General features: G+C 44.3%; 4 protein-coding genes across 4 annotated transcripts; 2 read left to right on the plus strand and 2 right to left on the minus strand.

Annotated features, from left to right (window-relative positions):
• Nucleotides 1–2,475: 2,475 nt before the first annotated feature.
• Nucleotides 2,476–5,158, plus strand: LOC120112412 (protein disulfide isomerase-like 5-4). The gene is made up of 7 exons (XM_039131783.1): nucleotides 2,476–2,585; nucleotides 3,355–3,421; nucleotides 3,599–3,745; nucleotides 4,141–4,302; nucleotides 4,376–4,453; nucleotides 4,537–4,725; nucleotides 4,832–5,158. The coding sequence occupies exons 3-6, from the start codon at nucleotides 3,602–3,604 to the stop codon at nucleotides 4,612–4,614; spliced, it is 462 nt and encodes a 153-aa protein (XP_038987711.1). The 5' UTR covers nucleotides 2,476–2,585; nucleotides 3,355–3,421; nucleotides 3,599–3,601; the 3' UTR covers nucleotides 4,615–4,725; nucleotides 4,832–5,158.
• A 22,015-nt stretch (nucleotides 5,159–27,173) lies between these two features.
• LOC103714747 lies at nucleotides 27,174–28,671 on the plus strand. Its single transcript, XM_008802123.4, has 2 exons — nucleotides 27,174–27,711; nucleotides 27,805–28,671. The coding sequence occupies exons 1-2, from the start codon at nucleotides 27,496–27,498 to the stop codon at nucleotides 28,339–28,341; spliced, it is 753 nt and encodes a 250-aa protein (XP_008800345.1). The 5' UTR covers nucleotides 27,174–27,495; the 3' UTR covers nucleotides 28,342–28,671.
• Nucleotides 28,672–32,004: 3,333 nt separating this feature from the next.
• LOC103714746 lies at nucleotides 32,005–37,143 on the minus strand. The gene is made up of 5 exons (XM_008802121.4): nucleotides 36,743–37,143; nucleotides 36,299–36,362; nucleotides 34,944–35,108; nucleotides 32,986–33,051; nucleotides 32,005–32,879 (listed from the first exon to the last, which is right to left on the minus strand). The coding sequence occupies exons 1-5, from the start codon at nucleotides 36,988–36,990 to the stop codon at nucleotides 32,619–32,621; spliced, it is 804 nt and encodes a 267-aa protein (XP_008800343.2). The 5' UTR covers nucleotides 36,991–37,143; the 3' UTR covers nucleotides 32,005–32,618.
• A 14,677-nt stretch (nucleotides 37,144–51,820) lies between these two features.
• Nucleotides 51,821–55,608, minus strand: LOC103714744 (E3 ubiquitin-protein ligase CSU1). The gene is made up of 2 exons (XM_008802120.3): nucleotides 55,219–55,608; nucleotides 51,821–52,770 (listed from the first exon to the last, which is right to left on the minus strand). The coding sequence occupies exons 1-2, from the start codon at nucleotides 55,455–55,457 to the stop codon at nucleotides 52,095–52,097; spliced, it is 915 nt and encodes a 304-aa protein (XP_008800342.1). The 5' UTR covers nucleotides 55,458–55,608; the 3' UTR covers nucleotides 51,821–52,094.
• Between the last annotated feature and the right edge of the window lie 15,369 nt (nucleotides 55,609–70,977).

The following is a 70,977-nucleotide window of genomic DNA, read 5'->3' on the forward strand; positions in this document are numbered from 1 at the left end:
CGGATATGTATTTACTCTCTCTGGTTGTGCAGTCAGTTGGAAGGCTACTTTGCAGCCTACAGTTGCTTTGTCTACTACAGAAGCAGAGTATATGGCGTTGACAGAGGCAGCAAAGGAAGCTATTTGGTTAAGAGGACTAGTACAGGATTTGGGTCTCGAGCAGGACCGTTTGGATATTAATTGTGACAGTCAAAGTGCTTTGCATCTTGTCAGAGATCAGATGTATCACGAACGCACTAAGCATATAGATGTCAGGTATCACTTCATCAGAGATTTGGTGGAGAATGGTGATGTCCGGATTCAGAAAATCTACACTGCTCATAATCCGGCTGATATGTTCACTAAACCAATCACAGCAGTTAAGTTCAGGACTTTCCTGAACTTGATTGGTGTGAGCACTTGTTAATGCCCTTCCCGGCTTGTGGTGAGGAGGAGGTTATTTTATCAATCCATATTTGATGATAGGTACATAATTTGTCGCAAGGAGGAGGATTGTTGACTATTTTGGACTTTGCTCCAAATATTGGTTTTTGAGAGGGACCTATTTGCAAAATGACATTTGATTATATAAAAGGTACATGTTACCTCTTTTCCCGTGGGATGAAGGGCTTTGTTTTGTTTTTAGGTTGAAAGGGTTTTCAGCCGCCGCCGCACCCATCTTCTTCATCCTCCCGTGCGCTCTCGGTCTCCTGGCAACATTTGACTTGGGTTCCCTTCTGTCTTCACTCGCTGGAGGCTTTCTTCCTTCTTCCCTTCTTCAACCGTGGCTTCTTCCTGTGGCTTCCCTGTTTCCGTGAGCCCCTTTCTTCTTTGCTGTTCACAGAAATTGCAACAAGGGAAGGTATGGTTTTGATACTCATTTGATCTACCATTGGAGCCGTAGAAATGTTGATTTGCATACTACACTTTTGATCTATCATTGTGGCTGCAGAAGGGTAATCCGATCATGTTGTTTCTTGCTTTATATTGGTTTTATATTGCCTCCTATTGTGATCATTTGGCAGTCCATATTTTGGGCTCTTATGTATCTATGTTTGTACCCTATTGGGAAGATTGATATAGTGGATTGTTCCTCCTCCCCGTGGATGTAGGCACTTGCTGCCGAACCACGTAAATTTGGTGTCTTTGTGCTTATCTGTTCATGCCTGTGATGTGTTTGATGGAATGCCTGAATGAGACCAATTGTTAATTGGTAAGCCGGATACAGTGAGTTTTGTGCCCATTAATCCCAACAATTTCATATATGTGTTTGTTTGTGTGCATTTATGAGGGTAAGCCTTGATGCAATGGTAAGGTTGCTCCATTTTGACGTGAATGTTAGTTTGAAATATAGAAACAACACTACCAGAAAACACGCGTATAGTGACGGGACATTAGTGACGGACCGTTATCAGTTACTATTTGTGACGGATTAGTGACCGACAGAAATTTGGTCACCGTGGTGTAAACTTAGTGACCGTTTAGTGACAGACCGGTCACAGAATGCGCGGGTAGGATGGGCGCCAAACCTTAGTGACCATCATAGTGACGAGGTATCTGTCAGCAATATGATAACCAAAATTGCAACCAGACAGTGACAAATGCAGCCGTCACAAATATAGTAACCCTAGTATTTATAAATTTTTAAAAGATTATTTTTGGCAGTAACAGATTATTGACAAAAATTTCTGTCACCAAATTTAATTTTTAATTCCAAAAATATTAAAAATATTATTTTTGAGTAAACCTAAATTAAAAGAAAAGATAAAAGGAGGAATATCCAAAATGAAACTAAGTGTGCCCGCCGTTCCGCCCAAATTTCTTCGATAATCCAAATTCCAATCACTCTCTATAAAACTCAAATTTCTTCTTCTCATTTTAAAATCTCATGGTGTCGGCCATGACCCATTTGCACCCCTATTGCAAGTTTTCTGCTTTATAGAATTTTTTTATCATGCTTTATATTTTTTTTTTTTTTTTTTTTTTTTGCTGAGAACGGGTGCTTCATACAGTACGGGTATGAATACACCCAATAAGATCAAAATACAAAATCTCGTGGAAATCATGCTTTATAGTTCAAAAATATTTTTGCCTTGCAAGTCCCGTCCAATCAGCCTTATAAATAAAAAATAATTTGATATGAAATTTGGCTTGCAAACCGATTTAGCCCAAATCAGCCTTAGATATACAATTTGGCTTGCAAACCGACTTAACAAAAACCCTAACCTTTCCCTTCCCTTCCCTTCCCCTCCCTCGCTGAGAGCCGCCGCCGCCGCACCCACCCCCCCCCCCACTCCCTCGCCCCCCCTCCCTCGCTGAGAGCCGCCGCCGCACCCCCTCGCTGAGAGCCGCCGCCGCACCCCCCCTCCCTCGCTGAGAGCCGCCGCTGCCTCCCCTCCCTCGCTGAGAGCCGCCGCCGCCGGCCCCCCTCCCTCGCTGAGAGCCGCCGCCGCCGCCGCCCCCGCCCCCCCTTTTTCCTCGCTGAGAGCCTGATAGCCGCCTCCTCTCGGTGTCGTCGCCTCTTCAACGACCGGCCGGCGGCTCTTCGCGTCCTTCTCCCCCGGACGGCAAACTCCGCGGCTCCGGTCACCGACTCACAGTCACCGGTAAGAGTTTTCTCCTCCTCCTCCTCCTCTTCAAGCTCGATCCCGGTAGATTTTGCCCAAGCCCGGAGAGAGAAAGAGAGAGAGAGAGAGAGAGGTGGTGGGGCAGCGAGAGAGCTCGGAACAGTAGGTCTCCCAAAAATAAGGGTTCAATGTAACAGGTATCAGGGAGAGAATATTATTTAGTTTTAGTCATACATTGAATTATCTTAAGCATGCTCAAATTCTATATGTTTCTTTTCAACCCTCCTTTAGCACGACCATCTATTTTGATCCCTTAAATGGAGGAATATTTAGCCTGAGATATTTTTATTTTTTAATATGCCTCACCTCTGCTTCTAGAACTCCTATTGTTTGAAAAGAAATTGTGCTAAAATTCCTCTATGTGAGCCTTATGCAACATAGATATTTAAAAATCCTATTAATGAAGGAAGAAACAAGTGAGCACTGAGTAAATACTTGATGTTACGGGCAACCTAGTCCTCTGAGCTTCGTGCATAAGTAAAATTTGCCTGCAAATTTGTTTTATGTACTTTTGATATGTTTAAAATTGTCTTAGTTGCTTTTAATTGTTGTCGTTCATGCTTATAAAATTTCAAGTACTACATTTTCTACGAGGCTGAATTAGCTTTTGTTGATGTTGTCAATTAACTTCTGCTGTCTTCCATTTTCCTGGGCTAGCAAGTAGTCTTTTAGAATGTTAATGGTCATGTTGTTATATCTTATTTGCTGTTTAGTTAAATAACTGTGATTACTATATCATCTGCCACAGGGAAAATCATGGCCACCATGAACATGAATCTTATTATGGAGAACGGGACACAGAAAGTTTAGTTGTGGTATGCTTATTGTTTCGATTTAAATTTGATGTGCAGTAATTAATCATCGGCACTGTCATTGCACATCATTGCCTTATAGTGTACTCGTCTATCATAAGAGTTAGGCATATGCATTGTCACTTTATTTGTTAGCCCTGTTAACTGGTTTAACTGCTTGTTTGGAGTTCTTAATTTTAGGCAATGGAAACTCTGGTTGCACCTGTTCCAAGAGAGTTCCATAAACTAGCATTGGATGACAAATCTGGTCAAACCATCGATACAGCAAAACGGCCTGCGCCATTGACTAGTGGGTGTAGAATAGAAGGTTTTGTGCTTGTCAAAAAGGTAAAATAAGCTTCTGCATTGAATTCATTCACCATTTTGAGTTTGCAGAATCTTCTATGATGTTAATGCAAATGTTACTGTAAGTCTCGGAACCATTTCTATGTACTTAAAATTTTTTGATTGATCAGATACCTTGTTACTGTTTGATGCTCCATCATGATATCAGTAGTTGACGCTTAGTTTAGCATTAGCAGCACGAACACCAAGCCATAACTTATTTTCGAGGAATTGGACAGGAAGTGAAATATTGACTTCCTATATTTACACTGTTTTGATGTTTCTAATGTTAATCACCTGTCAGATAGCAATGAACAGGAGTTACCTATTTGTACCATGCCGATTATGAAACAGAGGCTGTGAAGAGAGATCTAAATGTACCCTCTTTGGATTTGCAGATTGAGCATTACCTTCAATTGGTAAAGACTGAGATAGCATCAAGAAAATCTTCTCGGGAGTTTAAATTGCTAGAGGAGTATGAGTATACAGCCCACAGTAGTTTGGTGCACAGTCTGCATATTCCTGCTGCCAAATTCCATTTTGAGCCCTCTCCTATGCAGGCTGGTTTCTGACACTTGGATACACATTTACCAAATTCAAAATCTGCGAGCTCATCGTTATTTTGAATTTCAGGTCTTGGTAACTGAAGTTCCAAAATCCTTCTCGCACTTCATTACAAATGTATGTGCTATCATTGGAGGCATTTTTACGGTTTGCACTCGATCTCTTTAAATGATATCTTCGGTTTTGTACTGCCAAATGCGTATGAAAAATTTGACCTTATTGGCTTTCAGGTGTCTGGAATATTGGATTCTATCCTGCACAATACGATCCGGCTTATGAGAAAGGTTGAATTAGGAAAACAATTTTGATGGGCAAAGGTGAAATATTGGTTGTACAACGGGTCCAAAGTTTTGCTCATTCCCCTAGTTAGCAATTCCATTTTGAATGCTTTCACTCATAAGAGAAGTGAAGTTGTCATGGTAAGTATAATTTTTTTATAATTCATAAATATTATTGAGCTTGCTCATGTTTATCTCTTGTTTGATCCACCATAATGTTTTTCTCTTCTTTTAAATCAACTTGCAGGCAAAGTATTCAGCTGAATACTCCAAAAAATATGGTGATGCCTCCACCTCAGATGCTCCTCCACGTGATTATGACTTGTGGTTTGACGCAACTGATGTCCCAACTCATGGCTATGTCTATGGCTTTAGTCCCCTAGAGGATCTCACTGGAATTATTGGGCAATCATCATCTGCTTCCACCTCTACAGGTCAAGCTCCAGAGCTGTACACTCATGAAGACCTTTTACGTATTCTTGAGCAGGAAAAGAAAAAATGGCAAGAGGAGGTTCTTCAAAAGATGAGAGAAGAGATTGGCTTTGGACCAAGGCATGCAGATCGGGGGAGTAATGGTGATTCTGATTCTGCTGATCATGCTTCATTATAATTGTTTTTGCCTTAGATGATAGGTCTTTGCATTCCTAGGAAGAATGAAATCTCTGTTGATCTTTATGACATATTTTTAGACTTTGATTTTGATGGATTCAGGACATGTTGATGCCAATTTTGAATGACATTTAAAATGACTTTTGCGTAATGTTGAATGCCTTTGCTATTAATGATATTACTATTATTATTATTATGTGCCAATCAATGTACCAAATGTACCAGGTTATTAGATTGTGATCGGTGACCAAATTTTGGTTACTAAATTGTTTACCAAGTATTGTGACGGATTTTGGTCAATAAAAATTGATTTTGCTCAGCGCGTTTGTAACCAATTAGTGACCGTAAACTTATCACTAGGTCAGTGACGGGATTAATGACAAATGTAGTGACAAAATGTGTGACCATGTCTGTGACGACTAAATCTGTCACTAAAGGTCGTGACAGATTAGTGACCAAACTTGTGACCGCATTCTGTGACAAAATCAGTGACGAAGTTGCCTTCGTCACTAACTCCGCAACTGGATAGTGACGGGAAATACATAATTTCTTAAATATTTAATTCTTGAATTTGTAACGGCTTAGTGACGGCGGTTCTGTCACGGAGGTTAGTGACGGGAATCGCCGCCGTCATGGAGAATTTAGCGACGCGTGTTTTTGTAACGAAGTCAGTGACGGGAGCTCCGGTCACAAATTCCATATTAGTAACCGGAAACACGGTATAGTGACGGGAATCTCCGTCACTATACGCGTGTTTTCTGGTAGTGCAACCTTTCTGGATGTAGGGATAAGGTTGTGTACATCTGACCCTCCCTAGATTCGGTGCGGCAAGAGCCTCGTGCATTGAGCCACCTTTTTTTGGTGTATATCCATATGTTTGCAGCTTGCCTATGTGCATAGATATGTTTCCGTGTAATTAGCTCCTAGGTTTGTATCATGCAACATTTTCTTTTTGGGAACTGCAATTTGGAAATAGTTCTAGTACTATTTCTTGGTGATTTCTCTCCTTAATTCTTTCTTGTATGCAATTAAGAAAGTGGATAGAGCCTGGTTAACTTTGATACATTTGTCAAGTAAGTCTATTTTCATCAAAATGTGCATCTTTCTAGCAAAATAATTTAAAACTCTTCCCCTATATACTCTTTGAAACAAGTTTCTTAGCCAAAACTCAAAAGATAATATGCAAGCTTTTTATTATGAATTGTAATACATGTTGAAAGCCTAGGAGTTTTCAAATGCTTATACATCATGTCTTCATAAAGTTGCTAGGGCAACTGAAAGAGGACTTGGTAGGTAAATATCATTGAAAATTGAGTGGAAATAATCATATGCAAATTCTCATTTTTTTACCTTTTTATTATTTGGTGTAGAATTCTAAGTCTATAGTTCTATAATCATGTTATTTCTTGATTCTTATGTGCAAAAGTAACATGTGCATATTAACAGTTCATTTTTGTGTCCCAACTTTCAAATGGGGTATCAGCATTGCAGATATCACTGACTTCTCCATGCCACCTGAAAAGATTTCCTGTCTCTGGATCTGCACGGTTGAAAAGACTCCTGATTTTCTAATTTTACCATTCCCGTGGATATGCTTTGAGGTGGTATTTCTTTGTTATTTTTTACCTGCACTGGAGTTATCTGGTTGCAGTGCAGCACAGTGATTACAGCAGTACGTACTTGCATCTCTGATATTCCTAAGTTTGATTAACTTGATCTGGTATGCTTCTCATGTCTTGCAACTGACCATACATAAAAGAAACTAACTGAAGTTGTTGCGATTTGGATGAATCCAACCATTCAAACCAAAGTCCAACGCTACACTCAAAGTTCCAATCCAAAACATACAAAGTCATATTGGGCCAGTTTGCCTAAGCCTTCAAGTTAAAGTATTCCAATAGAAAATCTGGTTGATATACCTGAACATAAGACAGATGGCCCTGGTCCAGTTCTGGTACACACCGCCCAAATTATTATTACCTAGTTCATTGGTTCTCTTGGTTTGAGTTTGGACTTATAATTGACAATTTACTTTTAATTGGACTTGTTTAGAGTAGGATGAGGAAATTTGATTTATTACTACAATTTAGTGTCAGAATTTATTTTGATTTATGGAAAATTTGTCAGTTACATGGTTTGTACTCATGGAGGTTATGAGGTCAATAATACAGAAGCATTTTGAGACAGGAGGGAAGAGGAAGAGATTTTGTGTTCAAGACTTGCTCAAATAAACCTCATATATAGAATCGCTGCTTAGCTCATCTTTTTGTATTATATTGTCCTGTACTGTGAGCAGTTTTAGTTCTGCCATTTGCAGTTCATTTATCATTTAAAAAATTAGGTCACTATGGGCCAAATTTGGTCCAAAGTATTGTTTGTTGAGTAGGATTTGGTTAACCTGGCCCAAGTTGCACCCTTTCTGCCTAGTGTCTCCTCTTCCCGTCTTTTTTCCTTTGAAATCCTCTCTTCTCTTTAATTTTGCATCAAAAATTTATATGACAGCATCAAAGTCAAAATTCTTAACCATGTCTACCACAAATCATTTATATCATCTATATCTTCTCGATCTACATTTTCCATCTATTGTTAATGCCTTGTTGTCATCTAATCTTTTTCCCTGATTCTCTTCATTCTCTTCTTTCATTCTGCTTTTCATCTAATCTTTTTCCCTGATTCTCTTCATTCTCTTCTTTCATTCTGCTTTTCAATTTTCATCATAATTTCTTATACTGAATACATCTTCCACTAAGCCCGACCTAACTTTCAGCCTAGGAAAGCTATCCTCTTTATCCTTTCCTATCATAAAACAATATTCAACATTATTGAACCCTATTTCACCTTAACTCAGGACCTCCTCTAAAGAGCAGAGGTCCTGTGTTCAAACTCTGTTTCCGCACTTTTTAATCTCATTATTAAAAAATTTTATATATTGGACTCATCCATTAAAGAAAAGTTCGGCCCACATGTGAGGGACAGTTTAAGAAAATATAAAAAATATAAATAAATCTACGTCATTCAATCCACTTAAGCTCATGGGATAAGTAGTGATTTCAACAGTATTTAGTGCCACTCTTTCCAAATAAGTCGGTGCAATTCTTAGGTACATGGTAATCCTTAACCTATTGCCCTCCAACAATACTTATCTCAATACCCCAAACACATCTTATGCAAATCAAGTATGAGGTTCACAACCACAAGAAGCAGTAAACTTGTGTCATTGATTACTTCAACATGAAACTATATATTAGCTTTGCTTGCCGATATCCAACATCCTCTTAACAACAATAACAGATAATATTGCATAGCTTTGGTGACGATTGTGATGTATTTGGCACATGTGTTCCATGGGAGCAAGATTATATGGTGGTTGTGGTCATATTTGAAGAAGCTTTGATGGCTGCGATCCCATATGACAAGTGCAGTCCCACTTTTAGCCATTCTATTCCTCGTGTTTCTCTCCCTTGAGCAAGATATCGACTAAAAAGTGGGCACTTTTGTTAAAAAAGATACGTACAGGGTGCCTCATAAGTGGCAATATGACAATGCTTGAACCCAATAAAGATTTAGAGCACATGTTCTTCTTAATAGAAGGTTTGACGGATCTTATTTTCTTTCATGTTCTTGTGCATAGGAGAATTACTCAATCGTAGCTTCTTCCATCTAGTCTCTGTTCTGAATGATCAATTGCCGATCCAAAATAAATCCAATATGGCTCATTTGGCTCATCTACTTTTGGTTATGAATTAAGATTGGTTATTGGCTGATATGGCTGGCCCTGTGACTGCTGAAGCAAGAGGTTTGGTTTAATTGTATTGTAGAAGCCAAAACGCTATGTTGCCTATATTTACTCTAATTGCATTTGAATGTCTGTTCCCATCTTATACATTATAAGTGTGCAACCCTGATATCAAAATATAATTAGACTTGGCATGTTCATTGCACATGAGAAGAAGCATGATGTGATTTCAATCTGAGTCGAGTTTGATAAATGCACTCCTGCTTGTATTGGTGCATGTTGCTAGTTCCTGTTTTAAGGAGGAGGGGGAGCAGTCCTGAGATGGACACACACTACAGGAAAAGTCGGTTTTACCGACGTTTTTGGTCTAGCGTCAAAATTTGCGGACGCTTGTAAAAAGCGTCGGCAAAGGACGACGCTAATAAGCGTCGGTGTAGTCGCCGGATAAGACGACGCTAAAAAGCGTCGTCGGAAACGGGCCCTCTCTCTCTTTCCGTTTTCCCGGCCACCGCCCTCCACCCTCAACCCATTCCAGAGTTTTTTAAGAGGGGATCATCATCCCCATTCTTCGTCCATTCCTCGTCTTCTCTCTCTCTCTCTCATCATCATCGCCCCCCTCCCTAACCCCCTCCAGATTCAAGAAGCAGAACGGCTCCGGCGATGATATCTTCGCCCGCCTCTTCGCCGCCTCCTTGGATCCCGACTTCGCCCCCCTCTCCCTCGAACCACAGATCCTCAAGTTCCGCCTCATCGCCGGCGAGACCCTCTACGGCCTCTTCCTCCTGCGCTCCTCCCCGACCCTCGCCGGCCTCGCCGGCTACGACTACATGGTCGTCGACATGGAGCACGGTTCTGGCGGCATCGCGGAGGCCCTCCCCTGCCTCCTCGCCCTCGCCGCCGCCCGCACCCCGGCCATCCTCCGCCTTCCGGAGCTCTCCGCCGCCTGGGCCAAGAAGGCCCTTGATCTCGGCCCCCAGGGACTCATGTTCCCCATGATCGAGTCCCCCGGCACCGCCGAGCTTGCCGTCTCATTCTGCTGTTTCCCGCCGCGCGGCGTCCGCGGGTCCGTCCACATAGTGGTGCGCGCCTCCGCCTACGGCATCGACGACGGCTACCTGGCGCGGGTTGACGAGGAAACCAGTCCTCCTCCATGGCATGAGCCCAAAACCACCATTTCTCTCTCTCTCTCTCTCTCTCTCTCTCTCTCTCTTTCCCCGAATTTTTGCTATTTTATATTGTGTTTGCTGTATAAGAACTGATTGTTTCCTCTCTTTTTTTAACTTTTATTTGTTTGAATTTAGTTTACTCGTTCGAGACCTGCTTGACTCTCTTTGTATCTTTAATATGCTTCTTGATTACTAATATGAAAATAAATGTTCGTATATGTGCCGCTTGTATCTAGTTGAAGTATTATTACTCTCTTATCTGGGTAAGTGCTCCAACTAGATTTGGTCTTTTGTTGCTAATTCAGTAGGATTTATTTAATGTTCTTCCTTTTTCTGCTTTTGAGGGTTTCATTACTTTGTTTTCCATCTGGTGTGGGTTTTTGGCTGTTAGCGTCACCTGTTTGGCTTAATGGTGAAATTTCGATGCAACATCAATAATTTTGTGGCTCTTCTAATGCAGCGGAGGCTATCCTTCTCGGTTTCCAGCACTACCTGGTTATGCTTGGCACTACTGTTATCATTCCTACTGCTCTTGTTCCTCAGATGGGTGGAGGAAATGTATGACTTAATTACACAAATATGCATGATCCATGAGGTTGATGGTTCGTTTAGCTTTTGTTTTTAAAAAAAATTGTACGTGAAACCACTTTTATTGCTTTAGGATGAGAAAGCTCAGGTGATCCAGACATTACTATTTGTGGCCGGCTTAAACACTCTGTTACAGACCTTGTTTGGAACTCGTTTACAAGGTCAATTTTCTAAACCAATTGGCTATCTTGGTTTCTGAACAAAACACTTGAAAATACTAATGAGATTTCATGAACAGGCCTTCTAGTGTTCCTGAAGGAGCTTATGTTCAGTGGGAAATTGAGCTACTTGGCTTTGAAATGCCTAAGGTAATGAAGCTTCTTAAGTGCTCCAAACATCTGGAACTCTTATGTATTGTGGTCCTTCTCTCTGTTTTGCTTAAAAAAGGGGGGGATTCTTGTGAATTTTGAATTGATTGTTTTAAATTGCTTAGAACCTCTAATATGTGCTTTGATCATCTTCAGGTTCTTTTGACAGAGGAAATCTCTGGGTCTCTACGTAAGCTGAAGGTACTCACTAGGTTCTCATTTACATATTGATTTAATTATGATTGGCTTATATTCTAAGTGATCTTCTTCCATGTGGAGTACTAAACTCAAAGGAAGGGTGGCATCTTTCCTTATAATTTACTTCTTCCATAGCCTTATTTAAACAAAACTTGATATTTCTGCACATATTTCACAGACTGGGAGAAGCTGAGAAGGCAATTCACCATTACAAGCTATCACGAAAGGAAACCAGCTCTAATGACTTCTCACAAGAGCATGCTCTCCAGACCCATTTGGCCAAGTGTAATGAAGCACGTAAGCAAAAGGATTGGCTCACTGTGTTAAAGGAATCACAGGCTGCTGTCTCTGCTGGTGCCGATTCTGCACCACTGGTCTTACATTACAATAACCTTTCAGGTTACATGGTGGCAGAAATTATACCTTATCTTGTTTCATGTATTATCTTTGCCTGAAAGTATATATGCCTAAGCTTCCTTATCTATTTCCTTGTCCAAATTGATTCATTATTTCAAAATGTTAGTTTTTACTTAATATTACTATGTTATATGTTTTTGCCACACCGCATATCGTTGCCCTGTTGAGATGCAATCAGGTTCCATTTGAAGATCTAACTGCAATCAAGATTTGAGCAGAACTTACAGTGAGGAACGTCAGTTGAACGCTGTCTACAAGATTTCCTGTGTCATTTTGTTTAATATCTTCATAAGAAGAGTATTAACTGTGGTTGGGTAGAGATAATTTAAGTCTATACATTTTTTCTTGTTCAACTTCATCTTACATGCCCATTGTGTTATGCTCTTAAGGTCTTTGCATTGCAAGAGGAGGAGGCTCTTAAGCTCCTAAGGCATGACGATGCAGATTCAGTGTTAAATGGTGCCGCTAGGAATGCATACATCCTCATAATCCGAGCACAGGTTGATATGGCTTTAATTTACATTCGTATTTTTATTTTTTTTTCAAAAATAGCAATCCCAACGCTTTAAAGCGTTAGTAAAAAAAAGTTGTGGCACGCCTACGCCGACGCTTTAAAGCGTCGGCGAAAACCCAAAACTGGGAAGGCTTTGGACTTTCCTGACACTTTAAAGCGTCGGCGAATGTAGTTTTTGCTGACGCTTCTATTAGCGTCGGAAAAGCCCTGTTTTTGCCGACGCTTTCTCTTAGCGTCAGCAAAAACTGGACCCACGCCCACCTGCCCGACGTCTGACCCACGCTTTGGGGTGCGTGGGCTGGAAATTCACCGATGCTTAAATGCGTCGGTAGAGACCAAAAAAACCGCCGGAAGATATCCTTTCTTTTGTAGTGACAGTTTGATAAAATGCTCTCAAAAGGGGTTCCACACCTTGGTTTGCTTTATGATCGAGATTATGCATTTCAGGTGCCATCGTTTGAGTCTCAACCAACTACAACTCTACTGTTTACTCTTTTCTCTAGCAATCCTTGATGTTTGTCACATTTCCTCCAGTTAGTTGAAATGTGCTAGTATTTGCTGTCACAATCGAAGCTCTAGAAATCTTTTTCTTTTTCTTTTTCCTTTTTTTTTTTTTAACTTTGGCCTTTTTAGTGTTGATACTGCTGCTTGTGTTTGATTAATTTTTCTTTAAATGCAATATTTCTTATCTTTGGTATGAGAGGTTCATGTGAAGGGATGATAAGCAAGACCTTTCTGCACCTTCCGGCAAATGTTTCTATTATTTCAACTGATTTCATGGTAATCCAGAAGGGTATATGCAGCTGCGGAGGTATCCGCTGCTCGTCCTTTCAGGGGTATTCCAAAATTTGCTGGGAAGCTTGTATGTGCCCTAAAATCAGGCCAGTAATCTGTACCCAGAGATTTGTGAGGACAATCGTGTTCAAAGCATTTTGTTCGGGCGATTGCATGGAAGCTTGTTATCAAATTGGATACATTATCCCTGATATCAATTGGAGCAAGCCTTTCATTGTCATAGTCCTGCATAAATGAGTGTCATATCGGTTTTTGGATTCATTATCCCTGGCATCAATAGGAGCAAGCCTTTCATTGTGATAGTTCTGCATTGGCTGATAAATGAATGCCACCTGAGTTTTTGGATACATTATTTTTGATATCAATTGGAGCAAGCTTTTTTTTTTATTTATTTATTTACTATACAACAGGTGTAGGTGCAGCTTATGGAATCAGAAATAAAAAAAAAAAAAAACTTTGGAATAATAAAGCCGCATAAAATCTCATCCAACTTGTGGCAATATTTGCCTCTATGTAAACATAAATAGCATGATGGGATATGTTGGGGGAAAACCCAAGTCGTCCCGGAACAAAGGCGCTGATCAGAAGGCGCCGATCGGAAGGCGCCCGGCCAGGAAGCACCCGACCGGAAGGCGCCGACCAGAAGGCGCCGACCTGACCACGCTCGAACTAAGGGCGCCCGACTCGGCAACTGCCTCGGCTCGGCACCCGACCAGGCACTGAATTCCGAAATGCCTTGCCTAAGTATTCGACCCCAGCTTAAGCCCTTAAAGGAGCCTTACTCCAGATACTCAATCTCACCATATCCTGCTACCGTCGTCAAGCCATTAATGCACATGGCCTTCGCAGGCCTCCGGCACACCCGATCATTAATGCGCGTGGCCTCTGCAGGCCTTCGGCGCACTCAACCATTAAATGAGTATAGTTCATGATGATCTCCGGTTCATTCAGCCATCAAAACGTATGACTTCTCCCGATCTCCGGTTCACTCAACGATTAAAGCGTATGGCTTCTATCGTCTACGGACGTCGAGCCTCTTACGGCAAACCCACTTAATCGCTGATGATGGCATGACTCGACGACGACTTAAGGGCTCCGGCCTGATCTCCAACAGTAACGGTGTTGACTCACACGATCGAACATTAATTCTACTGCATGCCAGACTGTACGACAGGCCGATTGCCCCGTCACATCACAGGTAACCCAGCTCCCTCTATAAAAGGGGAATTCCTCCATTTGAGGGGGGGCTGAACAATGAGAACTCCAACTTCTTACTGCTATCTCCACTCTTATACTGGTCCCCTCTGACTTAAGCATCGGAGGGCCGGCGCCGGAGACCCCGGCCACCGGCTTCTTGCAGGTCTCCCGGAGGATGCCATACCCCGACGGACCATCACCCATCACCGCCGATTTCCACCGAAGCTCCTCCTTTCCGGCCCAGCGGTCGCCCTCCGGGTTCAAATTCCAGCAACAACAGGATACTTATTGTCACAGTGCATTGGCTGGACGGGTGGTATCAGAGTTACGTCTCACATCTTATCACCCCTCGCCAAAGGATGCTAGTGTCAAGTCGGACCCCCCAAAGGATGCCCCCCCCCCCCCCCCCCTACTTGGAGGGGGAGACTATTAGAGTCATCTTGGCCGACAAGAGTGTGTACTGAATGGGTTTATAAGTCTAGCTGGTGTTCCGCTCAATAATTTTTTAGCTTTTTTAAGCTGTGAGTCCCTGACAAGCAGCCACCATTGTAAGACTTAAGTGACCGTCGTAGGCTTAGAGACTGGGAGGGGAAGGTTTGCAGGATTAGAAAGAATGTCCTTGCTTCTATTATTTTTTCGTTTCCCGGCCGCCGGTGGTACGTGTACTTGTCTTTCGAGAAGTCTATTCCGAGCTGTAACTATCTTCCTGGGACAGCTTGTGCTTTTTGTTTCTAAGCTGAAACTAATTCTGTTTTCAGTCTCTTAGCAAACAAAACAAAACAAAACAAAACAAAAATTATTTTCTGTGACAGCTCGGATTACCAGAGCCACTCGGTTCAAATAGCGATGCAATGGCAACTTCTGTTAATTTAGATCATCCTTGACTCAACAGCTGGTTTTATTTTCTATTTTTGATGCAGGTTTTTATTTTCAGTGAGTAAAATTAATTGGACCTAGCATCAATACTAATATTAATTAATTCATCCAACTTAACCTTCCACAGGAAGAAGTAAATTGTAAAAACTTTTCTATAATTAAGAATAAATTACATTACACCTAATAGCATGAAAAAATTATTTTTAATTTTTTGAAGTTTATTTTTATTCAATATTTGAATCCATAACTTAACATAAGGTTAAGGGTGTAAGTATAATAAAAATAAATTTTAGAAAATCTTAGGGTTGGGATGTTGTAGCTCCCATGCTTGAAGTTTTCTATTGCGTGACTTGAATTCGGAGAGAAGATTCTCCCTTGAATACTTGGTGGTCAGCACTAGTTGGTAGCTCAACTGATTGATATCAATCTCTCAAGGTGAGAGATCTGGGTTCAAAGTTGAGTTTGATAAATAACAGCCACATTCTTAAAAAGGATTTAAGTGCCGTATTTAACTTTTGGACACTCTATCAGCCACTGGCTCTGATTTTTGGTTAGCACTCTAGTCATGGAGCACAATTTCTTTCTTTCCTTTTCTCTTCTCTTTTATTAAATATTTTTTTTAAAATTTTTGTGTGGATAAGTGAGCCTATTAACCATTACAAGACTATTCAACTATTAATCACCTTGCCCCTTGACCAGTACTAATGCTACATCTGCAATTAATCATACTCTTAAAACTTTGCCTTGGTAAAAATTGCTTGTACCAATTTGTAGTAGAGGGTTATTTGAAAGATGTTTTGAATCATCTAAGGAGAGGCCCGTACAAAACAAACTTACCAAGGAGTAACTTTTGCCAAGAAAAGTTGACAGGCTCTTCCATTAAAGTTCGCATTAGATCATCAGATTCCTATGGTACACTGGATATTAGAGGGAAATACTGAGAGGCCTTTTGTCATATAATATGATGACAGAAGGAATGGCGATGCCTCCAAGCATCCCAATCAAATGAAAGCAAGCAGATAAGTTTGATGGGGAATATGCTCTGGGGATTAGCCTTAAAAAAGCAACCATATGGGCATAGCTGTGGGGACACTGATGATTGCCCCTTTGTCACACTTTGCACCAAGACGATCTGCACGCTTGCTTTCGACTTCTTTCGATATGGATATGGTTATGGATATGAATTGGTTTCAGCTCCATGAAAATATAGAACCAGCTCATAAATTATGCTTGTGTGATACATCACTCATCTAATACATCAGATTCTTGAGAATTAGATATGCAGGACTATACGGGGACATTTAACATTTTTTTTTAATTTTTTGACAGAGAGATACATAAGAAGTATCAATCATTCAATTCTGCTTTCGACTTCACCATCTTGACAAATTGGTACCCACGTCCATAGAGCCCACCTATGTATTTTATAAAGAAAAGACGATGATGCATCAAAATTCAACACAGAGGATACATTCATCCAGAGCATGATACAACATATTTTATGCTTCAATTATCTTGAGATAGACGATGTACAATCTCTTTTGAGAGAGAAAAAAAAAAGAGAGCATCAAACAAGGTTCAAAGAAAATTAAATCTCTTCCTTTTGTTTGCATCTATCGGCAGTATTGCTGGAAATTGGACCTGCGGGTGACCACTAGCCGAGGTCCCGAGGAGGAGGAGCTCTAGTGCGAATGGTACGTCGGCGGGTTGTGTCCTCCGGAGGACCTGCAAAAAAAAAACGGGTGGCCGAGGTTTCCGGCGCCGGCCCTCTGACTTAAGCCCGGCGCCGGCCCTCCGATGCTTAAATCAGAGGAGGCTCTCTTTGGAGAAGGAGATAGACTGTGTATAAGAGCTTAAGAGTCAAGATCTGAATCCTCCCTCCGGAGGGAGAGGTTTCTCTTTTATAAGAGGGGTACAGGGTTACCTATGATGTGACTGGACGAATTAGGTGAGTTATCGTCATGATTGGGCGTGATCGTCTGAATTAATGAAGTGTCGTGAGTGACTGGACGGAGTTGAGTGAGTCAACTGGTTGCCGTGGATGGCCTGAGATTTTGAGTAAGCCGGAGATCCGTGGAGAGCATGCGCATTTATTGTTGAGTAAGCTGGAGATCCGTGGAGAGCATGCGCATCTATTGTTGACAGTCGTTTAGGCGGAGATCGCGGGACGGGGCCCTGGAAGGCTTGGTTCCCGGTGGAGCGGAGGAGTTTGCCTCGTTCTTTGACCGTGTCTCCTTCTGGGTCGAAATCGATCGGGGTCGGTTTAGCTGAGACCAGGGCTGCACGGCCATAGGGCTCTAAGGTCAGGGATGCTGAGGTCGGATGTCTTGAGGTTGGGCGCCTGGTCGGGCATCTTGAGGTCGGGCGCCGGATCGGGTGCCTTGAGGTCAGGCACGCCGTTCGGGCGCCTGGAGGTCGGGCACCTTGAGGTCAGGCGCCTGGTGTCACATGCCGGCGGTGTGCCCATGTGCTTCGGGGCAATCCATTTTTTCCCCAACACTACCCTCCGACTTCCGAGCTCGAGGCGCTTACAAGCTCGGGCGAAGGAAGTAGTTGCCTTTATTATGTTGGTGGGGTCAGGCAGCTTTAAATCGTTCCGCCGTTTCGCGTGCTTCGGGGCGTCTTTAATGGGGGTCCGAGGGGATGAGGCGATGCCCTTCTGCTTCTCGAGGTTGCTCCGGACCGTGGGCTCATGATGAGGCTCCGGGATCCAATAGGACGGCGCCTTGATTCTACTTTTACAGCGTCGATGCAGGTTGATACGCCGCTTCGATTTTTGGAGCTGACATGGGGTGCGATCTGGACAGAAGGCGGGATCTGGTCCTACTGATCTAGGCCATCGGGAGGGTTTATATAAACCCCATACTTTACCCTAAAAATCCTTATTTGGCCGCCGCTGCTGTTGCCTTTTCTTTCCTCTATTTTCCTTCTCTTCCTTCTTCCAGTCGTTGCCCAGTTCTTCCCGGCGGTGCCTCAAGGTGATTTCCGGTGGTTGTTTTAGTCTCCCATTTCTGGTCGGCGGCATTTTCAGTGGAACCCATAGTAGGTCTTCTACCCACATTTGCTCGGGGGGTTTTTTCCTTTCTTTCTTCTTTTTTTTTTTGTCTTCCTCCTTCTCTATTTTTCTTTTGGGGATGGGTCGCAGTCCAGATGAAGTTGGGTCCGATTTGACCGAGGAGGAGTTGGAGTTGATCCGCGGCTGGTTTTTTCCCCCAAGCGGGTTTCGCCTTGAGCTCGCGGGGTCGGGGGACCGGGTGACGAGTCCTCCTCCGGGCCGAATCGGGGTATACGTAGAGACACTCTGGGCCAGCCTACAATTCCCCCCGCATGGGTTTGTGAACGAGCTCCTGACGACGTATCAACTCGTCCTAGCGCAGCTAGCTTCGAACTCATGGAGGACCATTGTCGGCTTCTTATCCCTTTGTCTCGCGCATGGGTTGCCGACCTTGGTAAATGTTTTCCGCCGGTGTTTTTTGTTGAAGACTAGTCCGGTGGATAGGGAATGGCTCTACTTCGCCCTTAGGGACGGTAGGCCATTCTTCCGAGGTGCCCCTTCTTTCATTCGTGGGTGGAAGGAGAGATTTTTCTTCCTCTCCTCCGAGTGCACGTAGGGGTTTGACCCGAGGTGGGGGTATTCCCGGATCAAGGCTGCCAACAAGCTCCCCAGACTTTCAGAGGACGAGCAAAAGATCCTCGACGCTCTTCATGGCCTCAAGGAGAATATTCTTCTGAACGACCTTCTAAGCGAGGAGGCTTTGGTGAACGTCGGTCTGAGTTCGGCACGCCCCCAGGGTAAGAGCAGTTGCATTGCTCCTCTTTTGTTTTGTTTTCTTTTGTCTTACTTGCTTTATTTCTTCTTTACCATCATTTTTTGGTGACGACCTAACACATGGGCTTTTCTTCTTCAGATATTTCAGGGACCAGCGACTCAGCTCTTTATGCCCAGTACAAGAAGAGGGCAGCCGAGGCTGGGGGCCTCCACCCGAGCCCGGGAAGAAAGCGAGGTCAGCTCCGATCGCTGCTCCCACCGAGGCGAGGGGCTCTGAGGCCAGGACTTCCGACCCTATTCGGAAGGAGGTTCTCCCCAGCGAGCGCGCGGGCTCGAGCTCTGCAGGGAATACTGCAGCCCTTGCCTGCCCAGCCTTCATTTCCCAGCGACCGAGCCGTCAAGTCATCCGTTTGCGGCGCTTGGGCCCCGAGCCGGGCAGCGATCTCGGGGTTCCGAGCTCATCATTGCCTTAACTTTTGTAGTCTTTCGAACTCTTGGCCTTTACTTTTCTCTTTCTTCGTCTTTTTACAGCATCTCCACGAAGTCGATCTATTGATCTCCATGGCGGTTGACTATCAGGATAAGGCCCGGAGGAGCCAAAGACTGCTGGAGGAAGCATAGAGGAGACTTGGTGAGGCCGAGGCCTCGCGAAGGGAGGCCATCGCAAGGATGGAGGCTGCTGAGGCCGAGCGGCGATTGGCGGTCGAGCAGTTCGAAGAGGAGAAGGCCTCGCATGCTTTGGCGAGGTCGGAACTGCGCGCCTCCGAGGCACGTCTGGTCGAAGCCCGCTCTGCAATCGCCGGTCATCAATACGAGGTGGGGGTCACCCGGCTGAAGATCGAGCAACTGGAGGCTCGAGAGAAGAGGGCTTTGGAACAAGCCCAAAGCGCGGTGCAACTCTTCCGGGAATCGGAAGAGTTCCGCGAGTTGATGGAGGAAGAGGCCATGGACGGATTCATCCGTGGTTTCGAGAACTTCCAAAGGCAGATGCAGCGGTACTGTCCCCAGCTCGACCTCAAAGGTATCCAGCCCAGAGTGGGGCTTGCTGCGGACGAGGATGAGGACGAGGGCGAGGGCGAGCATGCGGGTTTCGATGACAGGATCGACAGTGTACCCGCAAGCCCTGGGGCCGGGACCGAAGCCGAGGTAACCGAGGAGACAGCCTGGGGCGTTCCTCCTGGAGAGGTTGCCGCGGGCGCTGCCGAGGAGGTGCCCGAAGGTGCTCCCGAGGCCGTCGACGGGGCCCCTATCGAGGCCGTTGCAGATGATCTTGGGACAGCTCCTGTCGAAGATTCCGAGGTGATCGTTGTGGACGACCCTGAAGCTGATGCTACTCCCTCCGTTGCCTTTTAGGACTTAGTTCCTTCTTATTTTTTCTTCTTTTTTGTAAGTGAGGTTGGCCTTCGCAGTTATTGTACGGCCGAACCCAAATTTTGTACTTAACCTTCGGGCTTTTATCAATGAAAAACTTTCTTTTTCATCTTCTATTGTGTGCTTCCACTTGTGCAACCAATAAGCTATTGTCTCTGATTGCCTGAGTTGAGTTCCTATTCGGCGAATTTCTCCAAGTCTTCAAGCTCGGCTAAGTCTTTAGACCTAGGTTCCGGTAGAATTCGCTAAGTTGTTAGGCTCAGCTCTGAAGTGGTCCCGCTAAGCCCTTAGACTCATCTTTCGGGGAAATTCCGCCGAGTCGTTGAGCTCAGCTTTGAAGAGGTCCTGGCAAGCTCGTTAGTCTTGACTTCCAGAGAAATTTCACCAAGTCCTTGGGCTTGGTCTCCGGAAGAACCTATCAAGTTCTTGAGCTCAGGCTCAGTAGTGTAGGCCGGGGTCGAGTCGCCGTCGGAGCTTGCATGCTCCTTGATCTCGAATTTGTTTGAGGCGTCATTAGGCAAAACTCGAGTTCACGGCCAATGACTTGGCATTCCCGAGCCCGGCCGGGATATTATCGGGCAGAGCTCGAGGTCGTCGTTGCAGGCCATCTTGGCCTAGGTCGGCGTTCGGACTTGGCCGGACCTTTGTTTGGAGAAGTCTGAAGTAGGTGAAGATCGAGCTGGGGATTGACGGTACAGAGCATTCCGAGCTTGGTTGGAAGATCGTGCGCGAGGTCGAGGGAGGCTCGGCCCACTAATCGACTCGGCAATGCTTCCTGAGGCCGAGGGAGCTCGGGCTCGCTGTCGACCCCGCGACGTTTTCCGAGGTCGAGGGAGCTTGGGCTCGCTGTCGACTTGGCGAGGCATCCCGACCTTAGTCGGGGGACCGTGCACGAGGTCGAGGGAGCTCGAGCTCACTGTCGACCCCGCGATGCTTCCCGAGGTCGAGGGAGCATGGGCTCGCTGTCGACTCAGCGGGGCATCCCGACCTTAGTCGGGAGACCGTGCACGAGGTCGAGGAAACTCGGGCTCGCTGTCGACCCCACGACGCTTTCCGAGGTCGAGGAAGCTTGGGCTCGCTGTCGACCCCGCGACGCTTCTCGAGGTCGAGGGAGCTTGGGCTCGCTGTCGACTCGGCGGAGCATCCCGACCTTAGTCGAGGGACCGTGCACGAGGTTGAGGGAGCTCGGGTTCGCTGTCGACCCCGTGACGCTTCCCGAGGTCGAGGGAGCTTGGGCTCACTGTTGACTCAGCGGGGCATCCCGACCTTAGTCGAGGGACCGTGCATGAGGTCGAGGGAGCTCGGGTTCGCTGTCGACCCTGCGATGCTTCTCGAGGTCGAGGGAGCTTGGGCTTGCTGTCGACTCAGCGGAACATCCGGAGCTTGGTCGGGGTTTTTGTTGGAGATTGAGGCTGGGCTCGATGTCAGTGCGGCGAGGCATCCCAAACTTGGCTGGGGCATCCGAGCTCAGTCGGGCATCCTGAAGTTCACAGACGTTCCAATATCAGGAAGAGTATTGAGCAACTAAAGGGGAGTTGTGAATGAATCAACATAAAAAGTGGGGGAGCTTCGGTTGCGTTTTCAAACATCGAAGATCCCTGAGGGTTTCACTAATAGTATATCCGAAGATTTTCGAAGTTCCAACTTCGGAGGACAAGGGTTCGCCGGAGGTCTTGGCGGCGAGTTTTGGACTAAACATCCAGGACTTAGCGCGGGATGCCGGGAGGCATTGGAGGCTCCTTAGCTTCATGGCTGCAACCCGGGCCCTTCCTCTAGCGCCAACTGTTGCTGGAAATTGGACCCGGGGGTGACCACTGGCCGAGGAGGAGAAGCTCCAGTGCGGATGGTACGTCGGCGGGTTGTGTCCTCTAGGGAACCTGCAAAAAAAAAGCCGGTGGCCAGGGTTTCCGACGCCGGCCCTCCGATGCTTAAGTCCGAGGGGGCTCTCTTTGGAGAAGAAGATAGACTGTGTATAAGAGCTTAAGAGTCAGGATCCGAATCCTCCCTCCGGAGGAAGAGGTTTCTCTTTTATAAGAGGAGTACAGGGTTACCTGTGATGTGACTGGACGAATTAGGTGAGTTACCGTCATGATTGGGCGTGACCGTCTGAATTAATGAAGTGTCGTGGGTGACTAGACGGAGTTGAGTGAGTCAACTGGTTGCTATGTATGGCCTGAGATTTTGAGTAAGCCGGAGATCCGTGGAGAGCATGCGCATTTATTGTTGAGTAAGCCGGAGATCCGTGGAGAGCATGCGCATTTATTGTTGACAGTCGTTTAGGCGGAGATCGCGGGACAGGGCCCTGGAAGGCTTGGTTCCCGGCAGAGCGGAGGAGTTTGCCTCGTTCTCTGACCGTGTCTCCTTCTAGGTCGAAGTCGATCGGGGTCGGCTTAGCCGAGACCAGGGCTGCAGGGCCACAGGGCTTTGAGGTTAGGAATGCTGAGGTCGGATGTTTTCAGGGCGGGCATCTTGAGGTCGGGCGCGCCGTGAGGTCGGGCGCACCGTGAGGTTGGGCGCCTGGTGTCACGTGCCGGCGGTGTGCGCATGTGCTTCGGGACAATCCATTTTTCCCCCAACAGGCAGAGATATTTCTACAAAGTTTTTTTTTTTTCGTGTCTTCCAAATTCCAGAAGGCTTGTCTTACATCTCTAACTTGTCTTGAAATATTTGAAAGTTTCTTTTGACTGTAATTCTATCTTCCATTCTATCTTAAACTTTATGTTTTAAGATTACTCTGGATACTTGCGAGGCATCCTTGACAATACAATACCGTTCTCTTAACTATGCATGCAACAGAGGTAGCAAAAATGGTGGCTTTGCTTCTGAAGGACTGAACCAAGAACACAAAGAATGATGTAATAGACTGGTTATCCTCCCAGCTCAACCCCACTCCGAGGACATGGAAGAAGTCATATTTAGATATGGTTAACAGTCAATGACAAGACCACGTACGTTTCTTCCTCGTAGAATGGGAAGAGGACCATCATGGTAAAAATCTCATGGCATTGCACCACTTATCACGCTAAATCACTGTAGCTGAATACCTGCTTTTGTGCCAATCATTTCAGGAAAACAGCTAATATGTATATACCACTATTTTAATAATATCAATATGAGGGAAGTGCTCACTTCCTTCATTTTCTTCAAAAAGAAAAAAAAAAAAACTATGCATGCACCGGATGTTGTCATAAGCCATCTTGTACCATGCTTATATCGAAACCTGTACGGGATTGTTGGGGGTGATTGATAGCAAGTTGCTAGCAGTTGGTAGCTTGGCCACATGAGCCCTAATTAACTATGACTCAACCCTTCAAGAATCAACAGAAGGGTCATCGTGCATTTTGGGTGATTGCTTTAAGTACGTGAATCCCATGAAACTGGGGTTGCCAAGTTATTTTTCTTTTCCTTCCAATAGGTGGCGAATTTTAGAGACGAATAGGTCTAAATGCATTAGAGGATTTCACTCTGGGACTCCATATGGCTAGCTAGTTGAAGAAGATGACAAAGAGCATTGGCATCCCATGAGCTGTCACCTGTGCCAAAGTCATAGAAGAGACAAACCAGAAACAAAAGCCTGCAATCTTAATTCGATAGCTAAGTACTTGTATTATTTCATAGCAAAATAATCTTTTGATAATACTTATGTATTTTAATCATACTGGAATTCCTGTGTAACATAAAATAGTTTGTCTAATTGCTCAATGTTGGTCAAGGCCAACCAGCACTAGAAAGAGACAGAGTCAACGGTTGTTGGGCACAAATAGCCGTGAAAGCAAAAGATAAACGAGATAACCATTAACCTAATCATCCCGTAATTGTCGACTAATCTTCCCTTCCTTGGTGTCCGGTTAGTATGACCAAGGTAACTTATCTTTTTGCACACCATTTTTTGTATCATTTAAAAAGGAGACAGTTTATACCAACAAATGACGAAAGGAAGACAATGATTACTATCATGCCCCGTACCCATCATCCGGGTTCGGCACGCGACCGGCCGCATGAGCCCTAGAGCAATGTCCTAAAGATCATGCAAGGCCTAAGATAAACAAAAATTCAATAAATCCACAACTAATTAATTAATTCAAATTGACAAATCCGACATGTCCAAATAAACAATCGGTTCAATTACAAGATCTTCAAATGTTCATCAATAAAAGATAAACTGCTTCTAACTATCTAGCAGTCTGACTCCAGATCGATCTCACTTCTTGTCCCACCCGACAGATTCTACGAATCCAGTACCTCTGAAAAAAAAATGTAAGTGTAGTATGAGCTTTTCAAGCCCAGTAAGAATCCCAACAGCCACACACAGTAATAATGATAAAATCATCAAAGTAACAAATAAATGTCATTTCATCATTTCAAAAACTCAACAAACAACAAGTATATATAATCATTTCATATATACAAATTCTTTTTCACATTATGTGATCCATTCACATATTACTCTGATTCCCAAGTTTTAGAATTTATCACTTCTAGCTTTGGACTAACCAAGTTCATGTTCCAGTCCAAGACTGCACAAATCCCACGCATAAGCTCGTGGCAGCTATCCCACGCGTAAGCCCGTGGAGGCTATCCTACGCATAAGCTCGTAGAGGCTATCCCACGCGTAAGCCCGTGGAGGCTATCCCACGCATCAGCTTGTGGCAGCTATCCTACGCATAAGCTCGTAGAGGCTATCTCATGACAAGGTTAGTCCAACCCTTTTTTACATGTCTAGTTTCACATGTTTAATCCAATTTCAATCTCATCACATATTTTCATAAATTCTCAAAAATATGTTAATTCTTCCCAATTGAATTATTTCAATATTTTCATAATAAACAAAATGCACACCTTATATGTGTCATATCAGCTCATAAAACAAATAACAACATAATTATAAAATAAATCCAACAATAAATAAAATATATGCATAGAGGTGCTCAGATGTGGGGATTCTTACATAAATTTGTGGACTGACTCAAATACGGATCCGGATCACAACCTACGAGCTGGGGTGCTGAGTCCCCTGATCAAAACCTCCTGGCTCCGCTGACTCCTCCCCTACAACATCAGTTACAAATCACAAACTATATTATTTAATATTTAAATATTCTAAATCATAATTCACATCTATTATGGGGTCCATCATCAGGTCCCCAAACATCTCAATCCTTCTAGATCTAGGGCAGTCGGGGTGGTCCGACTCCCACCCTTGTACCACCGGCTTATGTCGTCGCCAGCCATGGCCGCAGCTACGCCGGCGACGATGGCCGGTCTCGGTGAAAGGACCAAAAGAAGGAAGATCCCTCTCTCTTTATGGTTGGGAGTACACCTCCCCTCCTTCATTTTCTTTGGTTCAAGGGCAGCAGCCATGGTGGCTGTGCCCTCTCCTTCCACCCGACAGCATCTCGGCCACCACTGGCCGAACCATCGCCAGCCGCTACTGTTGCAGTCGCCGGCGATGGTGGCCGGCCAAGGGAAAGAGAAAAGAAGAGATTTCCTCTTCTTCTTCTTCCTTCCAAGAACCGGCAAAGGGTCCCCCCCCCCCTCCTCCATCATCAGCCGAAGACCTCCTGATGGTGGCTCGGCTCCCCCCACCCGCCAGCAACCACCTCACCGTCGTCGCCGGCCGGCGGCCAACCGACGAGAAGAAGAGAAGGGGAGGACGGGATCACGAGGAAGGAGACCTCGGATCCACCATCCCCCATCACATACAAAGCCTAGAAACCCTCTCCGACCCTCACACAAATCTGACCAACCCCCAATGCCAAAGATCCCGACCCATCCCGACGGTCGGCGGCGGCCAAAAACTGGAAAGAAGAGGCCGAAACAGGGGTACCCTATTTCGGATCCCTCTCTGACGGTTTCAGCGGCCAAAACCCCTCCAACGCCACCCAAAATCCAAAATATGAAACATAAGAAAGGGAGGCCCACTTACCTTGGTCCGACGGCGTGCTCCGGTGACCTTTCCGGCGAGCAATCGGAGGAGAAAATCCGTGAGCAACTCCCCCCTGGATCCCGCGCTTCTTCACTCGATTTGCGGGAGGTCTTCACCGAAGAAAACTTCCTCCGCAGCCGGCCGGATCTTCTCTCCGGCGCTCGGTCCTCTCTGGCGATCAACCCTAGCACCGCTGTCGCCCTCTCTCCCGTGCCCCTCTCTACCACGATCGTGCCTAGGGCACGATCGTAATAAGGGAATGGGCCCGGTCTTTCCGGGCCGGCCCGTCACCGTTTCTTTGTGGGGGGGGGGGGGGGGGTTACCAATTACCGCACATTTTTCTGCATAAACAAAGCATCATTCTACACTAATTTCAGATTACAACACCTTTTTTCATGCACCCATCCATCTTTGCTACTGCATACGAGAAGTGAATGACAATTGTAGTATATGCAGTATAACTATAATTAAGAACTGATCAAAATCATTAATGTTGTAGAAAAATCTACTCCTACCCTAATAACAATACTTGAGCAAGGAATATATATTTTGTGGCTTGTTACTGGGAATATATATAGTATTCCATCAAATATAGTGTCAAAATATTGCGAAAATTTCTCTTTTCGAATATGGTCAACCTTAAATTCTATACTAGCCGAGATTTTAATATCATAAAATCATGATTGAGACACCAATCATACTGACGTCCCATACGGATGGTTGAGATCCGTGAGATTAAAATATTTCATTTTGAGGACTGCATTAAGCTTTACCTTTCGAGTTAGGACATAAGGTCTTACTCAATGGAACTCTTTTTTTCAACAAACATCTATTTTTCGAACAGTTTCCCAGCACCTTCCCAGGGGCATTTCCGTCAAAGAAAGACACGTGCGGCACATGCCCCCGGTCAAGCCAAGCAATTGGTCGCATTGTCTCCATACTAAAAGACCAACATACCCCTATCTCGATCCCAACTAGGTCCAACGAAGGAGGGGCAAGAAAGTCAAAACGGAGGCGACGAGGACTCCGAGTCAACGGACCAAGAGAACGTGTCTTTAGTCTCAACCGGCTGTGGATTTATAACGGAACAAAGAGGGTAACCGGTAACCCCTTCCACCACCCGCTCGTTACGGGCAGCCCGGGCAGTTCGGGCATCACGACCCTCGCCCTTAAAAGGCGGCGGCCCAACCTCTCCTTGCGGATAACGGAGGAGACGACAGACGGACGAGGGAGGCGGACCGATACGCAGCCTTCGCCGGCTTCCCACCCACCTCTCCGAAACGCCGCCAACCCCTCTTTCTTTCTCTCTCTCTCTCTCTCTTCCCCGATATAGAAAGGCGATGTTACTCCCTGAATTCTAAACCTGACCCAGGAAACTCTTCTCTTTCCCCTTTCTCTCCTCTGGTGGAAACGAAACCGTCTCCTAGATCTCCGGGAAGCGATGAAAGAGAGAAGGAAGCGGAGCGGCCACTTCCTCTGTTTCGGCGCCGTCGATCTGCCGGAGAAAGATGCGTCCATGAAGACAGGAGAGAGCTCCGCCGGATCTTCCGGGAGAACGGACGTTCTCGTGCCGGAGACCCACCGCCACCGCCGGCGGTGGCTCGACCGCCGGTTTCTCGCGAACATCTTCAGATCGGCGGTGTTTGTTTCCTCTCTGGTATGGCGTTCTCTCATTAAACTATATCGATTTCGATCCGAATTTGGATTCGGAATCCGATTTCTGATGGTTTTTTGGCCTAATTTCGTTCAGAATCGAATCGGGCGCTCGGTGGCGCGGATGGCCTCCGACGATAAACCGGCGGCGGAATTGAGCGGGAAATTTTCAGACAGCAACGATCGGACGGAAGACACGATCTTGTCGCTGTCCTCCTTGTCGTCGTCGACTTCATATTCCGCTTCCTCTTCTTGCTTGTCCTCGGCGTCCTCTTCTTCGTTCCGAGAGCTGGAGCACAAACAGAAGCCGGAGCTCCGGCAGAAGAGGGTATCACCTAGATCTGAATCGAAGAATCCCCCGCGACCGCCGGCGGCGGCTAGGAATTACGATTCGGCCACCGGCCTCTTCCTCCTCCTCCTAAGCCTATCGGCGATGGTGTTCTGTGGACGCCTTTACGCGATCCTGTGGACGTCGTCGTGGCTCTGCCTCGTTCCTCGACGGAACTCCGACGCCGGATTGGCGGTGGAGAACGCCACGGCAGAGGAGCCGCCGGAGCTCCGGCGGAGTCTGGAGGAGAGCGAGAAGAAAAGGGTCGTCTTGGAGGGACTACTGGAAAGAAACCGAAGGATTTGAAAACACACAAAAAATCGACAAAAAGGTCAAAAAGGAGTTAGAGAAATTATGGATTCTTAGAGATATTTGAATTTTGTTGGCAATTAATTTTGGCGTGCGGGAACGCGTTTGCTGTCGGATACTTTTTGCTGTATGGATCGAAGCCGGTATAATGTTGTCTCGTGCTTTTTTTTTCTTTTTTCGGTACATTGTCTCGGGCTTTTTTTTCTTTTTTCGGTACATTGTCTCGGTCTTTTTTTTAGTGTACCTTTTTATTTTTCTAGTAAAGAAAATGAGAAAAGAAATATACTCCTTTGTTTCAAAATAAACGATATTTATGATATCTTTCTAGATCCTGTTCTTTCAGACATTCACATGTTTGATGTACATTTCAAACTTATCTCTGACTTTATTATGGGAAATTTCTTATTGCCTCTTAAATTGTTGATATTATTGAAGTAGGCTGCGGTCCGGTGATTTAATCTAATATCAATGTTGACTAGTTTTATTTATGTTTAATTTGTTTGATATTGATTACGGTTTGATAGGTGACGAGATGTTTGTCAGCAAATTGAAGCATGTTATATTGTAGCATGCGATTTTTACATGTTATCTGACCACTATTATTTGTTTTTCTACATTGAGGGCTTGAAGAAGATATTACTATTTTTTTTCTACATGGTGAAATAAATAAATTTTTAATAATTGTTTATATAGATAAAATAATTAATTTTTTTAGATTTTTTTTACTTGAGATGAAGTCAATTGGTTGGAAAGGCTCTACCAAGCATTTGGGATTGGTGATTTACATGCTAAAGTATATCTTAGTTTCATGACAAAGCTAATAAATATTTATAATAATCGATATGGTACCTAATGCAATTGGTTCATATATATCTTGATTTAATTAGTAAGCTTTGATGGGGGTGTTGAATTCGGGACGTGACAGATAAATGTAACAATCGAACTTTTTGGGTTTGTGGGCCGGCCTGCCGTGCCCGATCCGTGATACCTCATGCGCGCAGCACGTGACGAAATTAGCAATTGTGGAAAACGTGAAAGGGCAAATGAAGCATTTCCATGTGACATTATGTAGATTTTGCTTAGTGGTATGCTTTTCCGGCATGATGTGGTGAGGACAAGAATAAGATTTGCGATCAAATTTTAATAAGATTCTCTTGTGAGAAGGTGGTGTTGGAAGCTAATCATCCCCACATATACCCAATTATTAGTGCACTTTGTCCTATAAAATCTTATCTACTAGGCAAAAATAAGAATATGTGAATGACATGTGTTGAATATATACACACAAACAATTATCGTAAAGGCACGGAGTTATCTAGTTTGATCGGGGGATTTCTAATTCCCACAACAGAAAAATCAACTGATATAGGAGATTACTAGGCGAACCAAATGATTATTTGTAAGAAAGATGAAACCATTTTCTTTCAAGTCTCTTAGGGTATACTCATTGGAAAAATTCAAAGCCTTGATAAACCTCATAAAACTGATATATATTTTTCAAGATTTCATAAATGTTGGACAAAGACAATTCTTGCATTATTTCTTTGAAAATGATTTGTGGTCCTCAATTGTTGCCCTAGAAAGACCGGTAACTTCTTGTTGAATCAATGCTATCTCTAAAATTTACTAAAACTTTTTTCTAGGAGCAACCGCCGTTATTATTATTTCTACATGCAGGAGTCTTTTCAACTATAAAATTATAAGCTAACCTAGTGTATAGCCTTGTCGATGTCCTGCTTTAATATGACTCCCCTTTTTTAAAGTTTGTTTTGCTTAAAGTATCCTATTTAAAAACAATGCAACTGCATTATGAAGTACGTGAAATTATTGACCATCTTTAATGCATTAATTATTCTCAAATCTCTTTGCATTCAGTTCTAAGGTGGGCGCTGCGGTTTCTAAGTTGTCACCTTGGTTCCTGCACTCAGGCAAACGTGTTGCTACTTTCACCCTGCCAATTATTGAATGTGGCGCCGTCCTGTCTTCCAATTTGAGTATTCGTGTAGCTCGCTTGATGAAAGGTCTAGCATTAGGGTCCCTCAAAGAGGGACACTTTTTTGGTTGTGGGCCCTGCCACTACGGTGGTTAGGGGTTTTAATGGCCTGCAAAGTACTTACTTTGTTGAGTGGTGGATGGTGAGAGGTGAGAACGAAGGGTCCTTTTTTCTGTCTTTTAGAAGAAACTATCTTTGGGTCCCATTTTAAGATAAAAAGTTATCCCTACCTCGTTTGCTTTAATCAATGCCCATAGGTGGTGATACTATGGTTGTCCTAAGGACAACATAGGTGATGGCTCAATCTGATGGCCCATATTTCTGAAGATGGATAAGGATTGGTCGAATTGGGCGCACCTATGACCTCAGTAGTCTTCCGTTTGCCAAGGTTTTAGGTCTATTACTTGGATATCGGCCTTTCCTTATCTAATCCATTGGTTTGGGTTAAAGCATGTCTTTGTACTGATCTAGTTCGGGGCAAAATCAGGAATCTTCATTGCAAGCCTGAAATCTTCGGTTATTTTGGGAATGGGATGAATCCGCAAGTTCTCATGGCCAACTCCGACTCGAAATTTTGGTCTAGTTGGGAGTCCAGCAAACCTATTTGCAGCGTGTTGAAGGGCAATTGGGTCCGATTGGCCCAGATATCATGTAATTTAGACCCAGTTCAAGTCCTCCATACGTTCTCAAGGGTTGTGAATCGACGCTAGAATCGTTAACCACCCAAGCATGGGTCTCAATGAACCTGATACAATCTGAATAGACCCCAGAATATAAGTTAAAATAAAAATTTAGGCTCATACTCGAATCGACATTTGTATTTGAGCTCCCTTGACCTTATGGGTCAGTTTAGGCCTTTATCCTGTCATAAAGCTGATCCAAATTAAGTATTTTCCCAGTTTGATAGGACGGGCACTGGCCTTATTGATTTGCCTGTGACACGATCAAAAGCCTGGTTTCTATCTCAAACCAGTGGCGGGCAATCTATTGGATCTTTGCCGCACTGGCTTCATTCCTCAGATAGGCGATCCGATGGTATGGGGTTGGCCTAAGCCCAAACCCAAGCCTAGTTCTGTAATGTGGTCATTTCAGGCCGACTACTACATTAGCCTCAGCCAATTCCCGTATCCAGTAGGAATAAGTCGTCATGGCTCACGAACCCCACAAAATAATGTGGGCTATAGATCCCTCTAACATGGTAAAGAGTTTTACGGTAACCGTGGGAAACCAAGTAACGGGGCATGAGGGAACAGAGAGAAGAAGGAGGAGAAGAAGAGCAGGACCTTAGACTACATAGGCTTCCAACAGCTCATCTACCTTTACTCTTGAATATGGCCACGACCTATACACATCAATCCTCACGCACGCCAGGCTTGGATAGTGTCAGAACCCATGCGGACGTGTATTTAATCCCCCATCGATTATTTGTTAGATAAATCTTGAATACTTATACACGATCAAGAAACTCAAATAATACCTTCCGACTAACTACTTTGGATAAAATTTTATATTATTATAGATAATCCACAAACTCATCGGAGTCTAATTAAAATGGTCTAAAGCTATCTAAAATCAAAAATAGCCAACCCATTTGTAGACGTACATATACAACATAAACTTTTTTTTTTGGTAAAATGGATGAATTAAAACATTCGAGAGTACATACATAGGAACCAGAAAGTAGACTCCTTTATGGACTACAAATGATATGTTCTTGTTTTGCTACAACTTCCAGTCAGTAGATCCAATGAAAATAAGCTAGCTCGAGTGAAATCGGATAGCGAGCTCAGGAAACTTTGGACAAATCTTCTTATCTCATCCCTCAAAAATCAGTTGAGGGATGGCAAACAGGTTCATCACCACTAGATTCATGCAATCCAAAGCCGGATAAAATTGATCTAAGCTATGGTTGGGGAAAAAAGTGCGACAACAAATAGGCTGAATAAAATCTTTCCAGTTCAGTTGCGCTTAGATGCTACAGCTCCCCGCAATTACATATACAGAGGTCTGGTTTTGCCCCTCCCCAAGTATAAATCCACTGCCAGCCAACTGCTACTAAGTCTCGACTTATCATGCTTATTATGATGGCTGCTTCACACCATTGATGCTGGTTAAAATCTTCTTGAGATCTAGACATCAAAGCCTAGGTTGGTTATCATCATAAAAGGCCTGTAACCCATCAGTTGGCATTCAACAGATCATAGTTTTACAACAATAGATGGCTTCTCTGGGCTGGCACACTCGGCCGATAATGCTGTACAGCTAGCTAGCTTAGATTTCATCAATGCTGTTCCAGTAGGGCTGATGGCACCAAAGGTTCTGAATGCCTATCATCTGATTCATCTGTGATCCATGAGTGTGCACCATTGTCTGATGTTCTTTCCATGCTACAGAGCTCGGGGGACCTGGTTGGCATCAAAGGAGGCTGATGGAGAGTAATAAACGCCTTGCTTCCTTCACCACCACCGCCTAAGCATATAGTATCACCCCGGCCATGCCACACACCATCTTGGACATTGTTCATCTCCAGCGTTCTGGACTCCTGCACGATCCAACCCAACTCTGTGTTAGTTTGTACGAATTCAACTACAGATGTTTCAACACAACAATATTGATCAAGATTAGGGGTTTCAGAAGATGATGATTACCTGGCATAGTGTACAGCAGGGGCAGATGAGATGGTTAACACAATCATCTAAATGACCGTCGCTGCCCTGCAGATGACGATTAAATATGTAAGAACAGCATAAGAATACATGCATTAACAATTTATAAGTCTAAAAATGACAGCTTGTAAATGTGTCGGTTGGCATTAAATGCCAGTCGCATTAAAAGTGGAGACAGGAAAGAACTGTGTAACGTCTAATGCAATCATTTAGCAATGATTAGCTAACAAATGAAGTATGTTTACTGCCCAATGTCATTGGAATCTTCACAACAAACATCCACTGTAACCATAAAACATCGATAACCTAATCAAGATTTTAAATCCCATAGGAGGGAGATGTCCCAATTTCTCTATGGAACCCTGCTGTCCCACCCTAACCCGGCGTCGGTTATGCAAACTATTAGATATCCCCATCTCTTTCACCTTTTTCTTTCCTTCTTTTTTTTTTCTTTTCTTCTTTCTTTCCTTCCTTTCTTTCCTTTTCTTCTACCTTTCTTTTTTGTATAAATACTCTTCTAAATATCGAATTTTGCATGAATGGCCTCCTAAAATTAAAATTTGCATATATACCCTCATAAAACATTTGTTTTACTATTCTACCCTTTTTTATCCTTGTTTTCGCATCTGTATCCACGCTATCTAACGTCGTTACAAAATTAACGATTTCAAATCAAAAATGACAAATACTTTTAATGAGCAAATGTGTAAAAAGAAACTAGGCGATTACGATGGTGGACAAAAAAATAATTTCAAAATTTTATCTTATTTTTAATTAAAATAAATATAGTTTTTATTAACGGTATTAGAAAAACCGTTATATTAAAGGCATTTGTGCAAAAACAGTGTTTTATGAGGGTACAAAAATAAATATAAATTTTAACAGAATATTCATGCAAATTTGAATTTTTAGAAGGGTATTCATTAAAAAAACCCTTCTTTTTTTCCTTTCCTTTTTTTTCAGTTTCTTATCCATTTCTTTATTTATTTTTTCCTTTTCTTCTTCTTTCTCTTTCCTTTCTTTCTAATATTTTCTCTTATCCATTCCTTTATTCATTTCTTCCTTTTCTTCTTCTTTCTCTTTTCTTTCTTACTTCTTTCCTTCCTTTCTTTTTCTTTGCCTATTATTCCTTTCCTTTTCTTCTTCTTTCCTTTCACTTTTCCTTTTCTTCATCTTTCCTTTCTTTCTTTTTTTCCTTTTTCTTCTTCTCTCCCTGCATGGATGGGTTTCAGAGTCCCAACATATAATAACCCTGATTTTTAAAGATCGTGGGTCGGTCTGGAGTGGCTAGGCCCAACTCGACAGCGCCCAACCTAGCTCTTGGGCTTGTGGGCCAGCCTTGAAGAGGCCAGGCCCAAGCCAAATCGTGCTTGTTGCACGATGCAGAGAAGAGACTCTGGTTGGAGTCTTCTTCTTCCCTGATTTCCGGCAAAAAATCATAGTTATCTAGGCAATCCAAGTTCAACTAGAACTCTAAGATCCCACCTATTTTTTTTCCTCCTTGGATTTTCTCCACTGGAATCGTCAAGAATAGCCGCTGATTCTAAGCCCTCTTCCCAAGCTTTCTTCCTTGATTCCTCACTGAAAAGAGCCGCAGAAAGCCCCGCCAAATCGATGTATGAATTCTTCATCTCCTCCTCTTTGTTCCTTAGTGTTTTGGCCTTCGTTCCTATTCAACAGGATGGGACGGCCGAGATGCCCCCCATCTCACCGAGACTTACAACCTTGAGCAGAATATCCAACAAATTCCTCCAAATTAAGTAAACATGCTTGCACATTGCCGTTCTAGGAAAATAACTTAAAAAATAAGGAAAAGTTGGAGAATAAAGACATATATCTGACTAATACTATTAACAAATAGTTTTTTTTTAGGAAACTATTAACTACCAAGTTGACAAAAGCGAATATATCACATGTGACAGTATTAGGGAGATGCTTACCCTTATGTTAAACTGCTTTCGCATCCTTGTCCGAAAATAACCCAGATATATTCCAAATGAGATAGCAGAAGCAACTCCAATAAATAGAAAGCTATACCGCTTGGTCATGCTAAAAGCAATGAGGTTGGATAATACAAGAAGTGCAAGAACAAAATAGGCAGTTCCCTGGAGAAAAATAGGAATGCTTTCATGTCAAAAGACTAATAGATCACATAAACATCAAGGTCATGTTTTATTTTATCATAAGCAAAATGCAGGAATAATTTCAACTTAATCATTAGAATAATTTTATTTTTTGGTCAGGTAAGTTTTCTTAATAGATTTACAGCAGTCTTATACCACAGTAACCAAAATTTCTAACAAGACCAATAAGGCAGACGTGGACCACAACTGACACTCCATTAACCAAGAAACACTAACCAGATACAATCCAGAGAAAAGACAATTGATAAAGACATGACTGAATTGGAAGGTTAAATATAACCCCATATGTGCTACAATTTTTGGATATTTTGATTCACATTTTTTTTGACATGAAATTACAGACTGGAGTCCATCAGAGTTTTCTTCATTTTCATATATAAGTGTGACATGCTGTGTTTAGCCTTTGATTTGAGGAAGAAACTTGGTTTTTAGGCCCTCTTTATTGGTGGATGAAAACTCTATCAAATTATTAACTAATTCTAAATGACAACAAATGCATCTAAGAAACTCAAACCAATCGTTTGCACCTTGTACAGGAGTAATGGACAACCGATCACCATTCTCAGCAATGTTCTTCGACTAAGATAGTTTGATATCAATTTACTGAAAAAGTTGACTAATAAGCTCATGGATTCTCCTAAGGGAGTTGGTAGATTTTTCTTGGTTGAAGAGAAGGGTTGGATGTGGGTAGGTGGGCATAAAGGTGTGTGGTCTACAACTGTGAATGCAGAGCCCATAGGGCAAAATCAAGGAAAGAAGAGCTTCTCAAAAGTTTAAACCTTCACCATTGAGAGCATCAAGGACAATATTGCAACAACCAGCAATGGTTCAATGCTGGCATGAAATATTAAAGTTCATAATGTGTAAATGATGCGTCAACCATCATAGATTCCCAAATGAAATTCTCTGCACTCTATATGATGCTGCATTGTTAGCTATCATAGGCTAGATCCTTAAATGTAAATTAGAATTAGTATCATGTCTACCGCATTAAGATCAAACAGCAAATTAGATTAACTCCTAACATTCAACTACTTTCCAACATCTATCATGAAACAAAATGTGCAAAAGTTATTGGTCAATATCCAATAAAAATCATAGAAAAAATCTGGGAGCAGGAATCAACGGTACTCCACCAAACTTAGGCTCACCTGAAGAAAACAAGACCCAAGATTGGCTCTCCGCATGTTCTTCCCAAATCTATAGCACGGGCAACTGCAAACACCAAAATTCTACAATCAAATAAACCATCTAAATTCCATAACAATTTCCGTTACAAAATTGACATATTTTGAATTTATATTTTGTCCATCACAGAAATTAAATCAAAGAAAAGGGGAAAATAAACCAAGTGACTTATGAAAAAAGTACCCTAATTTAAAACATGACCATTTCAGATAAAAACAAAGCGATATCAGAAAATATAGGGATTTGAAAGGAAAAGGACCCAACTTTCTGAAATCTTCTTGTCTATAAACCACAAGTTCTGAAACCGTCAGTTCATCTTCTCCAAAATGAGATCTTTAGCCCAGTAATAACAAAAATTTATTAAAAACACACAACAAAAAATGGTACTCGCCAGAAGCGGAGCTCACCATGCGGCCTCGATCGCGATCCGCCGATCCTCCAAACAATCGAGAACATCTCCCTCCCACATCCGCTGCACCCCACCAAACTCCCCTCCCTCCTCCCGCTCCTCCTCCTCCGTCTCGGCCACCCCCTTCCTCCTCTTCTCCGAGAACCCCTGCGTCTGGAGCGCCACGGTGGCGCAGAGCATGTCGAAATCCAGCACCGCCACCCCCTCCGCCACCCCGTTCGCCCCCTCCTCCTTCGCCTCAGCCATCACCCAACCAGCCCTTCGAATTAGAATAACTATGGTTAGGACTAGGGCTAGAGTTCGCCTCTCCCTCTTGTTTCTCTGCTCCTTGGCATCCCTCGCTGCCTTCCTCTCCCCCCCACCCGCATTCCTCCAACGAAACCCTAATCCTTAATCTATCTTCCTGCCCGTAACCCCAATTGCTCTTCCCTTAAAAGCATTGCGAGATTTATTAACTTTAATTTTATTAGTTAAAACAAAAAAGTATTCCTCTAATCGGGCTACGGAGGGGAAGGCCGTTGGCTAGCGCACTAATTGCAGGTGGGTCCCATAATTTCAACTACTTTTTGACCGCTGGTCCCGTCTCAGTCGGCTTGCATGCTGCCACGCGTCCCTCGGCTTTCTCCATTCTCTCCTGCTTGGAGGCGGGCGTATAAATATTTGTATGCGGGGGCATGACCGTAACGGCCGCACATGTTCGTAGTATTCGAGCGGACGCGATAGCTTCCCACAACCGACCTGGACGGCAGATCCCACCTTAGCGTAAGATTTCTATGAGCAATGATCCATTTTATAATAAAACGATAGCAGCTTCGTAGAACTAATCTGTACCCGTGCCCCGCCCACTCCCTATCGTAGCCTCCAGTAGAGACCTTTCGACCAGATTATACGATCACAGCCGTTGCTTTTAATCGTAAGGTCCATTCTCGACGGGGAACTCTCCTTTTCGACGGATGTGATTAGTGAATCAGGTAATTCATCGAAAGATGGTATATCAGAACCGGGATAGGGGCAATATCGTAATCACGGATGGGGACGTCATTACAAGCGGATAACAGGGAGCGCAGCATGTGAGGGGAGGATATGGCGTGCCGCCAATGGATAGGGATCAAAGATCGCTTTGTCGGTATTCCGAAACAATCTCTATCCGTTGACACAGTTCGCATTATCCGGACACGCCACCGCAAGAGAATATGGAATCATTTAGACCACACACTCGACGAATCCCATTGACAGCGCATATCGTGTATTGTTATGTGCCAGCTTCCTTTGCAGCTATTGTGACGGGTCAATATTAGCTAGAACAAGGATATCCATATGCCATGTTTAAACAAAGCTCCTTCCGGATTGATATGGCCGCAAAATCTCATTATAAAAGAAAGACATATATTTATTCACTTAGATAATTTTAAATATTTATATAGAATTAAGAAACTAAAAATATCTCTTAGCTAGTCATTTTAGATGAGATCCTACATTATTATAAATGCTATCAGAGCAAATCCAGCTTATGGCCCATATAAATTATAGAACACTGTAATATTGACTCATTGAAATCAACCATGGACCGATCGTGACGTTTATAATTAGATTTGAATGAACTTAGATCTTTAAACTGACCAGAACGTCAGAACTTAAACGAAAGAAGTATGTCAGATCCGTACGAGCATGTGTATAATTTCACAGCGGTTATTCGTCGAAAAAATTTTAAATACTTATATATGACTAAAAAATCCAAAAATAGTCAGAAAAATTCATGGAAAGCTCGCGACATGATCATAGAGGTCTTGTTTCCGTTGGAGTGGAAGTGTGTAGATACATTTGTCAAGCGATGTGCTTGCGTGGTGTACTAATATTGCACTGAAGTAAACGTGGATGATAAGGCCCAAACGCAAGAAATGTCTTTTAAATTTTGTCTTTACACTGTGGGAACGCTAATTGGCTTACTGCTCTGTTTTGTCCGGTTGGCCTCGTTATCCGCCAGTGGAGGGATCCTTCGTTATGTCATCAATCTAGGGGAGGTACCGTATGAATTTGTTATTCACGAGGCGCCACTTCTGTTCGACCAGCTTCGAGATGCACGGCATTTTGATTATTTACGGGAAATTTTGTATTTTAGTAAAATGTATATCTACCTTTTAGCAACTGCTACTGCTGCTGTCGTTGCTTAATATATTATGACAGGTTTTCCACCTCTATATCAAATGAACCACTAAAAAAGCTATTTAGTCAGTACTTTTTTTGTGATATTTAATTGTAATTGTAATTGTACATAGTTGGACAGTGAAGAAGCTATTATTTTTTTTTTTAACTAATATAGATGGATCATATCTGATGAGTATGAATACATCCAATAAAATCAAAAAAAAAAATCTACTTTTAATGATGAAAATAACTTGATTTTACCATCACTAACAAAATCTTTAATACAATCTTTTGGTTTAGTGTGTACTTTCTATATTCTCTACTTTTAGAGTGATATGTTTCTACAAAATAGATTTTATAATTTAAATGCAAAATCTAACACCAAAGGTAGGCAATGATCAATATCTTCAATCTCAAAAGCCAATAATCAAGCCTAAAAAGTTTTTTATGTAAATGAAGATCAAAACTTATACCAAATATTGCCTCCCTGGCCTATTGCACCACATTTCATAATAGAAAAAGATTCAATTACCAAATGATTCCTTGGCCACTACCATGCTTGATTAACTATATCACAAGCTCGACTTGATTCCGCAACCAGTCCTTTCGCAGCGAAAATATTGCTTCCGCGTTCTGACTTTATAAAGAATCTGGGTTACATCAGATGGATCACCAATTGGACCCGCACGAGTGGAGAATTTGGCGCTTCGCACGTGCGAAGTATTTCTATGGGTTTTTTTTTTCCTTTCTCAGAAGACCATCTTGAATTTGTTAGCTTTTAAATCATTGATCCAGGTTAAAGAGGTTCTAGGTTTGTTGATTGCTCATCTTACAGACTTTTTATGGTCAAATAAAAAAATATATCATTAGCTTAACCAAGTCTATGGTATTATATGCGTAGCTTAACAGGTTGTATTTTAGCAAATTTAAAATGCCTTGGCCAATTACAAGAGATTTAACTAAGCAAATACGTGGCACAAAAATCAATGATTCACTAATATTATTGACTTCTACTAACAGAGGCTCCATTCTAAAATTTCTCTGCAAACATAAAGGACTGCAGCTAATTGTCAGATATTAGTTTTCTTTCGGTGGATCCCAAGTTCAGAAATCAATTAAGAATCGTGTATAACTTTATTTAGTGGATAAAAATGAGTTCTCTGTATGCCTAGATTATACAATCAGTTTGATATGTACTGATTAAAATGATTAAAGGTGCTATGCGGAACTAGTGGTGGTGCTGCTGGTGCAGTTGGCTAGTGTGTAGATATCATAGCTTCTCAGTTTTCTAGACATAAAAAATTCAAGCTTCTCACACCCCAAAAGTTTTGTTTCGATCAAAGGCCGATTAACCGTGAAAATCATCCTTGTACCTCCTCCAACAAGTCTTCAAATTTTTGACTGATGAGTAATGATGAATCTTCTATTAAACTCACGTATACATATATTCAAATATCATCTCCTTTATGCCATATTTTTATGTTTATCTGTTTCCTATATATTGATAACTGTGGAGGTTGCATACGACTATACTAGTCACCATCCATAGAAGGTGTGTGTCTATTGTAGGAGTTGGGGTTCTCTTCTCCCATAAGGAAAACTGGCAGTCTGATTCTTGCACTACCTGTAGCCTGTATATTTGAAGAACCTTAAAACCAAGGTTTTCTGGCAGCAAAATCTGCGTACTCGCCTTACTCGGGAGTCACCTTAGCTCCTAGAGGAGGATATTGGGATTCTATCTTGTAAGCTTTAGGCAATATGATAATATCCCTTCATTGGGAGTTCCATGTTAATCTTAATTCGTAATGTGGCTTTGTTGACTATGATACTATTGTTGCCAAGATGCTGACTGCATACAGGGTTTTAGAAGTATATTTTGCAGATATATAATATTTTATGTTATATGAAAAAGGCCATGACTTATGTCCTTATGGTATATAATCTATATCTATAATTTATACTATTATCCGTTTAATTTTTTTTTTCCTATCACTATTTCGGGTGTAATTTTGACACTGGTACCGTACAATCTGTTGTGCGTGCAATATTTTTTCTTCGTTTTTCTACTTAAGGATCTGGTACTTGGATCATAGCCCTAACTACTTCTGGAGCCATCTAAAAAATGAATGTTCTTGGGTTGGTGCTTCCAGCTTCACTTTTTCAACGGCAGCAATCTTCAAAATGCAACGACTTGAGGACTAAATGTTCTTCTGTTGGTGAGATATCCAGACCTTTGGGAAATGCAATAAAAGAAGCTTCACGAGGTGTCAAATCCCCAAAGAACATGATAGATATTGGATCCTGCAAGCAGTGTTCCGATGATCTGGCCGTGCTCTCTAGACATTCCTCTGATGGGAATAGATCAGCTGGCTTAGCATCAAATTCATCAAATATGGATGAGCCAGTAAAAAGAACCTCTAAGAAAAAGAAGAAAAAAAAAGGGGAAGTTGCACAAAAAGCGATTGAAAATAACGTTGCTTCAGAAACTGATTCAGCCAGTCTAAGTCCTACTTAGCAATATATCTCCTAACTAAATAAATAAATCTATAAATTTAATTAATAAAAAAAATCTTAAAAGAAATAATATACATGCATATCATTCGGCATCCAAATAATTCTATTTTAATACAAAATAAATCTGTTCTAGCACAAAGTAAATCTATGCATTTAATAAGTTTATATCATAGAATTTCAAATCCTACCAATCTACAAATATTAAATTAAAAATAAAAGTAGAAGAAAGTAGCCTGATTGAAAGTAGGTCGAAGCGCGTAGACGCTGTCCCAAAAAAGTATTTGCCCCCACGTACGGGTCACCCGGCAATTCTTCTCGGAGATACGACGACCCTACAACCTCTTCTTCGGCACGTCTCGGAAGAAGTCAAAACGAACCCGATCGGACTTGCAGATCCAGCAAAGAGCAGTATGAAAAGAATAAAATAAAACTGAATAAAAATGTAAAAATGAAAATCGGAAGTGGCTAAGGGGAAGAAGAATTTCTCCAGAGTTTTTCCACTATTTTTCTATATTTTTTTCGTACCCCAAAAGAGATGAAATGGAGGGGTTTATATAGGGATTTAATCGGGGGCAATATGGTCTTTTCGGCGGACGCGTCCGCGCCTTCCGCGGACGCGTCCGCGCTCTTCTCGCAAACGTGCGCCAACGGGCGCACGCGTCCCATTTAATGCAAACGAAAACGCCAACGAGCGTTTTCGTTTTCAAACGAGCACGCGGCCGCGGCCGCGGCCGTTTCCAGAATGAAATGCGCAACGCCCGCTGGGCGTTACCTTTTTTTTTCTCTCAAACGCGCACGCGGCCAAATTTCGGGCCGCGTGCGCGTTTAAATTTTTCCCAACAATCCCCCACAAAAATTTAAATAATTTTAAAATCAAAATAAAATGCTGGATATCTTATATTATGTAATAGGTGTAGGTACCTTTCGGTTTGAACCTTCACTTAGTGACAATTGATTACATCTGTGGAGTCAAGGTGGTCTTAACCTTGAACCTCGGTCCATGGCTCAGATTAAATCAACAGCACACATAATATAGCCCGATCTGGGTTCTAAGCGGGTTGCGCTATTATGGCCATGCGCAGGTATCTTTCATGTGCTTTTTAGGGAATCGCCCATTTCCCATAATCGCGGCCTCACGACTGCACATATAGGTGAGTCCTAATAAGGATGCTAGCAAGGAAGCTCCTGCCTCTTGGGTCTCGGACTCATTAAGAGTTATACAAACGAACTCATCCTACCGCTTGCTTTTATGAGCACTAGCGCCATAGGGATGAGGACAACATAAAATAGTGCTCCTCTTAGTCACACTTCGGTTTGTTTCTACCCATTGAACCTTTTAAGGTTGGGTTTCCACCGTGGTGATCTATCTTTATGGGCTAAGCCCCATCCCCCTCGACGACTCTAGAACCACTGTTCTAGATAAACCTTTTGTAAGCTGATCAGCCAAATTATTTTCTGATTTTACAAAATTCAAGGCAATAACATTATTTTTCAATTTATATCTCAATGATTTATGACGTATTTTTAAGTGCCTGTTCATTTTTACATTGGCATTTTCTTGGTTGCACTTATCTATTGCAGATTTACAATCACAATGTAAGGAGACAGGTGGTAAAGGTGACTCATCTACAGGAAGGTCTATAAGTAGATCTCTGAGCCACTCAGCCTCAGTGCTAGTAGTGTCTAAAGCTATCAGTTCAGACTCCATGGTACTCCTAGATATTAAGGTTTGTTTGGTGGATTTCCAAGACACAGCAGCACCTCCTAGGAGAAAGACGTATCCTGTGGTGGATTTAACATCTAAGGTATCGCTGATCCAGTTGGCATCACTATAGCCTTCTAGAACAGCAGGAAACCCACTAAAGTGCAAACTATAGGACTTGGTACCCTTAAGATACCTAAGAATTCTCTCTAATGCTGTCCAATGATCTCTATTTGGATTAACAGTATATCTACTAAGTCTATTTACAGCATATGCTATGTCTGGCCTAGTGTAGTTTGTTAGGAATCCTAGTGAGCCTATGATTTGAGCATATAGGCTTTGAAGGACAGGAGTTCCTAAGTTCTTCTTAAGATGAGTAGAGGGATCAAATGGAGTAGAGACAGGCTGACAATCGGAATAATTAAATTTATTAAGTATCTTGTCAACATAATGACTTTGGGATAACTCAATACTTTTTGCACTTCTAAATATTTTGGTATTTAAAATTAAGTCAGCTTGTCCCAAGTCTTTCATATCAAACTTATGACTTAAAAATTGTTTTACTTCATTAATTATCTGAAGATCTGTCCCAAAGATCAGTATATCATCTACATAAAGGCACAAGATCACAAATTTGTGTCCAACTCTCTTATGATATACACATTCGTCTGTGCTATTGATTTCAAATCCAAATGTCATTATGGTTTCATCAAATTTCAAGTGCCATTGCTTGGGTGCTTGTTTAAGACCATAAAGAGATCTGACTAGTCTGCAAACTTTATTTTCTTGGCCTGGAATTTTAAATCCCTCTGGCTGGTCCATATAAATTTCTTCATTTAAGTCTCCATTTAGAAAAGCTGTCTTAACATCCATCTGATGAATCACTAATTTATGAATGGAGGCTAATGCTATAAGGACCCTAATAGTAGTAATCCAAGCTACAGGTGCATAAACATCAAAGAAATCTACACCAGATCTCTGAGTAAAACCCTTGGCAACTAATCTAGCCTTAAATTTATCTACAGAGCCATCAGGCCTAAGTTTTTTCTTAAAGATCCATTTGCATCCTATTGTTTTACAACCAGGAGGAAGATCAGTCAATTCCCAAGTATGGTTTTGGATAATTGATTGCATCTCATTGTCCACAGCTTCTCTCCAAAAAGGTGAATCCAAAGATTTCATTGCGTCCTCAAAGGTAGTTGGAGAGTCTTCTATTAGGAAGGTATAAAAATCATCTCCAAATGTTTTCTCTACCCTGGATCTTTTACTCCTCCTAGGTTCTGCTTCTACTTCTATTTCTCTTGTCCTTATTCTACTAGAGCTACTAGCTATACCGCTATCTACTCTAGTCTTAAGTGGAAAGGTGTCTTCAAAATATGTTGCATCTCTAGCTTCTATGATAGTATTGTTACTGATATCATTTACTTCTGAACTTATCACCAGAAATCTATTGGCATTACTATTGGCTGCATAACCTATGAATATGGCATCCACTGTTTTAGGGCCTATTTTCTTTCTCTTAAAATCGGGTATTTTTACTTTTGCCAAGCACCCCCACACTTTTAAATAGCTAAGATTAGGTTTTCTATGTTTCCAAACTTCATATGGGGTTAGATCATTATTTTTAGAGGGAATCCTATTAAGGATATAACATGCTGAAACAAGAGCTTCCCCCCACAAATTTTCTGGCACTCCTGAGCTTATAAGCATGGAGTTCACCATATCCATTAAAGTCCTATTCTTCCTTTCTGCTACTCCATTTGATTGGGGAGAATAGGGTGCAGTCACTTCATGAATGATTCCATGATCTTCACAGAATTGAGTTATGTCATTTGATGTATATTCATCTCCCCGATCTGATCTAAGAATTTTAATTTTCTTTTCCTGTTGGTTCTCAGCTTCAATCTTAAAAATTTTAAATTTGCTGAGCACCTCATCCTTGGTTTTAATTAGGTAGATGTAACAGAACTTCGATAGATCATCTATAAATGTTACAAAGTATCTGTTACCTCCCCTAGAAGTTCTACCAGAGTCACAAACATCACTATGGATCAACTCTAATATATCTGAATCCCTATTAACGGATTTAAAAGGCTTCCTAGGGAGTTTAGCTTCTACACAAATTTGACATTTCTCATGGTTCTTAAGATCACTTTTTGGTATTAGATTTAGGTTCATAAGTTGCTTAATTGAATTATAATTTACATGACCTAATCTACCATGCCAAATAGAAGGGGGTTCTATATTCATAATCAAATGATTTTCATTTATTAAAGGAGCTATTACATTCAACTTGAACAATCCTTCACTAAGGAATCCTTTTCCAATAAACATTACACCATGAGAAATTACAACCTTATTGGACTCAAAAACAAGACGAAAGCCTTGCTGGACAAGCAAGGAACCACTAATGAGATTTCTCCTAACAACTGAAACATGTTGGACGTCGTGCAGGGACAGGACTTTTCCAGATGTAAGCTTTAAGTCCACACGTCCTACTCCTAACACACGCGCCTCCGAGCTGTTTGCCATGATCACAGCTCCTCCACTTGAGATCTGAAAGCTGTCTCAGAGGAGCCAGCGCCGGAAGTCACCATGTTGACTTGAGCACTGGATGTGTGTGGACCCTTCTTCTTAGATTGAAGAGGTGCAGTCTTCTTATAGAAGCACTGTGGAGACAAATGGTTGGTCCGACCACACACATAACAGAAACGAGCACCACCTTCCTCTTTCTTCTTCTTCTGCTCCTGGGATTGAATAGGCTTCCCATTGTAGTGGTGGTTAGGGTTTCTAGGGTTGTAGGGTTTCTTCTTGAAATTCTTACGGAAGGGTCGGTTCTGATTTTTCTTAGGAGGAGCTTCTACATTATATGCATAATTTTTAGGTCCAGTAGAGGTATTATTTCTAAGCCTATGCTGCTCTTCAATCCTAATGGAGTTTAAGACTTGGGTTAGGGTGAGAATTCCTTAGGTATGGCTCAGGGTCTTAGCAAAATCAGACCAGGAAGTAGGTAGTTTATCTATCAAACAGGCTACCTGGAATGATTCATCCAAATTGGTTCCATTAGCCCTAAGCTGGTGGATCAGGGTTTCAAATTCATGAATTTGGTCATTCATAGGCTTTGAGTCCACCATCCTAAACTTATTGAAATCGGAGGCCTTGAACCTCTTTACCCCAGCATCATCAAGACCATATTTGCTATCTAGGGTGTCCCAGAGTTCTTTGGCACTCTTGGCTGTGTAATAGATATCATACAGCCTCTCAGAAAGAGCACCTAGGATTCTATGGATACAATGATAATCTATCTCATCAGGTGTCCTAGAGGGTGTGCTAGTGGAGGCAGAATGTTCAGTGTTGGAAGAGGTAGTTGGGTTGGATCCGTTATCAACTTCGGTCGTACTTTCACCTATGGCTGAGATTAACCCTAATGTGGTGAGCCAGAACCGCATTTGGTTCTGCCACCTCCTAAAGTTATGGCCATCAAATTTTTCAGGTTTGGCACTAAGATGGTCACTAGTGTTTGAGGCCATAGAATCAGGGTTACAGAATAGTGACAGAAACCTGATTGAAATCAAAAAAATCTATGTCAAAAGATTGCAGTAATATTTATATTGAACTTTGGATGTCTAATTGATATATCCAGAAAACTAATAGCCAGATCAGCTCCAGATCGGTGGTGGAGCACTAGGCTCACTTAAGTACCAGCCTTTCTTAGGCACGTATGCCTTTTTGACAAGCTTTTCTTAGACACTATTAGTTAGTGGATATAATCACTAGAAATCACACAAATTCAATATTTAAAATAACCTAAATGCAAATTTAAATTAGATATTGTGGATTAACTAATTTCAAAATTTTTCATTTGAATTTTCCGAATTAGCAATGATTGATTACTAATTTAGTAGTAGCAAATCAATTATTTTAATTGAGATCTAAAATATCAATTTAATGAATTATATGTTAGATTTGAATTATTGCCTTATTGAAATAATTGATTACTAATTTTATGGCAAATCAATTATTGTAATTAAGATCTAAAATGTCAATTCAGCGAATTAAAATATTTATTCCTTTATTAGAATAATTTATTGAGATCTAATAAGTCAATTCAATAGATTAACTATTATGTATCAACCAATTTCCGAATTTTCCGTTTGAATGGGATCTGGAAATTACTCCTTGAGAAGTCCAAATGGAGGTATAATAAACCTCTTGGAGGTTAACCAAATTATTAACTCTTTAGAATAATTTATTATTGATGATGTGCTAGCAAAAACAATTATTGCAATTAAAATCTAATATGCCACAATTGTAATAAAGAATTTAATTAATTATATATTACTAACAAAAATAAATACTTCTTTGGATTGTTAGCAATATATCTCCTAACTAAATAAATAAATCTATAAATTCAATTAATAAAAAAAATCTTAAAGGAAATAATATACATGCATATCATTCGGCATCCAAATAATTCTATTTTAATACAAAATAAATCTGTTCTAGCACAAAGTAAATCTATGCATTTAATAAGTTTATATCATAGAATTTCAAATCCTACCAATCTACAAATATTAAATTAAAAATAAAAGTAGAAGAAAGTAGCCTGATTGAAAGTAGGTCGAAGCGCGTAGACGCTGTCCCAAAAAAGTATTTGCCCCCACGTACAGGTCACCCGGCAATTCTTCTCGGAGATACGACGACCCTACAACCTCTTCTTCGGCACGTCTCAGAAGAAGTCAAAACGAACCCGATCGGACTTGCAGATCCAGCAAAGAGCAGTATGAAAAGAATAAAATAAAACTGAATAAAAATGTAAAAATGAAAATCGGAAGTGGCTAAGGGGAAGAAGAATTTCTCCAGAGTTTTTCCACTATTTTTCTATATTTTTTTCGTACCCCAAAAGAGATGAAATGGAGGGGTTTATATAGGGATTTAATCGGGAGCAATATGGTCTTTTCGGCGGACGCGTCCGCGCCTTCCGCGGACGCGTCCGCGCTCTTCTCGCAAACGTGCGCCAACGGGCGCACGCGTCCCATTTAATGCAAACGAAAACGCCAACGAGCGTTTTCGTTTTCAAACGAGCACGCGGCCGCGGCCGCTTCCAGAATGAAATGCGTAACGCCCGCTGGGCGTTACCTTTTTTTTTTCTCTCAAACGCGCACGCGGCCAAATTTCGGGCCGCGTGCGCATTTAAATTTTTCCCAACACTACTACCACTCAAATTTGTCCCAGATGGAGTTCTTCTATGAGAGGACCAAGTGAATGCAACCAACACAATTCATGGGTATGTTATCAATCATCTAAAGAGGTAATCGATTGCTATGTTCATAATGAAGTTGCTGCTGAATGTGATAATGCATGTTCACAATCTACTCTTGGCCCAGAAGGATCACTACATATTTCACATATTTATGAATTGAATTGTTATCTAGAAGCAATGGAGAAACCTGAGAGATTGTTGTTTTGCAGGATTCTACCTCGGACTCCCGTAAAGTTGACAACATCGGTACCACAGAGTTGGTAAGAAAGTGCGATAAGGAGACAATTTTTCTAGGTTCTTTAGTTATATCGTCCCCAGGCTGGGAAGACATGGATTCATGCTTGGAGGATGCCGGCGACTGTGAAGCAAAATTATCCAGTAATGCACATTGCCAAGATACCTGCATCATGAGAAACCAAATACTGCCTGAGGCTGGCTGCAGAAGCGTGGAGGCCTGCAAAAATAGGGCAAATGCAAATGCAACAATTTTTGGAACAAGGAGAACAAATACAAATCAACATAAAATCACTGCATAACTGTAGTGATACCATGAATGAATGGCACGCCAAATCACTCCATATGAGATTCAGTCAGTAAACCATTTTGCACATCATATCAGCAGTGTAAATATGCCACTGGATGTGCAAGACTTCGGGAAGGATGGTAGTATCGAGGAGAACAGGTCTGGTAACCAGTATTTTAAGGTGAATGATGATCCTGCAATTCTAACAAATCAAGATGCTGAACATGAGCAGAGGCAAGCTTACACTCTGATTGATGCATCATAGTTGCTGTAAGAATCTGGCCAACTGGGCCTGACCTGGACCAGCCGGCTTCTGATTTAGAAGTGAAAAAAAAAAAGAGAATAGAAGAACAGGGGATCATGATCCTGTGTTCAAGTGGCCAAACGGCCGCCATTAAACCCGGCTCGGAGAGTTGTGGCCATTAGAGGCGGTTGCAACCGCCCAACGGCCCACCGAAATGGCCGGTATGCTCGTTACGTCCGTTGGGACGCTCTTATCCATTCCAAAGGGGTTATAAAAACCTCCGACTCCATCGATCCTTCTTCTTTCTTCCTCCTCCATCTCCCTTCCATTCTCTCCCTCCCTTCGTTTCTTCCTTTTTCTCTTCTCTCTCTTTGCTCACGGTTGTTCGAACTTGTGGCCGCCGGAAATCAGGGCCGCCGAACGCCACCGAAGCGGAGATAACACTCTAGTGATGCAGGACAACAGGGGGAAAGAGGGAGAGAGAGAAGGAGAGAGAGAGAGGAAGAAGAGAGGGAGAGAACTAGGCTTCGCACCTAGCCCTAGCTCAAGGCTTCACACCAAGGCTAAAAGAAGAGAATCACAAATCTTTATTCATCATAGCATAATCCTAAACGATGTATAGGGTCACAAAATAATAAAAAGACCCCTACAAAGAAAGCAATTCTATGAAGCTCTAAAATAACAATATGCAAATAAACCTAAAATATAAAATCAATCCAAAATAAAATCAAGCTAACTGAGCTGGCTGGACTTTCGGTAGAGGCCACGACCTCTTTGCTCTCCTTCACGATAGAGTCGTGGCCGTCGGTGTGCGGCTAATGGCCAGAAGTCAAGGAGTGCCCGGCCGTCACCACCACCACCACCACCTGGCCGGACTATTCCAACCACCGCCATTAGCTACCCCTCTGTTTCTTGCTATTGCTAAGAGAGAAGAAAGAAGAAAAGAAGAAGAAGAGAAGAAAAAGAAGAAAAGAGGAGAGAGAGAGAGAGAGCGCTATCCCACTCTCGTTTTTCTTCTTTTCTCTCATTTCCTCTCTCTTCTCTACTTCCTCTCTCCACTTTCTCTCTTCACCTTTTCTCTCCTCTCTCCACTTTCTCTCTCTACCTTCTCTTTCCTTTCTCTCTCTACTTTCTCTTTCTAGATTGTCCAAAAAATATAGTATCGGGTTCTGTCGATTTGATCTACGAACTCAAGTTGATCCTGTAAAGGATCTGATTTTGCTCTAGTGTCCGGCATGTCTACTGGACCGATCATTCCGGTCTTATTGGATGTCTTTGAAATCTTTATTGATTAACCATGTTGGTCAACCATAGCTCTGATTGAGTCCATACCCTATAATTTGTTGATCGAATTGCTCGGGCCTGAACTATCCGGAACCACCGAACACTGTCACCTGACCAACCATCTCCTTTCTTATTTATTTTAAATGGAAATTAATCTTGCTTGTAATGTTATTAATAGGGTTAAATGAATCACCTAGGGAAGTTTGACAGCTTGAGGAAGAGAGTTGATACAGCTTTTAAAGTGAAGTGACCATACAGCTTGAATTCTATATGGAAGAGAGTTGATACGGCTATTAGAAGCACTCACGAGCCAAGTCGCTATCATACTGAAGCCACTTGTGGAGCGAAATAAGATTAGCCGGGATTCGGTGACAGAACAAATGGACATTGGTGATGGGGTTTTCTTGCCCGATCGGTCTTAGGCCTGTCACTAACTAGTCTTTGTTCGGCCTGCCTGCCCACGATAATCGACCCTCTCTCTTTACTCGTCATGCCCCTGCTACCCGCCAAATCCTACATTTGTTCGCTCAATATTGTGTTCTCGTTGGTTGAGTAATAACCCTATTTAGGATGGGCAGTCAGACCAATTTAACTTCACTCTTCAGCGTTTTTAACAGTTGCTCGTTCTGATAGTTACTTTACTCGATCTATTAGGTACCGTGTTTTCCTTTCTGGTGAGATAGAATGATATCAAAGTTCTCAATCTTGGCCTAAGTAGAATTTCTTATCCCGGATTGCAAGTAGCTAAGTAGAAACAACTTGAGGGTAGGCATCAACTTTAAATCAACGGTGTATTTGATCCATTTACGATTGATATAGTCTGCTAAATATAGATCTCTTTGTGAAACATCATATACACATTTTTACTTGAAACACATGAACATCCTCCCAATGAATGAAGAATTACATTAAAAGTTTCAGTGCTTTTACCGATAATTGCAATAGAAATTTTCTCTATTGCATCAAAGGTGGCTATGTTTTTTCTTTTTCCTTTTCCAAATAAATCGGCTACGAAAGTTTGCAGGCCAAGGGGCAAGGGTATGCAGCCACCACCGCACCTGCAGAAAATCTGTGTTCCAAGTCCCATAAATGATCCGGGAATTTGATCTGCAAACCAGAAGCCTCGGGAGGGTGGAGCATTGGGTTGTTTGCCTGATAAGCTTGAGCGGGTGGTCAAGCTGCAGTACAGCAATCAAAGTACATTATGCTGATAATAGACAAAGGACGCAAACATTCCAATATCTAGACCTTTGTTTGATTGTCAATTATCAAGTTCTTGATTCCATTCAATTGAAATAAACATGGTAAAGTCGAGCATCAAGGATTCAAGCATCAACATTTGGAGAGAACCTACAAATTACACCATCTGAAACATATGAGCCATCCACAATGCACAAAAATATCCAACAAATGTAAGCACTAAATTTGCAGATGATGGGCTTAACAGGGCACAAAACACCCAACAAAGTGTTCAAACATTGCATTTGAAGACGGGCTTCAGAATTCAGAAGAAGACCCAGTACAGTGTTCAAACATAGAATTTGCAGGAGGGGCCATAAACCAAATATAGTGGTTTTATATTCGTCCACTCGCAACTATTGTACAAATCACATTCCAATTAAGTAAAACTAACAGAACAAAAACCTCTCTAATCCATGATTTCAGTTTCTTGGATTCAAGTCCTCGCAGCTGGTCTCACCAGCCCCAACCCACTGCCACTACCCACATGTTTAAAATCTGTTGCTTCCAAACGATCCCCATGTCCAGCGAACCCAGTCCCTCCTTTCTCCAAGCAAATTAAGTTCCTCTCCTTGCACTCTCTGTTGCACGCTAAACATACCTTATCCACAGCTAAAAATTTATCAGAGCATTTCTTGCAGAATACATGACCGCATGTGCTGATTGCCACAAGAGAGAGTGTGTTGGTGAATGTAACCTTGCAGCTTGGGCATATATAACTGCTTTCCAGAGACTGGGGTTTCTTATGTTCATTGTTATATTCTGTAAGGTAGATGGGGAAGAGAGTTTTTAACCTCAACTTCTCCTTACCTTCTGGACAGATCGTGTCGGTGGATGGAGCTTCTGACTTGGCAGGTGCTTCAGGGGTGGCAGAGGGAAGCCAAAAGGCTTTCATGTTTCGAAGGGCTTCCTCTTCATAGGAAGTTACCTTCACACTGTTAGCCCCATGGAAGCCATTTTTGTCACGTGCATGACTCCTGTCGCTGTACTGGGGTACAGCTCCATGATTTTGTTGATCAAAAGCATCAAGCTCTCGAGCTTTCTGCAACATCAGCTTCTCTTCCTCCTCATCTTTCTCTTGCTTCTGCTGAGCAGTATGGGCAGCCAGCTTCCTGTCCATATCAAGAATAAAAACTCAAAAGGAAAACTAAAGACAAAATCGGAGAAGAAATGCAGAGGCGAGTGCAGAAGGAACAAAATGCAGTCCATCTAGGAGGCCAAAATTCATCCAAACCACATGCCAGTGAGGACTAGAGACAGAATCATAATTGCCAAGCATCTGGAGGACTCTAGGCTCATGATTAACCAATTTCCAAAATAATCTGGAGCAAAGTCCAAGTTCTTAAATTAGTGCAAGAAAGCCCACTATCAATCCATAGGCACATTAGAAAAACAAAGCTCACATCCCATCCACAGATGGAAACATTGCTATTACAAACCATTCATGAGCCTAGAGTGGGTTAATGCTCCTTTCCACTCCTTTAACAAAGAAGAGTTCACCACCAACCTTGGTAAGCAGCCCCTCCCCACCCCAAACACACATAATAAAAGGGGAAAAAAAGATGGTGGATGAAATTTCTTTAACAGTCAACTCAATAAAACCAGAAACCAGCAGTCACCCAATCAACCATAACCCAAATAGAAACTAGTTGCAAATTGAATGAACTCAATCTGAGATGAACAGAGATCAAGAGCAACATGACTTGCATTCACTATATTCCTAATTAAAGTAATCATGCACAGGAAAAAGTGACCTAATGCTAGATATTCAGAATGACTAGTGGGTTTGACCAATCATATTTGACAGCATAAATAATCTTGTCAAAAGAAGTGAAATGGTATCATTTTACCCACCAGCGGCATGATTAAGAAAAGAAAACATCTCTTTATTTCTTTCACAACTAGAAATTTCTATCTAGGGTTTGGCACCTACTTCAGGGTCTCTTAGGAAACTCGTTCCCACACCCACTTCATAAAAACTTCTTGTTCCATTTGTTTTTTGAGGGACCTGCTTCCCCTAGCCTGCACCTGAATTAGAACCTGCACTCACTCTTTACAGACAACCTTGGAATTTTTCCCTTTTTTCCAATTCATGCCATCCTCCAAAGGAGATAGCCTTTGCTATATGATTTTCATGGTTCACAATCACACCAACAAACCGATGCTGCCAGTTTTCTGATATACATCAGCGCTCGCCATCAATGTTTTATTGTTTTGTATGTGTTGATCATGCATACCAGCATAAATTTATTAATACTGATATTATTGATTTTCAATAATGCAACTCAAAATACAGCCCCATTTCTTTTCAATAAATACACACTGTAAGAGTTGAATTCAAATTCATGGAAAGTATATTCTAAATTTCAATCAAAAAAAAAAATCTAAAAAGCCTAAAAAAACCTAAAAAGTTGAAGAATTATAAGAAGCAAGCGTAATCGTAGTCAACAGTGCCTGTTTCAGCTAACTTCGTATCCAAAACATTTGAAACCAATACTGGCTCGAAATTAATTTAATATTAGGCAGTCAATTTTAGCCTCAAACAAAATATTTTAGTTTCGGCCAAGACAAACATGTTCAGATGAAAAAGTTGAAGCAGTCAAGTCTTTAAGCCATACTGGGAAGTCTAGATGGTCTAAGTCAGCATAAAATGGGTGATCATGTGTTTGGTTTGCACATGAGAAGCATAACAAGAAGAAATGGTAATTGATTATACTTTAACATAGCAATGTGTTTCATTGTCTGGGCTTTGTTTACATATTTTGATATCACAAACAGAGTTTGCTCTATTCATCATGCTTTTTAATCTTTTTTTTTTTTGGTACCGGTCACAAGTATTCTGTTACTAATAAAACAAAAATCATAAAAGACATTCTTGGAACAAACTAGTCAGAACTTTTATTAAGAATAAGAATTACACAGGAAGATGAGGAGGGAGATTATCTGCCCAATCATAGAATATCTAATAATGCCCAATTCAGAAACACACAAATATTATACTCATAAACCCTATTATTTTATATTTCCAACATTTTTAAGCCAAAACCTTCTTGCCAAACATGAATTTTTCAAACATCCAGAATTATTCCCAGATTTGCAAATTGAGATTGACTTTAGAGCCATTACAATCAAGCCTTGTCCCAATTACCTGGTCTCGCTATATGAAACCTCATTGATCAATAATTCCTATTAAAGGCAGATTTTCCTACAAATACTATAAAAAAGATATCAGACCCACCCATCAATCAAATTAGATAATCGCAAAACATAACACGGCAGAGATGATAACAAATCCCAAATTAGGGAGCAAAGACTACAACATCGCCACATGACAGGTCAAATCGATCCACTCATCAAACTAATCCGCCCTAATTTTCCCAAAGTAACCTCATTAGAGACAGACCACCCCGCATCAAAACATCCAAAAGATTCAATCTTTACCTTAGAATCTTGAAATAGATGAAAAGAGCAAAGCAAATCAACGAAAAAAGATAAAAAACGACAGCATTCGGGATCAAAACATCAAGAATCAGAGAGAGGGAGAGGGGAAGCGAGGGCACCTCTTGATGTCCTTCTTCTGGGCGAGGAGGCACTCGAAGATGCACTCCTTGCAGAAGACGTGACCCTTTTGGCAGCAGAGGGGGTCGATGAAGGGCTTGAGGCAGAGGCAGCAGGCGTCAAAGGGCTTGATTGAGTCCTTGCCGAGCCGCTCCCGCTGCGTCCCGTACCCGAGCTTCCGCTTCTCGTCGTACGTGAAGAACGCTAGGTCGTTGTTGTTCTTCGAGTGCCGCTGCGGCATCCTGTCCCTTCGAGCCCGATCGAAACCCTCGAAGAAGAAGAAAAGGGGAAAGGCAACCTAACCCTAGCTTGAAGAAGAAAGCGGAACCCAGAAACGTCGCCCTTTTATCGCCGAAACTGAGAACGCGGTGGGATCCGACGAAGAGATAAAATATAATAGATATTCTTTGGGCTATTTACACTTGGAAATCCCAATTAAAAAAAATCAACTAGCCGCTAAAACTTTAAATCCATTGCAATCCAGCCCACTCGCGTACTTTCGTTACAAATTACTATTATATAAAGATCACACGGTAACTATTTTTTATAAAAATTTTAAATTGTCTTTTTCACAAACTTAGTGAGAACTTCTGTTTTGGGTGGGATTAAAGGAGAGGTGAGGGAGGGTAGCGTTTCGAGATTTATGCCCGCAGATGGACGAAAAAGAATGAAGGGCTTTAAGATCCTTGTACATGGATAAATTATAGAAGGTGAAATGCTTTTAGATCCATGTGGGTTGATGAATAATAAAAGATGAATTACTTTACGATTTGCACGAATAGATGAATGATAGTAGATAGAGTGCTTTTTAAATATGTGCTTGTGAATGGATGATAGATGATAGAGTACTTTAAGATGCATATAGGTGGATAAATAACAAAGAAAAGAATGCTTTGAGATTTGTATACGCAGACAAATGATGGATGTTGGACCTCTTTGATATTTACATAAATAGATAAATGATATAAAATGGAGCACTTTGAAATCTATGCAGACATGTGAATGACAGAGGTGGAGTGTTTTGAGTGCTGGTAGATGAATGATAAAGGACAAAGTTCTTTGAGATCTGTGTAAGCAGATGAATGATAGAGGATGGATTTTTTTGAAATTTATGCGAGCAAATAGATATAAAGGACGGAGCACCTTAAAAATAAAGAGGATAGAGTGTTTTAAGATATGTGCAAGTGGATGAACGATAGAGAATTGAGCGTCTTGCTATATGTGTAGGACAAATGAATGATGAAGGATGAAATGTTTTGAGATCTATACAAGCAAACAGATTGTAAACTAGGTGCTTTGAGATCTGTGTAGGTGAATAGATCACAAAGAAGAGCTTTGAGATCTATGCAGGTGGATGGACAACAAGAACGAGGCTCTTTAAGAGATGTATATGTAAATGGATGATTGAGACTAGAGCATTTTAAGATCTATGCTAGCAAATGACAAAGGATATGACACTTTAATATTCATACAAGTAGACGAATGATAGAGAATGTAGCACTTTGAGATTTGTGTAGGTGGATGGATGATAGAAGATTGAATGATAAAAGACAACTTTCCTGAATCAAGAGTATTTTTATTTTTTCGTCTTATTATGTTAATGGGGAGGGGTGCGCGGGAACACCAATCAAATTGGAAAACAAATCCAAACATGTTATTTTGGTTCGGTTCGAATTGGATTTTTCCATATTCGATCCGTAGAATATGGCTATGCTTGTTATATTTCTGTTTGTAAGGGCAACCATACGTTGGAAAACTATTGGTAAACCACACCAAAGTGTAGTTATTTCATTTAAATGATTGTGTTTCAAAACCTGTAAATAGAACAAAGGCTTGAAATGCTGGAACATAAACCAAATTTGATGAAATATTAATTAGTACTAATTAATAAAATACAAGAATATTCTTGTAGTTTTCCTAAGTGGTGTTTCATAAAATTTATATATTTATTTGATAGCTGTGTCTTTCGATTCATAATGATGCATATGTGAAAAGTATCTAACAGGTCATATTGTATCTATTTAAAGTATTGTAATCAGTCGTTTTATAAGTAGGGGTAACTAAGCAAGCAAGTAATAAGCTATGATGCGGGATTTGCACCCCGTCACCAGCAGAGCCCCCACCGACCCGAGCAGCAGAAGAGAGAGTGTCCCTCAGAAGGTATTGTCCGCTTTGGGTCCGATTTTAGCGGCACCGCACGGTTTTGCCCCACAAAAGGCGTCTCCTAAGGGAAGGGTTATTGAGCCCCCCATTATAGGCACAGACCTTTCCGCTACACGGTCGATGTGGGACTAAATTCGGGGAACCCCCCGTAACACAGCCCCCCAGCGGGGAGGTCCTGTGCCCGGGTCGGCTCCTTACTGAATAGGCGGAGGGCCAAGGCCCTCCTTCTAGCGCCATCTGATGCGGAATTTGCACCCCGTCACCAGCAGAGCCTCCACCGACCCGAGCAGCAGAAGAGAGAGTGTCCCTCAGAAGATATTGTCCGCTTTGGGTCCGGTTTTAGCGGCACCGCACGGTTTTGCCCCACAAAAGGCGCCTCCTAAGGAAAGGGTTATTGAGCCCCCCATTATATGGCACAGACCTTCCCGCTACACGGTCGATGTGGGACTAAATTCGGGGAACCCCCCGTAACAAGCTACTAATTGAATAAGTCAAATAATGTCTCCAAATGAGCCCCTTGTATTCTCTACTCATTTAAATAGAAGTTTGTTTGCTTCTCCAATTGCTCTTCCTGTACTTCACTCCTAGCTGGGCCTTCCTACTATATATAATTTTGGGTATATAGCCTAGTGTGTCAAGCTACACTTCGAGAGTAATCTTATTCTTAATATGGAATATGTTGAAAATCACATAATATCACTAGCACTTTTCTCAATGGTAAGTGATACAAAGCATCGAATGTTAACCACAAACAAAATGGAATTCTTGGATAAAGAAGTTGCAGCCTTTAAACGGCTATAAAACAGCAAAACTATTGCGGTTCTGTAACTAATGTAAGAAAGTGTGCAGAAACCGTTGATATCTTTTCAGATTTTACTGCTCTTGATGAAAGCTAGACCCTGAAATTTAGAAGCAAAGTCCATGATTGATAGATGTCGTTCTAGTGTTTCCAAAAGCCACATAAAAATCAAGTTTTGCTTGTTTTCTTGATGAAAACCTATGCTTTGAAGAGTTGAAATTTGAACAAACGTTAAGCTCTGCATGGAGATCGTCCCCATTTATTAGTGTTGGGGGGAAAAAGTGTCGCCACGCATTGGTGAACAGCCCCCTCCAAGCAGGGGCCGACCGAGCAGACCCCTCCGAGCAGGGGCCGACCGAGCGGATCCCTCCAAGCAGGGGCCGACCGGGCAGACCCCCCAAGCAGGGGCTCACTGAGCAGACTTCCTCCGGCTTGGGGACACAGTCTTACCAACCTGAGGACACCTAAGTTGCACACTAAGGTTACGTCCACCCGCAGCACGGCCGTGCAGACAATTAATGTGTAAGGGTCGTGCAGACACCCGGTTCACTCAACAGTCAAAGCGCATGGCCCTTGCAGGCCCCTGGGCTTACTCAACAATTAAAGCGTATGGTTTCCGTCGCCTACGGACATCGAGTCTCTCACGACAAATCCGCATGCCTACAAATGATGGCGACTCTGCGACGACAGGCTCCGGCCTAATCTCCTACCATGATAGCATTGACTTACATGAACAAGCATTGATGACCAATTGTACGACAACCAATTTGCTCTGTCACATCACAGGTAGCCTGATCCTCCCTATAAAAGGAGAATTCCTCCACTTAAGGCGGGGGTTCTTCTTTCCGTCTCACTTTTTCTTTCCTCATACAGACCCTTGACTGACTTAAGCCATCGGAGGGCCGGCGCCGAAGAGCCCGGCCACCAGCTTCTTGCAGGTCTCCAGGAGAACGCCGCCCAACGACGCGCCGCTACCCAGGCAGCGGAGCTCCTCTTCTCCAGCCAACGGCCGCCTCCGGGTCCAATTTCCAGCAACAGTTGGCGCTAGAGGAAGGGACCGAGTCGCGACCATGAAGCTGAGAAGCAAGGGAGCCTCCAATGCCTCCCGACGTCCTCCACCTAGCCCCGGACACTCTGTCCAGAACTCGCCACCTCCGGCCGATTCAACTCCCCAAGTTCGGTCGGAGCAGTTTGATGCCCTGGTGCAGCAGGTTCAGGCCTTGGCCGCCGCTGTCCAAGGCCTGCAACCTAGAGGCATCCCAACGGCACCACTCCCTCCGGCCCCAGTTCAGCCGGCGCCTCTTGCAAGCGGATTGCCCCTCCCAGGCCAAGATCCCCGTGCTCAGGCCTCCCCCTGGGAAGAACACCCGGTGAGGGGTCCTGGTGACTGGCCACAACCGTCAGAAGCCGAGTCAGTCCCAGGGCAACCCGCGCCAGAGCGGACCGCTGCGGCGTCCCCCCGAGTGATGAGCTCGACAAGAAAGTTGAGAAGCTGGAGCGCCAGATTGAGGCGCTCCACGGCTGGAAGTCGGGACGTGATGGTGACTTCGAGTTCACCACGAGGTCCCCCTTCTCCCAGCAAATTGAAGATGAGCCAATCCCGCCAAGGTTCAAAATGCCTCAGGTGGAGCCTTACAACGGCAGGACCGACCCCCTTGACCACTTGGAAAGCTATCGGGCCTTAATGGCCCTGCAGGGAGCCTCGGAGGCTATGCTTTGCAGAGCCTTCCCAGCAACACTCCAAGGAGCAGCCCGGCTTTGGTTTACCGGGCTGAAGCCCAGCACCGTCTCCTCCTTCGAACAGCTCGGCAGGCAGTTCGCCAGCAATTTTGCTGCCAGCCGACCCCAGCGGCGGACCTCCGACTCCCTCCTCGACATAAAACAAAAGGAGGGAGAGTCTCTCAGGGAATATTTGGACCGGTTCACCGCCGCAACATGGAAAGTCCGGGAGCTTGACCAGTCAATTGCCATGTCGGCGCTGAAGACGGGGGCCCGGTCTTATCGATTCCTCTTCTCTATCGAGAAAAATTTTCCTGCTGACCTCACTGAAATGCTGGTTCGGGCGCGGAAATACGCAAAGGCCGAGGAAGCTGTCGCCTCCAGGCGGGGCGGGGCCGAGCAGGCCTCCAAAAAGCAAAAGAGGTGCCAGGAGCGAGGCCATCCCAGAAGCCCGTCCCCGCGCCGAGCCAAGAATCTGCCTCTCTGAAGAGTCCGCCCCGATTGCGGGGACCACTTCGTCAGAGGTCTCCGCCTCACCCAAGTTCTCCACTGCGATCCCGCATACCCAACGGGAGGTACGAAAATTACACTCCCCTTACTGCTCCTCGGACCGAGATCCTCATGGAGATCGAAGGTCGGGACTATTTCCTGCCCCCGCCCCCAAGACGGGATCCCGGGGCCTGGCGCAACCCTCGGAAGTACTGCCGCTTCCACCGGGACTACGGCCATGATACGGAGGACTGCTTCCAGCTCCGGGACAAGATTGAAGCACTCATCCGCCGAGGAGTGCTTGACCGGTTCGTCCGGAACCGGCCCGCAGAAAGGCCGGCGGGGAATCCCACACAGCCCGAAAATCCAAATGCCAATAGGCCCATCGCCGGCACCTTCAATACCATCCAAGGCGGAGCCTCGGTTGGAGGAGCCCCGAAGGAAGGAACCACTCCGAAGCGCTTGCGCGCCTCGGAGACTATCTCATTTTCGGATGAGGACTTGGAGGGAGTTGAAACTCCCCATGACAACGCTGTGATCGTCTCTATGGTTGTGAATAGGTTTGATGTAAAACATGTCTTAATTGATAATGGGAGCTCGGCGAATGTTTTGTACTTTGACGCCTACTCTAGAATGAGGATGGAACAGCAGCAATTGCGAAGGATGAACACCCCGCTGGTCGGATTCACTGGAAACTTAGTCCCAGTGGAGGGCAAGGTTGATCTTCTGGTCACAGTCGGGCTCGCCCCACGAGAAAGTACCGTGAGGATGGGTTTTTTCGTGGTGCGTCTGCCCTCGGCTTATAATGCCATCCTCGGACGACCAGGGCTCAATGCACTTCGAGCCATAGTCTCGACCCGCCACCTACTCATGCGATTCCCCACCAGCCAAGGAATCGGCGAAGTCCGTGGGGACCAGGCGGTAGCAAGACGATGCTACATGGCGACCCATGAGGCGAAGCAACCAGCCAGAGAGCCGGTTCTGACAACGGACGACAAGCTTTCGGCCGAGACCTTAGAGGCGCGGGTCGGCCCTCAAAAGAATCGGGTGGAGCCCGGTGAGCTGCTCATTCAAATTTCCCTGCGAGAAAATTTTCTGAGTTAACCGTGCAGGTCGGCTCCGGCCTTGATGCTCGCAAAAGGAATCGCCTCATCAGCTTCCTGCAGAACAACATGGATGTCTTCGCCTGGTCGCTTGCAGATATGCCAGGGATAGACCCGGAGGTCGCGGTCCACCGGCTCCAAGTAAAGCCCTGCAAACTTGTGCGGCAAAAGAAGCGAAGTGCCGCCCCAGAGCGACAACGGGCGATAGCTGAGGAAGTCGACAAACTCCTCAAGGCTGGCTTCATCCGGAAAATATCCTATCCAGAGTGGCTCGCCAATGTGGTCCTTGTCAAAAAGGCCAGCGGAAAATGGCGCATGTGCGTGGACTACACCGACCTGAACAAGGCCTGCCCAAAGGACAGCTTTCCGCTCCCTAGCATCGACCGGCTCGTGGACTCCACCTCGGGACACGAGCTATTGACGTTTATGGACGCCTTCTCCGGGTACAACCAGATTCGGATGGCGCCGAAGGATGAGGGAAAGACGGCCTTCATCACCGACGGAGGTACCTATTGTTATAAAGTAATGCCCTTCAGCTTAAAGAATGCTGGAGCAACTTATCAGAGGCTGGTCAGCCGGATCTTCAAAGACCAAATAGGCTGAAACATGGAGGTCTATGTTGATGACATGTTGGTGAAAAGCAAAATGGCGCAAGATCATGTGACCGACCTCAGTGAAGCATTCTCCACACTACGAAGGTACCGAATGAAGCTCAATCCGGCGAAGTGTGCGTTCGGAGTCACCTCGGACAAGTTCCTTGGCTTCGTGATTACACAGCGAGGAATCGAGGCCAATCCTGAGAAGATCCGAGCGCTCCAAGAAATGACGCCTCCGAGAACAGTCAAGGAAGTGCAACGGCTTACGGGCCGAGTTGCAGCTCTCGGAAGATTCGTCTTCCGATCGGCTGAGCGCTGCCTTCCGTTCTTTGCGGCTCTCAAGAAGCCAAAAGACTTTTTATGGTCGGCCGAATGTCAGCAAGCCTTCGAGGAGCTCAAGTGTCTTCTTGCCTCTCCTCCGTTGCTCACGAAGCCTCAGCAGGGTGAGCTCCTCTACTTGTACTTAGCTGTTTCTCCTATAGCGGTGAGCTCGGTCCTGGTTCGGGAGGAGAGCAAGCTCCAGAAGCCGGTATATTACACAAACCGGGTCTTGAGGGATGCTGAGACCCGATACTCCAAGCTGGAGAAGACCGCCTACGCCTTGGTCGTCTCAGCCCGGAGGCTCCGGCCCTATTTTCAAGCTCACACGGTGGCCGTGCTGACCGACCAACCGGTGAAGCAGATCCTGCAGCGATCAGATCGTGCCGGTCGGGTTACCAAGTGGGCTATCGAGCTTGGGGAGTTTGACCTCGAGTATCGGCCCAGGCCGGCGATCAAGGCACAGGCACTCGCCGACTTTATAGTCGAGTGCACCGTGCCGGACGAGCCCGAGCTCGGGCTAGCGCCGGTGGAGCAGACCCCGAGCCCGACTTGGACCTTGCATGTCGATGGTTCTTCGAACTCGGGGGGTAGCGGAGCGGGCCTCATCCTCACCAGTCCAGATGGAGTGGTCGCCGAGCAGGCCCTGCGCTTCGAGTTCCCCGCCTCTAACAACGCGGCGGAGTACGAAGCACTCATCGCCGGGCTCAAGTTGGCCAGGGAGCTAGGAGTGAGGGACCTAAGGGCCTTCAGTGATTCCCAGCTGGTTGTGAATCAAATCCTAGGCGACTTCGAGGCCAGAGAACCCACGATGCAGAAGTATCTTCAGAAAGTGCGGGATCTTACTTCGACTCTGAGCTCCTTCCGCATCCAACACATCGCCAGGACGAGGAACCTCAGAGCAGACCAACTATCAAAGCTGGCGTCTTCTCGCATAAGCGAGCTTCCAAAAGCAGCGGCACTGGAGTACCTCCAAAAACCCAGCACGGAGGAGCCCGAGCCAGCCCTTTGCATTGAAGTTGTGCCAAGTTGGATGGACGAGCTCATCAGCTACTTGCGGGATGAGGTCCTCCCCGGCGATGAACGCGAGGCTTGCCGAGTCAAGCGTTTGGCTGCTCGGTACATACTATACGAAGGTAAGCTTTATCGAAGATCCTTTACCTCTCCCCTCCTCAGGTGCCTTCGCTCGAAAGAGGCGGATTATGTGATGCGCGAAGTCCACGAGGGGATTTGTGGAAATCATCTGGGGGGACGAGTGTTAGCGCACAAAATTCTGCGCCAAGGATACTACTGGCCGACACTCCAGAAGGATACCCTGGACTTCGTTCGGAGATGTGACCGATGCCAGAGGAACGCCAATATCCAACGACGGCCCTCGGCCCCACTGACCTCGATCAACTCCCCTTGGCCATTCGCCCAATGGGGAATTGACATCTTGGGACCGTTCCCTCTAGCGACCGGGCAAAGAAAATTCCTAGTTGTCTCCATCGACTATTTCACTAAATGGGTGGAGGTCGAGCCAGTTGCCCGGATCACCGAGCAAAAGATGCGAGACTTCGTTTGGAAGTCGATAATTTGCAGATTGGGACTCCCCCGCGTCCTCATATCAGACAACGGTCGCCAGTTCGATAACACCTGCTTCAGAGAATTTTGCTCCGAGCTTGGCATCGATCACCGCTTTACCCTCGGTCGCGCATCCCCAGACGAACGGAGAAACCGAGGTACCCGAATCGTACTATTTTGCAGGGGCTCAAGGCCAGACTCGACCGGTCCAAGGGACAGTGGGTCGAAGACCTGTACAACATCCTGTGGGCTTATCGGACTACGTTCCGTGTGCCCATCGGTGAAACTCCTTTCAATCTGACGTACGGAACAGAGGCTGTCATCCCGCTGGAGATCGGACTCCCTTCTCCACGGGTAGAGTATTTTGACAACAGCACCAGCTCTTCACAGCTCAGAGGTAACCTGGACCTGATCGAGGAGACAAGAGAAGCCGCTCGAGTTCGCATGGCGAGGTACCAGCAAAGGACAGCGCAATACTACAACGCTAAAGTCAAAGTTAAATCCTTCAAAGCGGGGGACCTCGTCCTTAGAAGAGCTGAGGCCTCCCAGCCGGCCGAGCAAGGGAAGCTGGCTCCGAACTGGGAGGGACCCTACCGAGTCGCGCGAGTCCAATGACCCGAGGCGTACAAACTGGAGTCTCTCGACGGGACCCCCGTCCCACGAAGTTGGAGTTCCGAAAATCTCCGGGTGTATTACCAATAGAACCCCAAGGGGTTCTCCACTTCAATCATAAATCTCACCTTTCTACAATGACTTGCTCACAATTGCTTAATTGTGCTAAACTTCTCCTGATATCTAAATGCTGACTCCCAGACGACCCGGCCCAGGTCGTATATACGACCCTGCTCGGATACAGCCTGAACCGAGAAGCCGGACGCCTCGGCGAAAATTTGGAGCGCCGATATCGAGCTCGGCTCGATCTCCATCAAATACCTCGACTACGGTTGGGATGCCCCGATCCCTCGGGATGACGGGAGTACCCTCGCGGTCTCCACCAACCATCGAGCTCGCCTCGATCTCCACCGACTGTCGAGCTCGGCTCGACCTCCATCGACCATCGAGCTCGGCTCGACCTCCACCAGCCATCGAGCTCGGCTCGATCTCCACCAACCATCGAGCTCGGCTCGATCTCCATCTGTTGAGCTCGGCTCGATCTCCATCCAATACCTCGACTACGGTTGGGATGCCCCGATCCCTCGGAATGACGGGAGTACCCTCGCGGTCTCCACCAACCATCGAGCTCGGCTCGATCTCCATCGGCCATCGAGCTCGGCTCGATCTCCATCGGCCATCGAGCTCGGCTCGATCTCCACCGGCCCTCGAGCTCGGCTCGATCTCCACCGATCATCGAGCTCGGCTCGATCTCCATCTGTCGAGCTCAGCTTGGTCTCCATCAAATACCTCGACTACGATCGGGGTGCCCCAATCCCTCGGAAGGACGGGAGTACCCTCGCAATCTCCGCCAGTTATCGAGCTCAACTCGATCACCAGCCATCGAGCCCGGCTCGATTTTCGTCGACCCTCGGTGCCTGGTTCCGGTGTCAGACCCAGGTCGCGATTCGAGCGTCTCGAAGCCAGCGGTAACTCCGTGTATGAGCTCAAAGAGCTACGACCCCACGCTTTGGATTAAGCTCGGGGCCGTCCACCACGAAGAACAGTTCGCAGCACGGGGAATATAGGCCCGAAAAGGTATGCTCTGATTGGCGTTTGCCTTGCTCGATATGCGTGTTCCATTCATCCTTATGTCGGACACTTCTAATGAAAAGCACCCCTGCCAATATTGGGGTCCTCCGCCGAGTCGACTATGAACTGAAATCTAGTCGAACGCGCCTACTTGAGCCCTAGGTCGGTTTTTCGGCCGCTCGGTAAAAAATTTAATCCCGAGCTCGGGGGGTGCGATTTAAGATACAAGCTAGCTATCTAATACGATTAGAGCACAGCGCCCCGCAGCTGGGGCCCCGAGCTCTACGGCCGTGAAACTAACTCAGATCTAAGAGCTCGACAAGCTCGAGCATTTTTTCGGTCTGAAGTGCCTTAGCAATTCGGGAGTCCGAGCAGCAAAGCCTCGGAGAAACATTAGCTAGAAATGGGCTAGAGTTGGAAGAGCAAAAATTAAAGAATATTTTCATTCAAAAAGCCCGAGGGCCAAGTACAAAACTAAGTCTCGGCCGTGCGGTAGACACGGGCCGACCTCATGTTACAAAAGGAAAAGCTCAAAGCTAAGAGGCGGCTGTCGCGGCGTCTCCGGCCGAGATCTCCCCGGGCTCGACTTCAACGCCCTCGGCTTCGGCCCCCTCGGCAGTAGTCCCGGGCTCGCCGCCTTTAGGGCCTCTAGGCGCAACCTCGGGAATGGCTCCCCGAGCAGCCTCTTCCGCGGAGGCCTCCGGAACTGCCCCTCCGGTCGCCTCGGCTGGCTCCGCCCCGAGGCCCTCGACTCCAGCTCCGGGCTGAAGCAGATTGAGATCAAAGTCGGGGCAGACCCGGCGTAGTTGATTACGGAAGTCGGTGAACCCTTGAATAAGGCCGTTCATGGCTTCCTCCTCAAGCAGCTCCTGGAACTCTTCCGATTCTCAGAAGAGCTGGACGGCGTTCTGGCTCGCTCCTGGGCCTCCTTTTCTCGGGCTCCGAGCTGAGTTTGGAGCGCCTCGACCTTGAGCTATGCACCCTTTATTGCTCGCCTCGGCTAGGCAAGCCTCAACGGCCCGCAGCTCTGATCTCGTCAGAGCGTGGGCGGCCTTCTCCTCATCAAGCGCCATCGATAGGAGCTTGAATTCGTCCTCGGTGGCGCCTACTCTGAGCAAGAGCTCCTTCTCGTGGCGCTCGAGCTCTGCCAGTTTCCGATCGGCCTCCTCCAGAGCCCATGAACTCCGACGGGCCCGCTCATTGTAATCCGCCCCAAGCGTGATCAGCGTCTCGACCTCGTGAAGATGCTGCGATCAAGGCAGAAATTAGGTCGAAAATAGAATTGGAGCACCAGAGTTAAAGATGTAGGAAATAAGTGAAAAAAAAACTTAAAACTTACCCGAACAGTGGAGAGGCGGGCCGACTCCAAAAATTGGTTCAGGCTCATGGCCTGAATCTTCGCCCTATCGGCTGGAAGGAGTGCGATGCGGAAGAGTTGCCGCGCCGTCTCAATATTCTCGAGGGCTGAGTCGCCCTCGGACACCGTCCACTCTACAACATAGGACCGTTTTTCTTGTTGGCCCTCGCTTTCCGGTGGGTCGGGGAGGCTGGGCCTCATCGCCCCGGGGAAGGCGGCCTCGTCGCCCCCGGGGAAGGCGGCCTCGCAGCCCCTTGGCTGCTGCCCGGCTCGGATTCCGAGCCCTCGGGTCGGACGAAAGGCCGACCAGGGATCTGTGAGAGCGGCGCCGGGCACGCGAGCGCCGTGGGTCGCCCCCCCCCCCCCCCCCCCCGAGCTTCCGGGCTCCGAGCTCGGACCAACCCCTCCTGGCAGCTTCAGAGGGGCCGACTTGGGGAGCGGAGACCTTTGCCGTTTTCTTCTTTGGCTCGAGCGGCTCTCCCTTGAGCTCTGCAGCCCTCTTTCGGAACCGGGGCATACAGAACTTCGCTCTTCGTTGCCATTTTCGCGATGTCTGCAAGACGAGCAAGATAAGAAACGCAAAAAAAAAAAAAAAAAAAGAGAAGAGAGAGAGGGCTTCCTACTGTTACCCTTACCCTTAGGACGTGCTGAGCTCAGGCCTACATTCACCAAAGCGTCCTCGCTTATGAGGCCGCTTAGGAGGATACCGTCCCCGAGGCTGCGTACGGCGTCAAGGACCCCCTGCTCGCGCGCAGAAAGCTTAGGGATTTTGTTGACAGCCCTAAGTCGGCTCGGCCTCCACCTAGGGTCAAACCCCCACGTTCGCTCGGAACCCAAAAAGAAAAAATTTCTTCTTCCAATCGTGAATGGACGACGGGGCGCCCTGGAAGAGTAGGCCGACCCGCCCGAAGGGCGACATAGAGCCACTCTCCGTCTTCCGGATTCGACTTCAACATAAAAAGTCGCCGGAAAACATTCACGAAGGTCGGAATTCCGTACGCCAAGCATAGCGACAGGAATCCGACGATCGTCCTCCATGCGTTCGGAGCGAGTTGCGCCGGGGACCAGCTGGTACTCCGTGAGCAACTCGTTCACGAACCCATGAAAGGGAAACCGTAGACCGGCCCAGAGTGCCTCCAGGTACACTCCGATCCGGCCTACTGGGGGGTTCGTTACTCGATCCCCCAAGCCAGCGGGTTCCAATCGGAACCCTCGCCGAGGAAAGAACCACTCCTCGACCATCTCAACTTCAGCCTCACTCATGACGGACCCGACTTCATTCGCACCAGAACCCATTGGAAAAGAGAGGAGGAAGAAAGAGGGGGACTCCGAATGAACGAAAAAGACCTGTGGGAGGTTCGCCGGAGATCGGTTACTTCGGGTTGAGAAGAAAATGGGAAGAAGATGGAGGCAGTAGGAAGAAGACGAAGGATATATATATACCCTACCGACGGCCCAGATCAGCAAAACGGAGCGCTGCTCCCCGCTCGGATCACGACACGCGTCAACCCTAAGAGTTAAGGGCGCCGCATTTAATCCGAACCGACACTTCGAATACGGAAGCGTCTCGTCGGATCGTGTAGTCTCATCATGAGCCCACGATGCGAGGATGCTTCGAAAAACGAAAAGGGGGATGATAAAACGTCTCTGGAGAAAGAGGCGCTGCCCATTAAAAGCATCTCGAAACGCTGCGAAAATTCAAAATCCCTAAACCACATTAATACTACTTCCCGTGCTCGAACTTCCGAATAGTTCGAGCTCGGAAGTCGGGGGTAGTGTTGGGGGGAAAAAGTGTCGCCACGCATTGGTGAACAGACCCCTCCGAGCAGGGGCCAGCCGAGCGGATCCCTCCAAGCAGGGGCCGACGGGGCAAACCCCCCGAGCAGGGGCTCACTGAGCAGACTTCCTCCGACTTGGGGACACAGTCTTACCAACCTGAGGACGGCCTAAGTTGTACACTAAGGTTACGTCCACCCGCAGCACGGTCGTGCAGACAATTAATGTGTAAGGGTCGTGCAGACACCCCGGTTCACCTCAACAGTCAAAGCGCATGGCCCTTGCAGGCCCCTGGGCTTACTCAACAATTAAAGCGTATGGTTTCCGTCGCCTACGGACATCGAGTCTCTCACGGCAAATCCGCATGCCTACAAATGATGGCGACTCCGCGACGACAGGCTCCGGCCTAATCTCCTACCATGATAGCATTGACTTACATGAAACAAGCATTGATGACCAATTGTACGACAATCAATTTGCTCTGTTACATCACAGGTAGCCTGATCCTCCCTATAAAAGAAAAATTCCTCCACTTAAGGCGGGGGTTCTTCTTTCCGTCTCACTCTTTCTTTCCTCATACAGACCCTTGACTGACTTAGCCATCGGAAGGCCGGCGCCGGAGAGCCCGGCCACCGGCTTCTTGCAGGTCTCCAGGGAGAATGCCGCCCACCGACGCGCCGCTACCCCAGGCAGCGGAGCTCCTCTTCTCCAACAACGGCCGCCCTCGGGTTCCAATTTCCAGCAACAATTAGTATACGTGTTTTTTTTTTTTTGTTCTGGTTTTAATGCTCCTGCCTCCATAACTCCTCCCTCTATTAATTAAGCGAATGGTGGAGAGTCAGAAGAGAAAAGAAAGATAACTATTTTCTCTTCTGGCCACCGTTGCTTCGTTCCCTAATCCCCTACCAACATCAGCCCTGTTTTTGGGCCCAAAAAATATTAGGCGCTCCTTAAACCTCAAGCCCGAACGAGTTCAGGCCTCCAAGAACTAGGTCGAAGAATATAACTCGGCCGCGGGAAGCTATTGACCGCGCCTGGATCAAAGAAAGCCCACATGAATGCCACAAAATAAGTATCCCTTACTAAAAAAAAAGTAACAAGAAAGGAAGAAAGGAAGAAAAAAGCCACCATGTTTCATCTTCTTCACTACTAGCCTTATCATCCCTGATATCCAAAGAGCAGTGCTGTGGTAACCTGGAAAAGCTTCATAGCAAAGCTTGGACGACTAGATATGCCAAGCTCTTCTTAATTGCTTCCGTTTTAAATAATTGTCATTCAAGGCTGCTAGTTTGTCGAGCAATGAGAACGTCGGAAGGACGCTATATAGAGTGCATACTGCTTAATTCCACACTGATTACGCACTAGAAAGACTTTGGATATCTATGCAGGCCAAGAAATCCAAAATTAGCTAGTTTTCTTTCTTTTTGGGTAAGATCTTAGATTGTTCGAAACAATATTAGAGTTTATAGCCATAGGTGGAGCAAAGGGGACCTACACAAGAGCCTTTTTGGGGCTGACTATATATTAACTGTAGTTTTTTAATTGGATTTGATTAAGTTTGGGTCCTTAACCTAGCAAGATGCCAGATTTAAATAGTGAGATATTTGAGTCCATGACTTACATGGTGAGATATGTGAGGGTGTTTGTAGTTGGTTTGATTGAATTTATAGTCTTAGCTTAGCAGGAATGCAAGAGTTTAAATATTGAAAGTATGTAATCTGTGCCCCCGTGGCGCCGCGCGCGCGCACAGACATACATATATATATATATATAATATATATATATATTATATATATATTATATATATATATAGTCCACGTTGATTATACACCAGAGAGATCTTGGATACAAAATATTGAACATTCCTAGTAGAAAAATAAATAATTGCAATGTCTCTCCTATGTGGAACTCATTGACTTTGTATTTATGTACAAGATCTAGTATCTCAAATCATTCCAACACCTTTCCATGTGGACTATTTGTCCTTGTATTTTACATTCAAGATTTAGTACCAAATCTTGATGACATCCTATGCAAATTTACATTATCAACAGAAAGCCATCTCGCATACTCTTGGATTGTCCTGAAAATTCTCACTCGACTATCTTGAGCTTGACAATGAAACTGGCCTATCATTGTCAACATCGTCCTTGCTCAATCTAATGTTTTGAGGTTAGCCATAGCCTGGTCCATTC

Source organism: Phoenix dactylifera, chromosome 11, assembly GCF_009389715.1.
Source record: "Phoenix dactylifera cultivar Barhee BC4 chromosome 11, palm_55x_up_171113_PBpolish2nd_filt_p, whole genome shotgun sequence".
NCBI lineage: Eukaryota > Viridiplantae > Streptophyta > Magnoliopsida > Arecales > Arecaceae > Phoenix > Phoenix dactylifera.

What these genes read in the sequence shown, in the direction of transcription:
- LOC120112412 (XM_039131783.1), top strand. Translation starts at nt 3,602, where the DNA reads ATGGAAACTCTGGTTGCACCTGTTCCAAGAGAGTTCCATAAACTAGCA. An exon ending in GTTTTGTGCTTGTCAAAAAG is followed by an intron (nt 3,746 to 4,140) that starts GTAAAATAAGCT and finishes TTGGATTTGCAG; the next exon opens with ATTGAGCATTACCTTCAATT. An exon ending in TCATTGGAGGCATTTTTACG is followed by an intron (nt 4,454 to 4,536) that starts GTTTGCACTCGA and finishes ATTGGCTTTCAG; the next exon opens with GTGTCTGGAATATTGGATTC.
- LOC103714747 (XM_008802123.4), top strand. Translation starts at nt 27,496, where the DNA reads ATGAAAGAGAGAAGGAAGCGGAGCGGCCACTTCCTCTGTTTCGGCGCC. An exon ending in CGGTGTTTGTTTCCTCTCTG is followed by an intron (nt 27,712 to 27,804) that starts GTATGGCGTTCT and finishes AATTTCGTTCAG; the next exon opens with AATCGAATCGGGCGCTCGGT.
- LOC103714746 (XM_008802121.4), bottom strand. Translation starts at nt 36,990, where the DNA reads ATGGCTGAGGCGAAGGAGGAGGGGGCGAACGGGGTGGCGGAGGGGGTG. An exon ending in GAAAGCAGTTTAACATAAGG is followed by an intron (nt 33,052 to 34,943) that starts GTAAGCATCTCC and finishes CGTCATCTGCAG; the next exon opens with GGCAGCGACGGTCATTTAGA. An exon ending in CCTGCTGTACACTATGCCAG is followed by an intron (nt 32,880 to 32,985) that starts GTAATCATCATC and finishes TGGATCGTGCAG; the next exon opens with GAGTCCAGAACGCTGGAGAT.
- LOC103714744 (XM_008802120.3), bottom strand. Translation starts at nt 55,457, where the DNA reads ATGCCGCAGCGGCACTCGAAGAACAACAACGACCTAGCGTTCTTCACG. An exon ending in CAGAAGAAGGACATCAAGAG is followed by an intron (nt 52,771 to 55,218) that starts GTGCCCTCGCTT and finishes TGATATGGACAG; the next exon opens with GAAGCTGGCTGCCCATACTG.